Source organism: Henckelia pumila, chromosome 4, assembly GCF_033568475.1.
Source record: "Henckelia pumila isolate YLH828 chromosome 4, ASM3356847v2, whole genome shotgun sequence".
Lineage (NCBI taxonomy): Eukaryota > Viridiplantae > Streptophyta > Magnoliopsida > Lamiales > Gesneriaceae > Henckelia > Henckelia pumila.
The window spans coordinates 78,887,973-78,960,061 of NC_133123.1; the positions used below are offsets into that span (position 1 = coordinate 78,887,973).

Below are 72,089 nucleotides of genomic sequence, written 5' to 3' on the forward strand. Positions count from 1 at the left end.
AACCCTACTACAGACATCTCAAAAGAGATAGCTCAAAATGCAAATGTATGCAGCATAAAATCATGTCATATAAATCATGCATACTCAGTCAGGATATCTCGAACAATACTTTCGTACCTCAAATACTAGGCAAGCTCTACCAGCTCTAGGTCCACGCCTAAAATCCAAACTACACTGCCAAATGATACTAATATCATTATAGTGTTTTAAAAGTCTTAACTAAGATATTTCATACTCCTAAATATTTTTAGAAAGCAAAAGATATACATGCGTCCGTCATCAGCCCTTTGCTGTCACTTGCCTCAAACTAGGCCACAGCTTCGCTACGACGCCTGAACCGCTATACCACTTCCGAATTCCCAACGGGACGCCTAGAAAGCCGTAGATATAAGCTGGAAGACCAAGGAGTCGAGAGAAGAGAGGTGATTGGTGCAATTCAAAATGAGGCTCAGCACCACCTATTTATAGACGGAGTTCGGGCCGTCCGAACCCTACTTCGAAGCCTCCGAACACGTTCGGGCCATCCGAACTAGACTTTGGGTCGTCCGAAGTCCCATAAATGCATCAGCAATGACGTCATCTTGCTGACGTAAGCAATGACGTAATATTGGACTCCGATCGGGCCATTCGAACCTGCCGACGGAGCCTTCGAACACGTTCGGAGCCTCCGATCCTGGCTTTGGATCGTCCGATCACGTTCGGAGCCTCCGATCTTCCTTTTGGAGCGTCCGAACTCCAGGTTCCTAATTGCGATTATTTCCCTTAATTACCTAATTTGGTTACGGGCTACTACATTCTCCCCCACTTAAGATATTTCATCCTCGAAATCAAATCTTAAGTACTGAATGTAAAATAACATGCAAAAATATTCTTTATTCAAATCAGACGTTTACAGAGTTCACAACTGAATACAACACGACAATAAAATCAAAATAACTCAGGATGTTCTGATCGCATCCTGCTCTCAAGCTCCCAAGTGGCTTTTTCAGTGCCTCGGCGCTGCCACTGAACTAAAACCAGAGGAATGACTTTATTTCACAAGACCTTATCCTTATGATCCAGGATACGAATATGTCTCTCTACATAAGTCAAATTCGTATCCACCTGAACTTCAGACGGTTGCAGAATATGAGACTGATCCGCCACATACCGTCTCAACAAAGATACGTGAAACACGTCGTGAATACTGGACAGACACGATGGCAAGGCTAGACGATAAGCCAGATCGCCAATGCTCTCCAAGATCTCAAATGGACCGATAAATCTGGGAGACAACTTGCCCTTGAGTCCAACTCTGATAATCATGCGGAAAGGTGAAACTCTCAGAAACACTTTCTCCCCAACATCAAACTGCAAAGGTCTACGCTTGGTATTAGCATAGCTGGCCTTACGATCCTGTGCAGTATTAATCCGTTTCTTGATCTGATCAACAATATCTGCTACCTGTTGGACTAACTCCGGTCCCTCAGCTTGTCTCTCCCCCACTTCTTCCCATAATAGTGGAGTATGACAACGTCGTCCAACAACGACTCAAAAGGTGCCATCCCGATGCTACTATGATAAATGTTGTTGTACGCGAACTCAATCAATGACAAATGCTCCTGCCATGCTGAACCAAAATCCATAGCGCACGCTCGAAGCATATCCTCCAAAGTACGGATAATGCGCTCTGACTGTCCATCAGTATCCAGGTGATAGGCAGTACTCAAACTGAGAGTAGTGCCCATCGCACACTGAACGCTCCCCCAGAACCTAGAAGTAAACCTGGGGTCTCGATCGCTGACAATGCTCACAGACACTTCATGAAGTCGAACGATCTCTTGAATGTATAACCGAGCCATACAATCCACAGAGTACTCTCGGATTTAAGCAATGAAATGTGCTGACTTGGTGAGTCGGTCCACCAAAACCCAGATAGCATCACAATTCCTCGAGGATACCGGCAATTGGGTCACAAAATCCATCGTGATAAGCTCCCATTTCCACTCAGGAATAGGCAGACTGTGAAGCAAACCTCCAAGTCGTCGGTGCTCTGCTTTGACCTGCTGACAGACCAAGCATTTCAAAACATGCTGATACACACTGCGTTTCATCCCTTTCCATCAAAACCGAGTACGTAGATCCTTGTACATCTTGTTGCTCCCTGGATGAATGCTCAACTTAGTGCGATGTGCCTGAGACAAAATCTCCTCTCGCAACTCTTTATCCTCCGAAATTACAAGCCTAACAGACAAACACAGAAATCAATCTGACTGATAGTGAAATCCAGACGTGCTACCCTTGTTGGATAAAGGAGCCAAATGCTGGGTCTTCGAATCAGACATCTGAGCATCCCGAATCCGCGAATACAAAGCTGGCTCAGATAGTATCGCAAACATCTGGATACTCTGCATATTTTTCTTGTGCTTGAAGGTATACCCTGAAGAACAACAATCCTCGATCGCACTAGACATCGAACAAGTTTGAAGTGCGGATAGTCGCACCTTCCGACTCAATGCATCAGCGGTGAGATTAGCAGCTCCCAGATGGTACTTAATCTCGCAATCATAGTCCTTAAGCAAGTTCATCCAACTACTTTGCCTCATGTTCAACTCCGCCTGAGTGAACAGATACTTGAGACTCTTGTGGTCGGTGAAGATCTCAAATTTCTCACCATACATATAATGACGCCAGATCTTCAAAGCGAACACAATCGCTGCTAACTCCAAATCATGAACTAGATAATTGTCTTTGTGTAGCTTCAACTGTCTAGAAGCGTATGCGATCACATGCCCATTCTGAGTCAGAACACAGCCTAACCCCAGAAAAGAAGCATCTGTGTACACCACATACCCTTCTGATCCTAACGGTAATGCTAACACTGGCGCAAAAGTCAACCATCGTCAAAGCTCAAAAAATTCTCCTCGCACTCTGAGAACCACTCGAAATCCACACCTTGCGGGTAAGCTGCGTCAATGGTCGAGCTAACTAAAAGAAATTCATAATGAAGCGACGATAATATCCTGCTAGACCCAGAAAAATACGGATCTCAGCAACTGTCGTCGGACGCGACCAATTAAGCACCGCCTCGATCTTGCTCGGATCAACAGAAATCCTTTCCTTGGATATAATATGGCCAAGAAAGACCACTCGATCCATCCAGAATTCACACTTACTCAACTTGGCCTACAACTGTTCATCCTGAAGAGTCTGCAGTACCAACCGCAAGTGAGAAACATGCTCGTCCGCATCACGCGAATACACCAGAATGTCATCAATGATATCCAAAAATTCCCTGAAGACGCGTTTCATCAGATCCATGAATATAGTCGGCACATTATCCAAATCGAAAGGCATCACTAGAAACTCGTAATGCCCATAGCGAGTACGGAATACAGTCTTGGCTATGTCCTGATCTCGGACTCTCATCTGATGATACCCAGATCTCAAGTCAATCTTGAAGTAAACCGAAGTACCCTGTAACTGATCAAATATATCATCAATACGAGGCAAAGGATACTTGTTCTTCACAGTAACTAGGTTCAACTGTCGATAGTCAATGCACAGCCGCATCGACCTATCCTTCTTTTTCACAAAAAGAACAGGAGCTCCCCAAGGAGATAAACTAGGACGGATGTACCCCTTGTCCAAAAGATCCTATAACTGATTATTCAATTCTCGCATCTCTGACGGATCCAGACGATACGGTGCTCGAGAAATAGGCGAAGTACCCGACATCAGCTTTATGCCAAACTCGACTTCCCTAGCATGAGAAAAACCCGGAATCTCATCAGGAAATACATATGGGAATTCATTCACAACCGGAATGCTCTCTATACCCAACGCTCTCGGCGGACAAATCAATTGCATAGATGAGGTAACCTTCCCCGACAGACTCTAGAGCTCGACAGGCTCTCAAAGCTGATACCAACGACATTGGGGGTCGCGCTCCCTCACCATAGAAAAACCAGCTATCACTCCCATTTGGATGAAAGCATACTAATCTCTGATAGCAGTTCACTAAAACTCGATAGGTAGTCAACATGTCTATTCCCAGAATACAATCGAAGTCATCCATCGCCAGAACCATGAGATTCGCTATCAAAATGTTTTCTTCGAACTCTAAAAGGCAACCCATCACTAGACCCTTAGCCAAAGCAGACTGACCCGTCGGAGCAGAAACAGAAACTACTACATCTAGTGCTATGCATGGTAATTTATGCCTCTTAACAAAACGTGAAAAAATGAAGGAATAAGATGCACCAGTGTCAATGAGTACAAGAGCAGGTATACCATATAACAGAAATGTACCTGCAATGACTTTCTCATTCTCCTCCACTGTCTGATCGTGCCTCAAGGCAAACACCTGACCAGAAGCCCATGGCTTCAAAGGAGAACTCCCAGCATACTGTCCCTACGACCTCTGCTGAATGGTAGTCTGAGAACCCGATCCTGAACCAGAACCGCCTCCTCAAGCTAGTGGACAATCCCTCAAAAGATGACCAACCTCTCCACAATGGAAACATGCCCCAGAAGCTCTACGGCATTTGTCTGACGGATGGTTCTTCCCATAATGATCGCACTTCTCCTTCATCCCAAAACAAACAACACCACCGAAACCAGAAGAAAAAGTATCCAGACTTCTTGAAAGACTAAGCACGGGGACCCAAAGAACTAACATGCCTAGACTGAGAGAAAGACCTGTTACGCCGAATGCTATCATCTGCCTGGTGACAACGGCTCACCAAACCCTCATAGGTCATATCGTCACCGACCGTCACCCGATCATGAATCTTCGGGTTAAGACCCTGAAGGAACAAATTGTACTTCATCTCGGAGCTGTCAGCAATCTCGGGAAAATAGGATAACAGATCAAAGAACTTCTGCTGATACTCATCAATCGTCATAGATCCCTGACGCAAAATCAGTAACTCTCCCGCCTTCGCCTGACGGAGTGTAGGAGAAAAGTACAGCTTCTGAAAAGCTGTGCGGAACTCAGCCCAAGTAAAAACTCCTATCGCGCAATGAACGGTGCAGAAGTGAATCTCCACCACTTACGGGCTTGCCCGTCCAGAAGATAACCAAGCGTCTCCATCTTATACTTCTCAGTACAGCGGAACGTCTGAAAGCAAGTCTCCATGCGATCTAGCCAGTTCTTCGCATCCTCCGGAGACTCACCTCCAACCAAGGGCTTAGGACCCATCTATAAGAATCGGCGCATACTGAAATGATTCTCATCATGACGACGATGATGGTGTTCCTGGCAACGCTCTCGATCACCATCGCCCCAAATCCACTTCCACTACCATGGCTACTCTGATCATCGCGATCCGCCATCTACAAAATCACCTTACAGTTATCTTTTGCATAATCTAAATCCCAAGAATACTATGCATGCTCTGATACCATAAATTTAGTGACCCTTACCGAGATCACCTACTAATCAGAAAACTTAGGCATGCAATTAACTTAAATAAACAGAATTAAACTGCGGAAGCAATAAACATTATACAATCCCAAGGAAAGAAATCTGTAAATACCCAAATAGTTATACAACCAAATCTAATACTGTATCAACCCAAAATAATGAAACCCTAGGCAAAACTTTAGCTGGCCATCCACTGCCTAGCCCCTCTTGGATCCACCCGCCTCATCCAATCGCAAACATGCCCCATGGAATAGGGTGTCCAGATACACAAAGTACGAGACGTGAACATAAAATGCTCAGCACGAGAGTATGTGTGGGGACCTCGGGTTACTAATGATTAATAAAACCATAATCAAACAATAAATGAATATTAAAACCAAGAGCTAATTTTTTTTTTAAAACATCACCTCGCTCGATCGGATGAACTCGTCCGATCGAGCGAGCTCAAATCCTCAACTCTCGGTCTGCATTATTTTTGGCCTCGCTCGATCGGATGAACTCACCCGATCGAGCGAGCCCAAAATCTGCATTCTCTGTTTTTGCAATTCACATGCCGCGCTCGATCGCACGTATTCACCCGATCGAACGGGCCTACCTGCTTCAAAAATCTGCAGTTCCATATTACTGTCAAACTTGGAACAAGAGTAGGAATTTACAATAAACATCAAGTCTAGACATGGTATAAAATCTGGGAACATGCATACATTCATATACTAAGTCCCTAGCATCAAATCTTGCATTTATTACATCAAACGAATAGCATATAAAACACGAAACTACAAGCTACACTAATTCTCAAAAGTGAGCTTTTACAACATAAGTTTCATGTCAAGTTCAATGCTATCTAAATACCATTCTTCAACTTATACCCGAGTCCACACTTGCTACATCTCTCAATATTGAGCTATCCAAGCCAACTCTAGCTTGATCATGCCCCAACCTGATGCAATGCACACATACAAACAAAGCAACAGCCGGATAACTCTGGTGAAAATAAATCTCAGTATGAAAGACATGCATATACATCATTAAAGCATATGAAATCTATATGCCATAAAAATCTAAAATCATAAAACATGTAATAACATGTAGATCATAGAATCATCATCGACTCTTAAATTCTTAACACATAACGATTCATCTAAAGCAATATCATATAAAGCATAATAAAACATTCATATCTAGAATGACATATCACAACATTCTAGCATTTATAACTGCATATTCTAAACCATAAAAATCTCTAGGTTAATGCATAAATGCAATGCATGTGCCAAGGAATAAGCTATCAAATTTGATATCAATAAATTTTAGTTTTGGGATCCCGGGGAAATAAAATCTTTAACTGACACCGACTCTCCCAATCGAGGTGGTGTTAAATATCTCAATTCTCCTGACTTTGGTGCAACTATAGTGAGTCATCTAGCTCTGGAAAATAAATCTATAGTCCGTGCCATGAGTTATCTGACTCTGGAAGTAAATCTACATTCCCTGTCACTCAACTACAGTTCTCCAAACGTCATCTGCACTCTAGGCCATTCTGCCCTCTATGCTATTCAGGCTGGAGTTCAAGATGAATGCAACACACTCTGGATGCACTAAATATACATAAGTTAAAACAACATCTTGAACACATCAATCAAATAATCATTCATAGCAACAAAAGTAAGTAAATCACATAGGAGCACTTAAACAACTAAGTATGTGATTTCAGGATAACTCGAAAACCACCACGTTCTCGAGTTGTTCTACCTGGCAAGAATAATGTCAACTCATACCTTTCATCGCGATTCAAACATCTTGAATTTGCTGCCAATGCTGATCAATCTTAAACTAACCAAATCGATCATACAATTCTGCTCATTTCAATCAATGCTACTTGAAGGTGTTTTTGATTCAACTTCAAACACTTCAAGTCATTCGAACTCGAACTCGTCGATTCAACTACGATAATCTGTACTTCAAATCTGAAATAGATGATAACATAACTAAACATCATTTTCCAATCTGAATCGATGTTTCTTTACAGCTTATATAGTTCAAATCTTGCTAATACAATCGGAATTCAAACCGACGTCGCCACTATTCGAGTTCGATAAATCTTTTGATTCAAATATCATTATATCTACATTCTAAACTCAATCTCATATTCAATTCATCTACAATAAACTTGAAGATGAGCTCTAGACCTTTAGAATGCACATCAATTCAAAATCTTGAACCGGCGGCGTAATGGTACGATTTCGGTCTTTCCAAAAGCTTAAACATCAATAATACAATCATATAAACCAATAATCATCACCATTTCATTACACCATTCACGTACATATCAGCTGATAATTTTCATATTTCTCATAATTTTTTTTTAAAATCAAAATCATGTTCAAACGACGATCTTTTCTCTATCCGTCTTAAATATGCTATCGTCGTATATGCTAGAACATGTTTATATAATCAAATCATAATTCTAATAACAAATTAAAATTAAAACATGGTATAATTTCATAAAACTTACGTCAAAACGTAGAACTCGGAGCTGTGATCGCAAATATATGTTCAATCAGAAATTCTACCGGGCGGATCAAAAGATATTGGAGCTTAAAGGGACAAAAATGGCTTGGAACCCTTATTTCCCCATTCTCACGGTTCTTGTCTGATTACATTCTGATTCCCACGTGAAAATGCAAGGAAATATGTGAATTTAGATATATATTGGCCTATTTGCAGTTTAGTCCCTAAACTTTGGCCTAATTACAATTCAGTCCCCGGAGAAGCGATTTAATTCAATTTCAATCCTAAATAATTTAAGAATATTAGAATTTAATTCTAAACTCTAAATATTCTCAAACTACATATTCTCGAATTAAAATTAAATTATTTCGGATCTAATCGCATTTTAGTCCTTGAACTACTCAATATTTGCAAATGGGTCCTTCCTCGGATTTCATCTTCAAATTCAATCCTTGATATTTATAATCTTGGAATTCACATCTTAAATTCCATAAATATCAATTCAAATATTTTTAATCTTTTTAATTTAAGAATTCCGGATATTAAAATCTTAAAATCCGAAAAATCCTCAAATTAAATATTTCTGACTCGAAATTGAAATTTCTAATTTCCATAAATTCTTAAATTAATCTTTTCACTCTTATTCGGAATTTAAATCTTAAATCCCATAATTAAGAACGTAATTTTTTCGGGCCTTACAATTCCTCCCCTCTAAGGAATGATTTCGTCCTCGAAATCGCATTCGATCTGACTGCTGATTCTCGGAAGCTGTATAGCTAACTAAAGTAATACTGACTTCAATTCTGTGAGTTTTAGCTATTTATTCTGATATCTTCTCTTCAACCGTATCTTAGTCTTCTTTCTGATCGCTTCTCCAATCATATCTGTTCTCCTAAACATATAATCACTGAGTCAACTTAGATCTAAGTTGCTCTTTCTCGTGATCTAACTCTGCATAAGTTAGTCGGCTTCTCTTAAAATCTGATCTGCTTCGGTTTTATCTGAATTGAATGCAAATACATATTCTAGCTTATATTCTTTAGCCAATGTATATGGATAACACTTCATCTATCTAACAATTCGAGATTGAGTATTAATCAATTAGGTAGATCAAATACTCGTAGCTTCTGAAATCTCTTTCTGAACTTAATGATGCTTGGGAAAGAACTTATTTGCTGATCATTCTGTTCAGGCTTCACATCTATATCTGTTACTCATTTGCTAGCTCTGTCAATGCTTTTTCTATTCTCATTCTGTTCAAATCAATCTTCACATTCTCTATCTTTTCTTGACTCATAACTGGTCTGATAGCTGATACTTCTGACATATTAATATAAAGACAATTCTGCTTTTCTTATCATCTAAACGCAAAATACTGTCTGTATATCTATCAGATAGCTATCACAGGAATTATAGTAATCAAGTGGCAAATAATCAATCAACTAGTACCGAATCTAGTACTATAATTCTGAGCATATCCTCGAAAATCTGGATAATCACATCTGATAGTCCATTAATCGAAAGATGGTATAATGAAATCTCATACAACCAAACACTCAGAATATCTGACAATCAGTGCCACAATCTAGAAAACAAATCTAAAGTCTCTATCTCGACAATAGATTTCAATAATTTCTGTAATCTGATCATCTTGCTAACTTTATAACAGGTATCTCTGTTTGTATCATATCTAATACAACATATTCTTGAATCTTTCGCAATCTACTACAATCTTAAATCACAAAATCATGACGATTTGAGTAGATTCGAACTAAAATCTTCTGCAAAGTTGATCTTCTTTCAGCTCTTATGTAACTAATCTGTTACAGACACCACTTGGGTTCTTCTTTTCTGCTTCTTTTACTGGAATTTTAGTATTGGTAATGTCAATTCTGTCGTATCTATTTTCATTTCTTTCACCAATACTGATTTCCAAGTAGTGACTACATGTAAGTCTTACATGTGTAAACAATTGAATGAATATTCAATTTGTTGTCATATGCCTCTTTCAGAATCTGATATTTCATATCTAGAATATCTGGCATACTCAAACGATTATTCACCGCAAAATTAATCTGTTCTGATCTGCTGTCTTATCTCTTATCTTAATCTAGCATTCTCAATCTAATTTTCATTGCTTGATATAATATCCATGTTGCTTTTATCTTTCCAAACCAATCGAGTTTAGCTTGGATTGCAACAATTCTGATTATTTGAGTATCTGTCTAGAAACTCAAGCACAAACATACAACAAGTACAAATCTGTACTCAATCAATCAAGCAATTATCTAAAACCCATAAATCTTGCTGATGGTCTGAATCTTAATTTCTATTAGTTACAAGCCAAATACTTCAAGATACACTGAATAGACACATCAAATAATCAATAATTCTCAAATTTCAAATCAAAGGAACTCGCTCAAGTCAAGGTCACCCAAAATCAAATATTCTGAATGACAAAATCTGCACAGTGAAAACAATTCACTTGCATATCAAAACTTAAAGCGAGTAAATCAAATCAAACTCTAGCAAAGGAATAAGAGTCAATCAATATCAATCGAGGTCAAATAACACAACCTCTGAATCGATATCAAGAAATTCAAGAATCATGATTTCTATGATGGAATAGCTTCAGCAAAATTGAAGAAAAAGCTCAACTGTAACTGATTTTTTTTCTTATTCTCTATTGATATGAGTTCCTTTCTTAATTCTCAGTTGACAATAGTCGAATATCATCTTTTCGACATAACTTATTGTCATAGAATTAATCATCATTTCGGTACTACATAACTCTTTTCTACGCAATCTTCTAGTTGTTTCTGGAGTTCTTTAGTTCACGTAATGCTCTTCTATACGAGTTGCCATTATACTTTCGTTCTAGACACCACTCTATATAGAACTGCATTCACGTCGTAGAAAAATCGATATATGTCATTGAACTATTTCTGTACATTCTAACCACTGACATAGCTGTCAATTCTAGGTTAATTCTATACTAGTTCAATATATCGACTAAACTTCTACTGACATTCTTCCACGGTCATCGTGATATAACCAGTACCAACATAATAGAAATTTATTTCTGAAACTCATATCAAATAGATCTCTACTCATTGCTATTGCTGATCTCTATCTCACGTCTGATATTAGCATATTCAATCTTATTTCCTCAAGTCTGCATTTCATATTCTCTGTCTAATCATTCAAATGCATTTCTTCTACTCAAAGGCAAAAATCTCAGCAACTACAATTAACAAAGGCTCAACAGATAAATATGATAGCATAACAAATCATTGATCTATGACTGTATGCTATGCAATCAATATATAAGCAGTTATCTCGAATTAACTCACTTACCTATAATATTCTTATCTGATACAACTTGGGCCTTTTAGCTAGGGGAGTTATGCGTATAGTTCTTCCTCTGCTGGCGTTTAAACTGAATCGATCTTCGCTGTTGTTATCTCTATCTCTTGCTTCATAGCTATACTGCTATGAAAGTTATAGTGAAGGTGTGATGATCATAGGTTTTCACAATTACAGAGGCGTGAAGAAAAATTCAACGCTACCTCGTACTACCGGGTCATGATCTCGTTTCTCTATTACTGGCTTGAAATCAACTTATACTTCTATTCTGCAAAGTCTGCTTTTCTATCTTCTTTATCATATACGGAAAGAAAACAATTCTGTTTACTTACCTGCCAAACATTTCAATACTTCTTCTGGCAACTTCATCAATTTCTTGCTAAGTTCTGGAGTTGATATAAAATCAAGCTGATTCTATGTTCATCTGAATATTCTTCTCTTGAACAACTGATCCAGCTCTTCAAATCAACCCCTTTCTAGACATAGCATATTCTGTATCTTTCTGAGTTGATGATCAATAGCTTTGGAGTTGTTCAACTAACATACTCCTCAGTGCAATCATCATATCGATCGGCTCAAAAACTTACCTCACAACACTGTTCTGTTCTGTCTGCGGTTTGTTCTGTCTGAGGGTCTCATGCTATCTGTACAATCTGTCTTATTCAATAACAGAAGCAATATACATATGGCAGAGATTATAACATACAATGTCAGTATAACATACATATAATCTCATGCTTCTGAATAGAACACATGCTTGCAAATTCTCATGCTTTTTCACATATTACATGCTTAAAACGAATTCACTTATTCTAATGAATTCAATAACTCAGGCATACATATCAGCATATAAGCATGTAATTTTATCAGTAAAGCAAGTAGTGTTCAATCAAGCAATCATAGTTGCGTACAATTCTGTAAAGCAAGTAAAGCATACTCATGCAATACTATAAATGCATGTGACTCAATCTACCCCGCTCAACTTCTTTCTTAGTCCAATACTTATTCTCTGATACCACCTGTTGTGGGGACCTCGGGTTACTAATCTCATCTTAGGGCAATAAACGATTAATAAAACCATAATCAAACAATAAATGAATATTAAAACCAAGAGCTAATTTTTTTTTTTAAAACATCACCTCGCTCGATCGGATGAACTCGTCCGATCGAGCGAGCTCAAATCCTCAACTCTCGGTCTGCATTATTTTTGGCCTCGCTCGATCGGATGAACTCACCCGATCGAGCGAGCCCAAAATCTGCATTCTTTGTTTTTGCAATTCACATGCCGCGCTCGATTGCACGTATTCACCCGATCGAGCGGGCCTACCTGCTTCAAAAATCTGCAGTTCCATATTACTGTCAAACTTGGAACAAGAGCAGGAATTTGCAATAAACATCAAGTCTAGACATGGTATAAAATCTGGGAACATGCATACATTCATATACTAAGTCCCTAGCATCAAATCATGCGTTTATTACATCAAACGAATAGCATATAAAACACGAAACTACAAGCTACACTAAGTCTCAAAAGTGAGCTTCTACAACATAAGTTTCATGTCAAGTTCAATGTTATCTAAATACCATTCTTCAACTTAAACTCGAGTCCACACTTGCTACATCTCTCAATCTTGAGCTATCCAAGCCAACTCTAGCTTGATCATGCCCCAACCTGATGCAATGCACACATACAAACAAAGCAACAGCCGGATAACTCCGGTGAGAATAAATTTCAGTATGAAAGACATGCATATACATCATTAAAGCATATGAAATCTATATGCCATAAAAATCTAAAATCATAAAACATGTAATAACATGTAGATCATAGAATCATCATCGACTCTTAAATTCTTAACACATAACGATTCATCTAAAGCAATATCATATAAAGCATAATAAAACATTCATATCTAGAATGACATATCACAACATGCTAGCATTTATAACTGCATATTCTAAACCCTAGAAATCTATAGGTTAATGCATAAATGCAATGCATGTGCCAAGGAATAGGCTATCAAATCTGATATCAATAAATTATAGTTCTGGGATCCCGAAAAAATAAAATCTTTAACCGACACCGACTCTCCCAATCGAGGTGGTGTTAAATATCTCAATTCCCCTGACTTTGGTGCAACTATAGTGAGTCATCTAGCTCTGGAAAATAAATCTATAGTCCGTGCCATGAGTCATCTGACTTTGGAAGTAAATCTACATTCCATACCACTCAACTACAGTTCTCCAAATATCATCTGCACTCTAGGCCATTCTGCCCTCTGTGCTATTCAGGCTGGAGTTCAAGATGAATGTAACACAATCTGGATGCACTAAATATACATAAGTTAAAACAACATCTTGAACACATCAATCAAATAATCATTCATAGCAACAAAAGTAAGTAAATCACATAGGAGCACTTAAACAACTAAGTATGTGATTTTAGGATAACTCAAAAACTACCACGTTCTCGAGTTGTTCTATCTGGAAGAATAATGTCAACTCATATCTTTCATCGCGATTCAAACATCTTGAATTTGCTGCCAATTCTGATCAATCTTAAACTAACCAAATCGATCATACAATTCTGCTCATTTCAATCAATGCTACTTGAAGGTGTTTTTGATTCAACTTCAAACACTTCAAGTCATTCGAACTCGAACTCGTCGATTCAACTACGATAATCTGTATTTCAAATCTGAAATAGATGATAACATAACTAAACATCAATTTCCAATCTGAATCGATGTTTCTTTACAGCTTATATAGTTCAAATCTTGCTAATACAATCGGAATTCAAACCGACGTCGCCACTATTCGAGTTCGATAAATCTTTTGATTCAAATATCATTATATCTACATTCTAAACTCAATCTCATATTCAATTCATCTACAATAAACTAGAAGATGAGCTCTAGACCTTTAGAATGCATATCAATTCAAAATCTTAAACCGGCGGCGTAACGGTACGATTTTGGTCTTTCCAAAAGCTTAAACATCAATAATACAATCATATAAACCAATAATCATCACCATTTCATCACACCATTCACGTACATAGCAGCTGATAATTTTCAGATTTCTCATAATTCTTTCTAAAATCAAAATCATGTTCAAACGACGATCTTTTCTCGATCCGTCTTAAATATGCTATCGTCGTATATGCTAGAACATGTTTATATAATCAAATCATAATTCTAATAACAACTTAAAATTAAAACATGGTATAATTTTATAAAAATTACGTCAAAACGTAGAACTCGGAGCTGTGATCGCAAATATATGTTCAATCAAAAATTCTACCGGGCGGATCAAAAGATATTGGAGCTTAAAGGGACAAAAATGGCTTGGAACCCTTATTTCCCCATTCTCACGGTTATTGTCTGATTACATTCTGATTCCCACGTGAAAATTCAAGGAAATATGTGAATTTAGATATATATTGGCCTATTTGCAGTTTAGTCCCTAAACTTTGGCCTAATTGCAATTCAGTCCCCGGAGAAGCGATTTAATTCAATTTCAATCCTAAATAATTTAAAAATATTAGAATTTAATTTTAAACTCTAAATATTCTCAAACTACATATTCTCGAATTAAAATTAAATTATTTCGAACCTTATCGCATTTTAGTCCTTGAACTACTCAATATTTGCAAATGGGTCCTTGCTCGGATTTCATCTTCAAATTCAATCCTTGATATTTATAATCTTGGAATTCACATATTAAATTCCATAAATATCAATTCAAATATTTTTAATCTTTTTAATTTAAGAATTCCGGATATTAAAATCTTAAAATCCGAAAAATCCTCAAATTAAATATTTCTGACCCGAAATTGAAATTTCTAATTTCCATAAATTCTTAAATTCATATTTTCACTCTTATTCGAAATTTAAATCTTAAATCCCATAATTAAGAACGTAATATTTTTGGGCCTTACAGTATGAGTATACATGAATGCAAGTGTACCGCCTACTGACTAGAGGCCAAGAATCAGATAACAAAGACAGATCGGGCCCTGGTATGTAGCACGCTGTGCCGTTGCTTCAGGAGGTGGCTCACATACCGAAAACCAGTGGATACTCCAGACCCAAATCGATGGAAGTCTATCCACTAATAGGATAGGGTAAAACCCTACTACAAACATCTCAAAAGAGATAGCTTAAAATGCAAATGTATGTAGCATAAAATCATGTCATATAAATCATGCATTGTAGTGACCCTTACCCGGATCACCTACTAAACAGAACTTAGGCATGCAATTAACTTAATTAAACAGATATCAGAATAAAACTGCGGAAACCATAAACATTATACAATCCCAAGTAAAGGAATCTGTAATTTATCCAATAATATACAACCAAATCGAATAGCTGTATAAACCCAAACAACAGTAATAAAACCTAAGCGAAGATCCAGCTGGCCAATCACTGACTAGCCCCTCCTGGATCCACCCTCCTCGTCCAATCGCAAACCTGCCCCATGGAATAGGGTGTCCAGAAAATACAGAGTACGAGACGTGAGCATAAAACGCTCAGTGCGAGAGTATGAGTATACATGCATGCAAAGTGAACTCCCTATAGACTCGAGGTCAAGGATCAGATAACAGAGACAGACCGGGCCCTGGTATGTAGCACGCTGTGCCGTCGCTTCAGGAGGTGGCTCCCATACCGAGATAACCGTGGATACGCCGGACCCAAATCGATGGAAGTCCATCCACTAACAGGATAGGGTACAACCCTACTAACAGACATCTCGAAAGAGATACAGCAAGATGCAAATGAATGCAGCATAATATCATGGCATATAAATCATGCAGTCACATAATACATGCATACTCAGTCAGGATATCTCGAACAGTACTTTCGTACCTCAAAACAGTGCAAGCTCTACCAACTCTAGGTCCACGCCTATAGTCTGCTCTACACTGCCAAATGATACTACTATCATCAAAGTGCTCTAAAAGCCTTAACTAAGCTATTGCATACTCCTAAATATTTATAGGAAGCAAAAGCTATACCTTCGTCCGTCGTTAGCCCTTTGATGTCGATGCCTCCAGAACTTGGGCACAACTCCGCTACGACTACCGAACGCCTCGCTGACCTCCGGACCAAGCCTAAGAAGACTAGAACAGCTCCAAAAGGACTAGAAGGGAAAGGAGAATTCGGAATTGGCAAATGAAAGTGAAGTCTCGGCCTTCTATTTATAGACAACGATCGGAACTTCCGATCCTTGATCGGAATGTCCGAACCTCGATCGGAACGTCCGGTCCTGCCATCGGAGCTTCCGAAGATCCTGATCTTCCACGTGTCAAAATATCACTTGTTGACTCCGGATAGGGGTGATCGGAGCCTCCGGTCCTGATCGGAGCTTCCGATCCAACCACACGTCATGCCTGACGTAATAACATCGGTGCCTCCGATCGCTCATCGGAGCTTCCGATCCTGTTCGGAGCTTCCGATCGTGACTTCGGAGCTTCCGATCCGTCCGATACCCAATTCAATTAATTAGCATTAATCCTTTAATTACTCAATTAGGGTACGGGCTACTACATTCTCCCCCACTTAAGATATTTCGTCCTCGAAATCAGATCTTAAGTACCGAATGCAAATACAGAAATCAAAAACATTCTTTATTCAAATCAAACGTTTACAGAGTTTGCAACTGAATACAACTTAAAGAATGAAATCAAAACAACTCAGGATGGTCTTTACGCATCCTGTCCTCGAGCTCCCAAGTAGCTTCCTCAGTGCCTCGGCGCTGCCACTGAACTAAAACCAAAGGAATGACTTTGTTCCGTAAAACCTTATCCTTATAATCCAGGATACGAAGAGGTTTCTCAACATAAGTCAAATCCTTGTCTACCTGAACCTCAGACCTTGCAGAATATGAGATTCATCTGCCATATACCGTCGCAACAGAGATACGTGGAACACGTCGTGAATACTGGACAGATGCGGTGGCAAAGCTAGTCGATAAGCCAAATCGCCAATGCTCTCCAAGATCTCAAGCGGACCGATAAATCTGGGAGACAGCTTGCCCTTAAGGCCAAATCTGAGAATCTTGCGGAAAGGTGACACTCTCAGAAACACTTTCTCCCCGACCTCGAACTGCAAAGGCCTACGCTTGATATTAGCATAACTGGCCTGACGATCCTGTACAGTCTTAATCCGTTTCTTGATTTGATCAACAATGTCTATCGCCTGCTTGATAAACTCCGGTCCTTCAGCCTGTCTCTCCCCCACTTCTTCCCAGAAGAGTGGAGTACGACAACGTCGTCCATACAACGCCTCAAAAGGTGCCATCCCAATACTAGTGTGATAGCTGTTGTTGTAAGCGAACTCGATCAACGGCAAATGATCCTGCCAGGCTGAACCAAAATCCATGACGCACGCTCTAAGCATATCCTCTAGGGTACGGATAGTGCGCTCTGACTGACCATCAGTCTCCGGATGATAGGCTGTACTCAAACTGAGAGTAGTACCCATCGCACGCTGAACACTCCCCCAAAATCTAGAAGTAAACCTGGGGTCCCGATCACTGACAATGCTCACAGGCACTCCATGAAGTCGGACGATCTCCTGAATGTACATCCGTGCCATACGATCTACAGAGTACTCTCAGCTATAGGCAATTAAATGCGCTGACTTGGTGAGTCGGTCCACCACAACCCAGATAGCATCACAGTTCTTCGGGGATACCGGCAAATGGGTCACAAAGTCCATAGTGATAAACTCCCATTTCCATTCAGGGATAGGCAGACTGTGAAGCAATCCTCCAGGTCTTCGGTGCTCTGCCTTGACCTGTTGACACACCAAACATCTCGAAACAAACTGATAAACACTGCGTTTCATTCCCTTCCACCAGAAACGAGTACGTAGATCCCTGTACATCTTGTTGCTCCCAGGATGAATACTCAACTTAGTGCGATGCGCCTGAGACAAAATCTCCTCTTGCAACTCTTCATCCTGCGGAATCACAAGCCTAACAGACAAACACAGAAAACCATCGGACTGATAATGAAATCCAGACGAGCTACCCTCGTTAGCTAGACGAGCTAAACGCTGGGTCTTCGAATCAGACATCTGAGCATCTCGGATCCGCGAATACAAGGCTGGCTCAGATAATATCACAAACATCTGGATACTCTGCATACCTTTCTTATGCTTGAAGGTAAAACCTGAAGTACAACAGTCACTGATCGCACTAGACATCGAACAAGTCTGAAGTGCGGATAGTCGCACCTTGCGACTCAAAGCATCAGCGGTGAGATTAGCAGCTCCCGGATGGTACTTAATCTCGCAATCATAGTCCTTAAGCAAGTCCATCCAACGTCTCTGCCTCATGTTCAACTCCGCCTGAGTGAACAAATACTTGAGACTCTTATGGTCGGTGAAGATCTCAAATTTCTCGCCATACAAATAATGACGCCAGATCTTCAAAGCGAACACAATGGCTGCTAACTCCAAATCATGGACTGGGTAGTTGTCCTCGTGAAGCTTCAGCTGTCTAGAAGCGTATGCGATCACATGCCCATTCTGAGTCAGGACACAGCCTAACCCCTGAAGAGAAGCATCCGTGTAAACTACATACCCTCCAGATCCTGACGGTAATGCCAACACTGGTGCAGAAGTCAACTGCCGTCGAAGCTCACGGAAATTCTCCTCACACTCGGAGGACCACTCAAAATCCACACCCTTGCGGGTAAGCTGCGTCAACGGCCGAGCTAACTGAGAGAAGTTTAGAATGAAGCGACGATAATACCCTGCTAGACCCAGAAAACTACGGATCTCAGCAACTGTCGTCGGACGCGACCAATTAAGTACTGCTTCAATCTTGCTTGGATCAACAGAAATCCCCTACCTGGATATGATATGGCCAAGAAAGACCACTCTATCCATCCAGAACTCACACTTGCTCAGCTTGGCGTACAACTGTTCATCTCGAAGAGTCTGCAGTACCAACCGCAAGTGAGAAACATGTTCTTCCGTATTATGTGAATACACCAAGATGTCATCAATGAAGACCACGACAAACTTGTCCAAATACTCCCTGAAGACAAGGTTCATCAGATCCATGAATATAGCCGGCGCATTAGTCAAACCAAATGGCATCACTAGGAACTCGTAATGCCCATAGCGAGTACGGAATGCAGTCTTGGCTACGTCCTGATCACGGACTCTCAACTGATGATACCCAGATCTCAAGTCAATCTTGGAGTAAATTGACGTGCCCTGCAGCTGATCAAACAAGTCATCAATACGAGGCAACGGATACTTGTTCTTCACAGTGACTCGATTCAGCTGCCGATAGTCAATGCACAGCCGCATCGACTCATCCTTCTTCTTTACGAAGAGAACAGGAGCTCCCCAAGGAGACACACTAGGACGAATGTACCCCTTGTCCAAAAGATCCTGTAGCTGATTCTTCAACTCACGCATCTCTGACGGAGCCAGACGATACGGTGCTCTAGAAATAGGCGAAGTACCCGGCATCAACTCTATGCCAAACTCGACTTCCCTAGCAGGAGAAAAACCCGGAATCTCATCAGGAAACACATCTGGAAATTCATCCACAACAGGAATGCTCTCTATCCCAATACTCTCAGCGGACAAATCAACTGCATAGATAAGGTAACCTTCCCCGCCAGACTCCAGAGCTCGACAGGCTCTCAAAGCTGATACCAAAGGCATCGGGGGTCGCGCTCCCTCACCATAGAAAAACCAGCTCTCACTCCCTTCCGGATGAAAGCGTACTAATCTCTGATAGCAGTCCACTGAAGCTCGATAGGTAGTCAACATATCTATTCCCAGAATGCAATCAAAGTCGTCCATCGCCAGGACCATGAGATTCGCTAACAGAATGTTCCCTTCGAACTCTAAAGGGCAACCCATCACTAGACGCTTAGCCAAAGCAGATTGGCCCGTCGGAGTAGAAACAGACATCACTACGTCTAGTGCAATGCATGGTAACTTATGCCTCTTAACAAAACGTGCAGAAATGAAGGAATGAGATGCACAAGTGTCAATAAGCACAAGAGCAGGTATACCATAAAGCAAAAATGTACCTGCGATGACTTTCTCATTCTCCTCCACAGCCTGATCATGTCTCAGGGCAAACACCTGACCAGAAGCTCGTGGCTTCAAATGAGAACTCCCAGCAGACTGTCCCTGCGACCTCTGCTGTATGGTGGCCTGAGAGCCCGATCCTGAACCAGAACCAGAACCACCTCCCCCAGACATTGGACAATCTCTCCGGATATGACCAGTCTCTCCACAACGGAAACAAGCTCCAGAAGCTCTACGACACTTGTCGGATGGATGGTTCTTCCCACAGTGATCACACTTGTCCTTCTTACCATAACTAACAACACCTCCAGAACCAGAGGAAGAAGAAGATCCAGACTTCTTGAAAGTTTGGGCACGGGGACCCAAAGAACTAACAGGCCTCGACTGAGGGAAAGACCTGTTCCGCCGAATTCTGTCCTCCTCCTGGTGACAACGGCTCACCAAACCCTCGTAGGACATGTCGTCGCCAACCGCCACACGGTCATGGATCTCCGGGTTAAGGCCCTGAAGGAACAGATTATACTTCATCTCTGAGCTATCAGCAATCTCGGGGCAATAGGATAGCAGATCAAAGAACCTCTGCTGATACTCATCGATAGACATGGCTCCCTGTCGCAGACTCAGTAGCTCGCCCGCCTTCGACTGTCGGAGTGCAGGAGGAAAATACCGCTTTTGGAAAGCTGTGCGGAACTCGGCCCAGGTGGCCACTCCTCTCGCCGCAACAAAAGGTGCAGAAGTAAACCTCCACCACCTGCGCGCACGCCCATCCAGAAGATAGCCAAGGGTCTCCACCTTCTGCTCATCGGTGCATTGGAAAGTCTGAAAAGTCGTCTCCATGCGGTCTAACCAGTTCTCCGCATCCTCCGGAGACTCACCTCCAACTAAGGGCTTAGGACCCATAGCTAAGAATCGACGCACAGTGAAACGCTCGTCGTCATGGTGACGATGACGCCATTCTCGACGAGGCTCCCGGTCGGCATCACCCTAATGCCAACCAACACTGCCATGAGAACTCTGGTCGTCACGATTTGACATCTACAAAAATACCTCAAGATGAGACTAAATCCCAAGAAATCTTTTGCATGCTCTGATACCATAAATGTAGTGACCCTTACCCGGATCACCTACTAAACAGAACTTAGGCATGCAATTAACTTAATTAAACAGATATCAGAATAAAACTGCGGAAATCATAAACATTATACAATCCCAAGTAAAGGAATCTGTAATTTATCCAATAATATACAACCAAATCGAATAGCTGTATAAACCCAAACAACAGTAATAAAACCTAAGCGAAGCTCCAGCTGGCCAATCACTGACTAGCCCCTCCTGGATCCACCCTCCTCGTCCAATCGCAAACCTGCCCCATGGAATAGGGTGTCCAGAAAATACAGAGTACGAGACGTGAGCATAAAACGCTCAGTGCGAGAGTATGAGTATACATGCATGCAAAGTGAACTCCCTATAGACTCGAGGTCAAGGATCAGATAACAGAGACAGACCGGGCCCTGGTATGTAGCACGCTGTGCCGTCGCTTCAGGAGGTGGCTCCCATACCGAGATAACCGTGGATACGCCGGACCCAAATCGATGGAAGTCCATCCACTAACAGGATAGGGTACAACCCTACTAACAGACATCTCGAAAGAGATACAGCAAGATGCAAATGAATGCAGCATAATATCATGGCATATAAATCATGCAGTCACATAATACATGCATACTCAGTCAGGATATCTCGAACAGTACTTTCGTACCTCAAAACAGTGCAAGCTCTACCAACTCTAGGTCCACGCCTATAGTCTGCTCTACACTGCCAAATGATACTACTATCATCAAAGTGCTCTAAAAGCCTTAACTAAGCTATTGCATACTCCTAAATATTTATAGGAAGCAAAAGCTATACCTTCGTCCGTCGTTAGCCCTTTGATGTCGATGCCTCCAGAACTTGGGCACAACTCCGCTACGACTACCGAACGCCTCGCCGACCTCCGGACCAAGCCTAAGAAGACTACAGCTCCAAAAGGACTAGAAGGGAAAGGAGAATTCGGAATTGGCAAATGAAAGTGAAGTCTCGGCCTTCTATTTATAGACAACGATCGGAACTTCCGATCCTTGATCGGAATGTCCGAACCTCGATCGGAACGTCCGGTTCTGCCATCGGAGCTTCCGAAGATCCTGATCTGCCACGTGTCAAAATATCACTTGTTGACTCCGGATAGGGGTGATCGGAGCCTCCGGTCCTGATCGGAGCTTCCGGTCCAACCACACGTCATGCCTGACGTAATAACATCGGTGCCTCCGATCGCTCATCGGAGCTTCCGATCCTGTTCGGAGCTTCCGATCGTGACTTCGGAGCTTCCGATCCATCCGATACCCAATTCAATTAATTAGCATTAATCTTTTAATTACTCAATTAGGGTACGGGCTACTACATGCATACTCAGTCAGGATATCTCGAATAGTACTTTCGTACCTCAAATACTAGGCAAGCTCTACCAGCTCTAGGTCCACGCCTAAAATCCGAACTACACTGCCAAATGATACTAATATCGTTATAGTGCTCTAAAAGTCTTAACTAAGATATTGCATACTCCTAAATATTTTTAGGAAGCAAAAGCTATATCTGCATCCGTCATCAGCCCTTTGTTGTCCTTTGCCTCAAAACTAGGCCACAGTTCCTCTACGATGCCTGGACCACTATACCACTTCCGGATTCCCAACGGGACGCCTAGAAAGCCGTAGATCTAAGCTGAAAGACCAAGGAGTTGAGAGAAGAGAGGTGATTGGTGCAATTCAAAATGAGGCTCGGCACCCTCTATTAATAGACGGAGTTCGGGCCGTCCGAACCCTACTTCGGAGCCTCAAAAAACGTTCGGGCCGCCCGAACTCGACTTCGGGTCATTCGAAGTCCCATCAATGCATCAGCAATGATGTCATCATGCTGACGTAAGCAATGACATAATATTGGACTCCGATCGGGCCGTCCGAACCTGCCGACGGAGTGTACGAACACGTTCGGAGGCTCCGATCCTAGTTTCGGATCGTCCGATCACGTTCGGAGCCTCCGATCTTCCTTTCGGAGTGTCCGAACTCCAGGTTCCTAATTGCAATTATTTCCCTTAATTACCTGATTTGGTTACGGGCTACTACAGTGTACATGATTTAAATTATTTTAGCATTTAACCCATAATTATTGAATTTCTTGATTTTTGAGTAATTGTTGAATTTTATCGCGTAAACGGGATTGTGAACGGACGAGATATTGATTTTTCATCCAAATTATTTAATCAAATTTTTAGGATCCTTAAAATATTATTTTAAGGTTTTTAATTCACAAAATTTATGGTATTTTTTATATATATTTTAGTGAGTCCATTTTTATCCAAATTAAGCCATTTTTATGGCTTTTATTAACCTTTAAAAATATTTTATCTTATTATTTCGAGATTATTAAGTTTTATAGAATTTTAGCATGTGTTTTAAAAGTTTGAAAATATTTATTGTATGGTATATTAGCTATCTAATTAATTTACACTAATTATACCTAAATTATTTCCTAAACCCTACCCTAAACTCACGTCTCCCTCTCCTAGCCGCCTCCATCACCTTCTCAATTCTTTCCCACGTTCCACAACAACAATCCAACCTCCATAGCCGAGTTATTCAAGAGCTTTATCAAGTTTCCATCGATCCATCGTCCCGAAGACCGTATACGCATTAATCTTCAAAAATAAATTCTAAGGCATGTTGAATTCTATTCCTTTACACCATATAAGCTATATACAAGTTGTTTTTGTCAGATTCATTGTGATTTGTTCAGATTTTTACAAGTTCATGCAAGATCTTGAATTTTATTCCTAAATAACACATGTTCTTGGTTTGTTTTGATTGCCTCTCACGTTTTCATGGCATGGTGAAGGTCCAGGAGGCTGATCCACTCCTAGGGGCGTGCCTTAGGGTCCTTAGGGTCAGGTGACATTGATGGTTTGAGGGGTATAAGAGGTGGTACAAAGCTGGTTCATGATTTGAGCCATGGTGGTAGCAGTTTAGGGTTTCGGGGAAGGAGGGAGCGTGCGGCCATGCAGGGCTGGTTTGAGTCAGGTGGCTGCCAAGGTTAGGACCGGCAGGACCCTGGGAAGGTCCTGTCCATGAAGTCCTGCTGCTTGCTCGGCCAGAGGGTTAGGGGGGCTATCGGGTTTTAGGGTTTAGGGGGTCCGGGTCAGGTCTTTGGGGTCCGGGCCAGGCCAGTAGGGTCTTGGGTTATGTTTTTGCGTCCGGGTCCAGGTTAGGTGAGTCGGGCTCAGGTATTTTAATTTTCAAGTAATTATTAGTTTAAGTGGATTTTGGGCTTTCAAAATTAATTAGAAAATTATTTGGGCTTTCAAATAATTTTATTTGGGACTCAAATATTTTATTTAAGTTAGCCCAATGATTTTTATGGGCTTGAGATCTCATGGAAATTTTTGGGCTAGTCCGTGAATTTTTGGGTCAGTCTAGGAATTTATTGGGCTTAATTAAGTTAATGGGCTTAAGTATTTTTATTTAGGCCCAGTTAAGTTTATGTAATTTTAATTGGGCTAGAATATGATTTTTGGGCTTAGTTTAAGTTATTGAATTTAAATATTTTTATTTAGACCCAATTTTGATTAAGAGCTTTTATTTAAGTAATAAATTAGAGTAGGGGCTTCTAATTAGATAATGGGCCACATTAAGATTTTATGGGCTCAGAGTTAGTGATCAGCAGTCTGGACCAACCCATGAAAATTTACTAAGTTCGGAATATATATTTAATTTATTTTATGCATGAAAGTTATTTTTAAGTATAAGTATTTTTATTATGAAAATTAATTAAATATATATTACGGACATCTTTTCAGTACATGCATACATGAAATATTCAGATATATATGATCATGATTAAGGGTTGAGCAATAAAAATATTTTTTTATGATGGAAGTTGAAGTGGTGTGACAGCACAGTTCAGATATGGTTTACCACCAACACAGTTCAGGAGGTAGTTTACTACCGGCATAGAGGTGACTTGTCACCGCCACGTACGTTGGTTTAAGAGACTGATCAGTCGGCAAAGCCATGTTATTTTTTCATGCATGCATGTTCATGTAAATATATGTACTAGTATGATTATGTGCTTGTGTGATTTTAAACCTTGTTATTATGAGATGAAACATGTTGGGCTTCTAGGCTCATTACGCTTATATGGTGCAGGTGAGCATGATGATTCCTATATAGTTCCTACCGGTGGTGAGGATGTGTGAGCGAGCTGACAGTGGACCCCGTGACCGGCGCCTTCGCAGTGTTTTTGTTATGTCATGTTTAGATACAATTTATCAGGGTTTTAAACAAAGTTTTGTGTTTATTTTAGTGCAAAAATTTATGAATTTTCAGTACATATATTATTTTATTATTGCATGACATTTATTTTATTCGAGCATGATTTAAAATTTTTATTAAATAATTGTTTATTATTTTAAGTCAAAAATGAGAGTTTTTATTTTTACTATTATTTTTAATGTTTATACATATATGTATAGTAATATTTTTAAAAAAAGTTCCGCATTTAATTAGTCCGAGTCGTTTTACCTTGTGTTTTCATCAAGAAAACAACATCCGGATATGTAATTATTGTTGTATATGTTGATGATTTAAACATCATTGGAACGAATAAGAAAATTCAAGAAGTTATGATGTACTTGAAGGAAAAATTCGAAATGAAGGATTTTGGAAAAACCAAGTATTGCCTGGGTTTGCAAATTGAACATAAAGAATGTGAAATTTTTGTTCACTAGGAAAATTATACAGAAAAGGTCATTAAACGTTTTAATATGGATAAATCAAATCCATTAAGTACTCAATGGTTGTAAGATCATTAAACATAGAAAAATATCTATTTCGTCCATGTGAAGATAATGAAGTTATTCTTGGTCTAGAAGTACCATATCTAAGTGTCATTGGTTCACTTATGTTTCTTGCAAATTGCACTAGGCCTGATATATTTTTTGCTGTAAATTTATTGGCAAGATTCAGCTCATATCCAACAAAAGAGGCACTGGAACGGAATTAAAGATATATTCCATTATCGACGAGGAACGACAGATTTGAGACTTTTGTACTCAAAAGACACCAATCAAAGTATCATTGGTTATTCTGATGCTGAATATTTATCTGATCCACATAAGGCACGTTCCCAAACCAAATATGTATTTAATCGTGGGGGCACCACAATTTCTTGGCGTTCACAGAAACAAACACTTGTAACAACTTCATCAAATCATGCCGAGATTATTGCATTACATGAAGCAAGTCGTGAATGTGTATGGATAAAATCAATGACACAACATATCCAAACTTCTTGTGGATTATCAGTATACAAGAAGTCTGTGACGCTGTATGAAGATAATGCTGCATGTATTGCTCAAATGAAAGAAGGATACATCAAAATTGACAGAACCAAACATATACTCCCAAAGTTCTTTGCTTACACTCAAGAGGTTGAGAAGAATAAAGATATTGATATCTGTTATATTCAATCAAGTGACAACTCATCAGATCTCTTCACAAAGACACTTCCCATGACGATATTCAGAAATCATATATATAACATTGGGATGCGCAATCTACGGAATATGTGAAGAATCACTTGTGTTAACATGAGGGGGAGTTTACGTGACTGCACTCTTTTTCCTTGCTATGGTTTTTATCCCATTGGGTTTTTTCTAGTAAGGTTTTTAACGAGACAGTATAAAACACGAAATGAAGACAGTCATCATATCACGATCATCATCACAAGGGGGAATGTTGAAAAATATAATATTATTATTATGTTGAATATTGAATATTGAATATTGAATTGTAAAATATTAAAAATTAGTGTGTGATGATAATGATGATTTAATTTTTGGACTAATCTCCAAATGAGATCTATAAATAGGTCTCTTCATTTGTGTAGAAAATTACAATTAAGTTGAGAGAAAAATATTATAAAGTGTAGAGTTTGATATATTTTGAGTTTTGGAATTTTTACTTTTTACCATAAATTTTTACTCACACAACACACACAATCAAACACATACAAATATAGAATATATACACAAAATTCATATACATATATGCATAAACCATCATATTTCATCTCGATCATTAAAAGCATCTTCAATTGTTTTTTACAAAATATATGGCTTCATCTATGTTTAAATTAAAAAAAACGGATTATGTCTCTATGCGTTGCTCTTTTTTTTTTTTTCCGATCTATTACTTTTCTTTTTCTTTAATCAATAAAATAAAATAATGTTAAAAATAATAATGTGTATCTAAATTTATTTAATACTAATAATTAGATTTTTTTTAGTTATAAATTTTTTTTTAAAAAAACGAATAATAATAATTAGATTTAAAAAATAAAATTGAGTTTTTGACGTAATTACCAAATTATCAAGGATCGCGAAGTAATTTATTATCAATAAATTTTTCATTTTAAAAACGAATAATAATCCACATCCACATAAAAGAAGTTTTGAGATCTGCGACTCTCTGCTTAAATATTGACATATTTATCATCTGTATATGTATATATCGATTCATCTATCCAACAACCTTAGGTTGTGCTTGGATGGAGGCATTTGAATTTGAAGATGGATTTCAAATTAATGGATTTGAAAATCCATTGATTTGAATTCTTTTTTTATTAAATCACTTTCTTGGAATAACATAGAATTTCAATATGAAATTTTAAATCCATTGATTAGTTACTTAGCTAAATTTTTTAAGAATTTCAAATAATTGAAAAAACTAATATATTATTCTTTATTCTATATATATATTTTGAAATTAAATTATTATTATGATTACACAAAATAATCATATTCAATTTAAAATAATTTAAATTTAAATTTTATTTATTTTAATTGGATTAAATAATAAAGTTACATAAATAAATTTTAAAAAAATATTTATGCTTTCTAAAAAAACAAATATATTACTTATTATAATTATTAAACTTCAATTTCTTTTCATCATACTAATAACATTAACAAATATTTTTCTTTTAATTCTCTTAGTTATCAAAATTCACAATTCAAACAAGAATAAAGCTAATCATGATACATCCCAAGTCAGCTCCAACAACTAGTTAGCTGCATTTCACTTGAGCCTTCTTCTTGAAGTAGGAGAAGGAGATAACTCAAATGTAAGTGGTAAAAGCTCCATTTCACCGTTCAATATCTTCACAACGTCCCCGATATCCGGTCTCAGCTCCGGCATCTTCTGTATGCAAGAAAGTGCCAAGTTAACACACAAGCTTGCCTGTTCCTTGTTGTAATCGGCTTTCAGTTTCAGCCGCTCATCCACGAGTTCTAGTAGGCTTCCTGTGCGAACCAAGAGTCAAGACCAGCTAACTAAGTTTGCTTTCTCCGATTTCATTGGGGACAAAAGCACGTGCAACGGTCTTCTACCTGATACAATGACTAGAATCAGCACACCTAGGCTGTATGTATCAGCTTTCTCCATTAGTATCCACATGAGCCGCTGTATTCTGGTGCTACATAACATAGTGTCCCTCTCATGCTCGTCTTTGCTATGATCCATTTCACTTATGTGATCACAATCACAAGGCATAAACTTATCACAATCCTCCGCACCATTATCATCACTCAACAACTCTTTCCCCTTCACATAACAACCTCTATTATCACTATGATGAATCTTGCCACTAGTTTGCAAAGAAGAAGATGCTTGCAAAGCCAAAGAAAAATCTACCTCCTCATTCTCATGAATCCCTTTTTCCCCAGCCACACCACCAGCATTGAAGTTCTTTGAAAGCTCCTGACTTTTCCCCAAGTCCTGACTGAACAAATCGACGCCAAATTCGTCCTCCAGCTTCATTTTTGACAACCCGAAATCCGAAAGCTTAGCTCTGAAATCAGCATCAAGCAACACATTGCTAGGATTCACATCACCATGGATCACAGCTGGTTCACACTCAAGATGCAAGAAAGCTAACGCCTTTGCAACATCAAGAATGATCGAAAACCTCCTGCTCCACAAATAAATATTCTTGCAAACTCTTATTAGGCATGTACTCATAAATATTCTTGCAAACTCTTATTAGGCATGTACCCAAGCACAACCTTAAAGATTCTCAGAGTTGTTGTATAAGCACCGCAATTTCGCCATGCCCCTAAAATTGAGTATTGCAGATGATGACTCTGAAAGAAAGTCGAAGGTAGTTATAATCGCCGATTAGTTTTCTTCTTTCGATGCCAAAGTTTCCATCTTTTTGTGCCAATTTTTTCTGATGAGAAAGAATATACAATTTTACATTTTTTTCCGGATTGTGTTGAAAATCGATGCGTTCACAGATTTGCGGATTGGCAAACCCGAATACATATAATTCTAGGTGTTTTAATGTGACGTCAAGTTTCAATCTTTTTGTGCTAATTTTCTATGGTGAAAGATTATACACACTTTTCAGTTTAGTGATTATTTATTTGGAACCCTTTTTATGATTTTGTTGAAAATTGGTGTGTTTGCAGATTGACAAACCCAATTACATATAATTCGAGGTGTAATAGGTGTTTTAATGGGTTGTCAAGTTTCAATATTTTTGTGCCAATTTTCTACGGTGAAAAGATTATACACTCTTTGCAATTTAGTGATTATTTATTTTGCACCCTTTTTGCGATTGTGTTGAACATTAGTGTGTTTACATTGGTATTACAAGCTTACTCTAGCTAAATGCTAGTTTCCCTAGCCTAAGCTAGTCTTGATATTGAAATAACCGAATGAATACCACTATTATTTTCTTCATGTATATATTTAATTCTAACATTCTTCCTAGGCTTTGTGATTAGGTTTGGGCTCAAAATATTAAAGGCCAAAGCCCATAGCTCTATTTGAGTCCTTAACACCATGCTTTGAATTTTTTTTCTTTCTACTTTTATATGGCGCAGGTGAGATAAGCGTGTAATGCAACTCGTGTAATGATGGTCATCCTCTGTTTATTTGAATGCAGAGAAGTGCAACTTGTTTTTGTGCGTGCATTACGCCATTGCCATGTCACTTTTACTTTTATTGTGTTGTTTGATGTTGTGATGTGCCATTGTTTCTATCTCTTGATTTTGAATGAAATACTACTATTGAAGTCAATCTCATATATGTGGAACTAGGGGGAACATTTACTCAGAGTGCAAAATAACAATGTTTTGTTCGTTATTGGCATTAGCAGTGACATGAGTTTTAGCTTCTCATTTTTTAATTAGTTAAATAATGTGTTAATTTAAGTTTAATAGAGCTTTCCTGGATTGCTTTCTTTCAATTTCCCGCTGCCGGTTCATTATTTATGGTCTGCTCTTTACATCACTTGATAACTAATTATATTCTCCTTGATCATATGCAATATAATTGTTATGTCTGATGATTATTTAAATGGCAAAAATCTGATAAACGGTGATTTTTTTTCTAAAGTAAATATCAAATCCACACTATATCAAATTGTTTAACAGTGGTGGATTTCAAATAAATGCAAGACGAGGATCATTTGAAATCTATTTCTCAAATCCTTCCTTAAATCAAATCACTTTCCCAAATTAAATCCATCAATCCAAGCGTAACATCGTAAATTTTATGGTCATTTATATTTCATTTTAATATAAGCACGACGATATTATTGAAGAATTTTGCTTAGCATTGACTGGATCATATTTCATGAAATCCGTACATCCACACTCATCTTTTTCCTCCTTCCAGAACTGCACTGGCGGGACTGGTGACTATGCTGCATGCATGTCTTGACATGAAAGCTCTCATCTTGGGGAAATATCACTATGTTCTTTACTTCCTTGTTCTGGCCATGCAGGTGTGACGTTACTCCGTCTATTGTTCTGTTATTCTCGTTCCCATTATATTTGTTATGTGAATATGGCCTTCCTGTAATAAAAATGCATTTCTGCAGCCAAGGATGCTGATGACAGTGGATGAAAATCTTAAACCTCTGTCAGTACCCGTTCGTGTTGGCCAGGCTGTCGATGTTGTTGGTCAAGCGGGTAGGCCCAAGACCATTACAGGTTTCCAAACCCACTCAACTTCTGTTCTTCTATCTGCTGGTGATAGGGCAGAACTTGCAACTGAGAGGTAAGATATGTGCTTTAATGCTGGTGTTCAACCCTCAATTACATGAATCACATGCTAACACACGCGATGGTTTTTGTAGATACATTCCCAATTCTCGAAGGATTTGTCATCTTAAAAGAGAACCCGGAGTACAAAGAGGAACAATGATACTGATCTGGAAGTGTTTGCAAACAAGTCTTGCGAAGAACCCAATGGGGTTTGTGGCGTTGCGTAGATTTGAAAGTCAAATCGATCAAGAATCATGCATCATTGAAGCTAACAAAGGGCTTTCGTTACTTCAGATTTCTTCACGATTGCGTAGATTTGAAAGTCAAATCGATCAAGAATCATGCATCATTGAAAAGCAAATCGATCAAGAATCATGCATCATTGTAGCTAACATAGTGTATGTCCAGCTCAAAACCCCATTTCCAGCAATTCTCCAAACCCTAGCTTTTCTTCTGGAGATGGTGGAGGTGTGGGAGAGTTGGATCTTCTACCCTGAGCATTTGTTTTGATGGATCGGCAGACGGTTGATTATTACTGGATGGTTGTATTTGTACCTACGGCTATGGTTTTTGCTGCTTCGTCTGTTTACTTGATTGCAGGTTAGTGAACTTTATGATCTTCGTGAACCAACTGTTTGTCAATGCTTCTATCAAATCATTTGTTTATGCATCTGCTTGAAAATAACATTTCTTTTCATTGACGCTGTTGTCAACCATTCAAATTTAAATGTGATGGAATATAATTTTGAATTGGGCCTATTAACTTTTATTGAATGAACAGTGGCAAATGTTATATTATGTATCTCAATTATGTATGTCATTTGATTGATAAAAGGAGAATATTAATTGATCAATATAGCCATTTGTGAGATCAATACTGAATGAGGGCAGTGATTTGATTGTAACTAGACAACTTGGATATTGTGAAGGAAATCATCTAAATATCTTGCATTTAACTTATAAGCAATCAGGTAATTAGCTTTCCACTAGAACCATGTCCCACAATGTTGATGCCTTGTATTCGAAGAAGCTCAAGTTTGCGTAGATTCGTGCTGTACCACATAGTAGAACAATTTTTTTCTTTTTATGAACTTCAGGTGCATTTTTTTGATATATTTGATGTTTCTGTAGTAGCCCGTAACCAAAATCAGTGATTAAGGAATTAATCATAATGACTTGGGAAGGGTTCGGAAGCTCCGAAGGCAGGATCGGAAGCTAAGGACAAGATCGGAAGCTCCGAACAGGATCGGAAGCTTCGATCGAATTACGTCAGACATGACGTGTGGCAGGATCGGAAGCTCCGATCAGGATTGGAAGCTCCGATCGCCCCTATCCAAAGTCAACCAGTGATATTTTGACACGTGGCAGATGAGGATCTTCGGAAGCTCCGATGGCAGGATCGAAGGTTCCGATCGATGTCTATAAATAAAAGTCCGAGGCTTCACTTTCATTTGCCAATTCCGAGTTTTTCTTTCCATTCTAGTCCTATTGGAGTAGTTCTAGTCTTCTTAGGCTTGACCCGGGGGTTGGCGAGACGTTCGATAGTCGTAGCGGAGTTGTGCCCAAGTTCTGGAGGCATCGACATCAAAAGGCTAACGACGGACGAAGGTATAGCTTTTGCTTCCTATAAATATTTAGGAGTATGAAATAGCTTAGTTAAGGCTTTTAGAGCACTTTAATGATTGTAGTATCATTTGGCAGTGTAGAGCAGACTATAGGCGTGGACCTAGAGTTGGTAGAGCTTGCACTGATTTGAGGTACAAAAGTACTGTTCGAGATATCCTGACTGAGTATGCATGTATTATGTGACTGCATGGTTTATATGTCATTGATTTATGCTGCATTCATTTTCATACTGAGCTATCTCCTTCGAGATGTCTATTAGTAGGGTTGTTTTTGTATCCTATCCTGTTAGTGGATGGACTTCCATGGCTTTGGGTCCGGTAAATTCACTGGTATTATGGTATGGGAGCCACCTCCTGAAGCGACGACACAGCATGTTACATACCAGGGCCCGGTCTGTCTCTGTTATCTGATCCTTGACCTCGAGTTTATAGGGAGTTCACTTTGCATGCATGTATACTCATACTCTCGTATTGAGCGTTTTATGCTCACGTCTCGTACTCTATGTTTCTGGACACCCTATTCTATGGGGCAGGTTTGCGATTGAACGAGGCAGGTGGATCCAAGAGGGGCTAGGCAGTTGTTGGTCAGCTGGAGCTTCGCCTAGGTTTTATTCTGTTGTTATTTGGATTGATACAGCTGTTCGATCTGGTTGTATAATATTTGGGTATTTACAGATTCCTTGCCTTGGAATTGTATAATATTTATGGTTTCCGCAGTTTTATTCTGATATCCGTTTAATTAAGATAATTGCATGCCTAAGTTCTGTTAAGTAGGTGATCCGGGTAAGGGTCACTACATTTATGGTATCAGAGCATGCAAAGTATTCTTTGGATTTAGATTCTACATAAGATAACCGTTAGGTTAATTTTGTAGATGGCAGATCGTGACGACCAGAGTTCTCATGGCAGTATTGGTGGGCATTGGGGTGATGCCGATCGGGAGCCTCGTCGGGAATGCCGCCATCGTCATCGATATGAGGACCGTTTCAGTGTACGTCGATTCTTGCAGATGGGGCCTAAGCCCTTGGTTGGAGGTGAGTCTCCGGAGAATGCGGAGAACTGGTTAGACCGCATGGAGATGACTTTTCAGACTTTTCAATGCACCGAGGAGCAGAAGATGGAGACCCTTGGTTATCTTCTGGATGGATGTGCACGCAGGTGGTGGAGGTTTACTTCTGCACCTTTTGTTGCGGTGAGAGGAGTGGCCACCTGGGCCGAGTTCCGCACAGCTTTTCAGAAGCTGTATTTTCCTCCTGCACTCGAAGGCGAGCAAGCTACTGAGTCTGCGACAGGGAGCCATGTCTATTGATGAGTATCAACAGAAGTTCTTTGATCTGCTATCCTATTTCCCCGAGATTGCCGACAGCTCCGAGATGAAGTATAATCTGTTCCTTCAGGGCCTTAATCCTGAGATCCATGACCGTGTGGCGGTTGGTGACTGCATGTCCTACGAGGGTTTGGTGAGCCGTTGTCACCAGGCGGAGGACAGCATTCGACGGAACAGGTCTTTCTCTCAGTCGAGACCTGCTAGTTCTTTGGGTCCCCATGCCCAATCTTTCAAGAAGTCTGGATCTACTTATTCTTCCTCTGGCTCTGCTGGTGTTGTCCGTTTCGGAAAGAAAGACAAGTGTGATCAGTGTGGGAAGAACCATCCATCCGACAAGTGCCGTAGAGCTTCTGGAGCTTGTTTCCGTTGTGGAGAGACTGGTCATATCCGGAGGGATTGTCCACTATCTGGGGGAGGCGGTTCTGGTTCTGGTTCAGAATCTGGTTCTCAGGCCACCGTTCAGCAGAGGTCGCAAGGACAACCTGCTGGGAGTTCTCATTTGAGGCCACGAGCTTCTGGCCAGGTGTTTGCCTTGAGGCATGATCAGGCAGTGGAGGAGAATGAGAAAGTCATCGCAGGTACATTTCTGTTTTATGGTATACCTGCTCTTGTACTTATTGACACTGGTGCATCTCATTCCTTCATTTCTGCACGTTTTGTTAAGAGGCATAAGTTACCATGCATTGAACTAGACGTAGTGATGTCTGTTTCTACTCCGACGGGTCAATCTTCTTTGGCTAAGCGTCTAGTGATGGGTTGCCCTTTAGAGTTCGAGGGGAACATTCTGTTAGCGAATCTCATGGTTCTTGCGATGGACGACTTTGATTGCATTCTGGGAATAGATATGTTGACTACCTATCGAGCTTCAGTGGACTGCTATCAGAGATTAGTACGCTTTTATCCGGAAGAGAATGAGAGCTGGTTTTTCTATGGTAAGAGAGCGCGACCCCCGATGCCACTGGTATCTGCTTTGAGAGCTTATCGAGCTCTAGAGTCTGGCGGGAAAGGCTACCTTATCTATGCAGTTGATTTGTCCGCTAAGAGTATTGGGATAGAGAGTATTCCTGTTGTGGATGAATTTCCAGATGTATTTCTTGACGGGTTTTCCTCCTGTTAGGGAAGTCGAGTTTGACATAAAGTTGATGCCGGGTACTTCTCCTATTTCGCGAGCACCGTATCATCTGGCTCCGTCAGAGATGCGTGAGTTGAAGAATCAGCTATAGGATCTTTTGGACAAGGGGTACATTCGTCCTAGTGTATCTCCTTGGGGAGCTCCTGTTCTTTTTGTAAAGAAGAAGGATGGGTCGATGCGGCTGTGCATGGACTATCGGCAGCTGAATCGAGTCACTGTGAAGAACAAGTATCCTTTGCCTCGTATTGATGACTTGTTTGATCAGCTGCAGGGCACCTCAGTTTACTTCAAGATTGACTTGAGATCTGGGTATCATCAGTTGAGAGTCTGAGATCAGGACGTAGCCAAGACTGCATTCCGTACTCGCTATGGGCATTACGAGTTTCTAGTGATGCCATTTGGTTTGACTAATGCGCCGGCTATATTCATGGATCTGATGAACCGTGTCTTCAGGGAGTATTTGGACAAGTTTGTCATGGTCTTCATTGATGACATCTTGGTGTATTCGCGTAATATGGAAGAGCATGTTTCTCAATTGCGATTGGTACTGCAGACTCTTCGGGATGAGCGGCTATACGCCAAGCTGAGCAAGTGTGAGTTCTGGATGGATCGAGTGGTCTTTCTTGGCCATATCATATCCAGGAAGGGGATTTCTGTTGATCCAAGAAAGATTGAGGCGGTGCTTAATTGGTCGCGTCCGACGACAGTTGCTGAGATCCGTAGTTTTCTGGGTCTAGTAGGGTATTATCGTCGCTTCATTCTGAACTTCTCTCAGTTAGCTCGACCGTTAACGCAACTTACCCGCAAGGGTATTGATTTCGAGTGGTCCTTCGAGTGTGAGGAGAACTTCTGTGAGCTTCGACGGCGGTTGACTTCTGCACCGGTGTTGGCATTACCGTCAGGATCTGGAGGGTATGTGGTATACACTGATGCTTCTCTTCAGAGGTTAGGTTGTGTCCTGACTCAGAATGGGCATGTGATTGCATACGCTTCTAGACATCTGAAGCTTCACGAGGACAACTACCCAGTCCATGATTTGGAATTGGCAGCCATTATGTTCGCTTTGAAGATCTGGCGTCATTATCTGTATGGCGAGAAATTTGAGATCTTTACCGACCATAAGAGTCTCAAGTATTTGTTCACTAAGGCGGAGTTGAACATGAGGCAGAGACGTTGGATGGACTTGCTTAAGGACTATGATTGCGAGATTAAGTACCATCTGGAAGCTGCTAATCTCACCGCTGATGCATTGAGTCACAAGGTGCGACTATCCACACTTCAGACTTGTTCGATGTCTAGTGCGATCAGTGACTGTTGTACTTCAGGATATACTTTCAAGCATAAGAAAGGAATGCAGAGTATCCATATATTTGCGATATTATCTGAGCCAGCTTTGTATTCGCGGATTCGAGATGCTCAGATGTCTGATTCGAAAACCCAGCATTTAGCTCGTCTAGCTAACGAGGGTAGCTCGTCTGGATTTCATTATCATTCAGATGGCTTTCTGTGTTTGTCTGGTAGGCTTGTGATTTCGCAGGATGTAGAGTTGCGAGAGGAGATTTTGTCTCTGGCGCATCGCACTAAGTTGAGTATTCATCCTGGGAGCAACAAGATGTACAAGGATCTACGTACTCGTTTCTGATGGAAGGGAATAAAATGCAGTGTTTATCAGTTTGTTTCGAGATGTTTGGTGTGTCAACAGGTCAAGGCAGAGCACCGACGACCTGGAGGGTTGCTTCACAGTCTGCCTATTCCTGAATGGAAATGAGAGTTTATCACAATGAACTTTGTGACCATTTGCCGGTATCCCCGAGAAACTGTGATGCTATCTGGGTTGTGGTGGACTGACTCACCAAGTCAGCGCATTTCATTGCCTATAGCCGGGAGTACAATGTGGATCGTATGGCTCGGTTGTATATTCAGGAGATTGTTCGAATTCATGGAGTGCATGTGAGCATTGTCAGCGATCGGGACCCCAGGTTTACTTCTAGATTCTGGGGGAGTGTTCAGCGTGCGATGGGTACTACTCTCAGTTTGAGTACTGCCTATCATCCGGAGACTGATGGTCAGTCAGAGCGCACTATCCGTACTTTGGAGGATATTCTTAGAGCATGCGTCATGGATTTTGGTTCAGCCTGACAGGATCATTTGTCATTGATCGAGTTCGCGTACAACAACAGCTATCATACTAATATTGAGATGGCACCTTTTGAGGCGTTGTACGGGCGACGTTGTCGTACTCCACTCTTCTGGGAAGAAGTGGGGGAGAGACAGGCTGAGGGACCGGAGTTTATCCAGCAGGCGGTAGACATTGTTGATCAGATCAAGAAACGGATTAAGACTGCACAGGATCGTCAGGCCAGCTATGCTAACACCAAGCGTAGGCCTTTGCAGTTTGATGTCGGGGAGAAAGTGTTTCTGAGAGTATCATCTTTCCGCAAAATTCTCAGATTTGGCCTTAAGGGCAAGTTGTCTCCCAGATTTATCGGTCCGTTTGAAATTTTGGAAAGCATTGGCGATTTGGCTTATCGACTAGCTTTGCCACCGCATCTTTCCAGTATTCACGACGTGTTCCACGTATCTCTGTTGCGACGATATGTGGCGGATGAGTCTCATATTCTGCAGCAGTCTGAGGTTCAGGTGAGTAAGGATCTGACCTATGTTGAGAAACCTATTCGTATCCTGGATCATAAGGATAAGGTTTTGCGGAACAAAGTCATTCCTCTGGTTTTAGTTCAGTGGCAACGCCGATGCACTGAGGAAGCTACTTGGGAGCTTGAGGACAGGATGCGTGAAGACCATCCTGAGTTGTTTTGATTTAATTCTTAAAGTTGTATTCAATTGCAAACTCTGTAAACGTTTGATTTGAATAAAGAATGTTTCTAATTTTTGTATTACATTCAGTACTTAAGATCTGATTTCGAGGACGAAATATCTTAAGTGGGGGAGAATGTAGTAGCCCGTAACCAAAATCAGTGATTAAGGAATTAATCATAATGACTTGGGAAGGGTTCGGAAGCTCCGAAGGCAGGATCGGAAGCTCAGGACAAGATCGGAAGCTCCGAAGGTGAGTTCGGAAGCTCCGAACAGGATCGGAAGCTCCGATCGAATTACGTCAGGCATGACGTGTGGCAGGATCGGAAGCTTCGATTGCCCCTATCCAAAGTCAATCAGTGATATTTTGACACGTGGCAGATGAGGATCTTTGGAAGCTCCGATGGCAGGATCGGACGTTCAGATCGAAGATCGGAAGTTCCGATCGAGGATCGGAGGTTCCGATCGATGTCTATAAATAAAAGGCCGAGGCTTCACTTTCATTTGCCAATTTCGAGTTTTCCTTTCCATTCTAGTCCTATTGGAGTAGTTCTAGTCTTCCTAGGCTTGACCTGGGGGTTGGCGAGGTGTTCGATAGTCGTAGCGGAGTTGTGCCCAAGTTCTGGAGGCATCGACATCAAAGGGCTAACGACGGATGAAGGTATAACTTTTGCTTCCTATAAATATTTAGAAGTATGCAATAGCTTAGTTAAGGCTTTTAGAGCATTTTAATGATAGTAGTATCATTTGGCAGTGTAGAGCAGACTATAGACGTGGACCTAGAGTTGGTAGAGCTTGCACTGATTTGAGGTACGAAAGTACTGTTTGAGATATCCTAACTGAGTATGCATGTATTATGTGACTGCATGGTTTATATGTCATTGATTTATGCTGCATTCATTTGCATACTGAGCTATCTCCTTCGAGATGTCTATTAGTAGGGTTGTACCCTATCCTGTTAGTGGATGAACTTCCATGGCTTTGGGTCCGATAAATCCACTAGTATTATGGTATGGGAGCCACCTCCTGAAGCGACGGCACAACGTGCTACATACCAGGGCCCGGTCTGTCTCTGTTATCTGATCCTTGACCTCGAGTTTATAGGGAGTTCACTTTGCATGCATGTATACTCATACTCTCGTACTGAGCGTATTATGCTCACGTCTCGTACTCTGTGTTTCTGGACACCCTATTCCATGGGGCAGGTTTGCGATTGGACGAGGCGGGTGGATCCAAGAGGGGCTAGGCAGTTGTTGGTCAGCTGGAGCTTTGCCTAGGTTTTATTCTGTTGTTATTTGGATTGATACAGCTGTTCGATCTGGTTGTATAATATTTGGGTATTTACAGATTCCTTGCCTTGGAATTGTATAATGTTTATGGTTTCCGCAGTTTTATTCTGATATCCGTTTAATTAAGATAATTGCATGCCTAAGTTCTGTTTAGTAGGTGATCTGGGTAAGGGTCACTACAGTTTCAGAGTTGAAGATGAGAGAAAAATGGCAATGAAGTAACATACTGAATGTGGCAAAGTAAGATAGAGTTCTATGGAAGAATATCAAAATGTAGGTTTTTCTTTGATGGAGTAACAACCACACAAGTGCAGTGGTTTACGATTTGTATTTATCATGGTGCTTTTTTATTTGAACTGTAATCCCAATTAATTGTTATGCAGGTATTATTGTTGCTTATAATTCTCCCATGAGACATGCATGCTTGAAAGTAGTTGAGAACAATAACTGTGCTTGAGAAGATGTAAGATTATTATTTATTAGTATGTTCAAAATATTTGTGGTGCCTGCGGTTTGAATTTAAATTTATAACCCACATATGTTACGTGGCAACATTCAATTGATAGCGAAGCTCAAGAGGTCCGGTTGGTGATCGTCGCCCTCGCCCCTTTTCTCCCCGTGTTGGGTTACTTGTCCTGTTTTCATTATGGTTATGTATCACTTCAGAACGACAGCATCAATGTTCACCAGCTTTAAGTGCATGTGATTTGGTAATTCAAAATTATGCGTGTATTCTTATTTTGTGTTTTTTAAATAGTGGATATTTTAGTCCTCGACTTTGAAGTGTTTCGCTATTATAAAATAGTATTAAAGAGCAATCCAAATTGTTATTTGGATTGTTTTTCCTAGTATTTCAAAGGATGTGCTGTTATGAACAAGAAGCACTACTGTCCGTAGCTTGTTATATGCAACTTTAGGTTGTGGTTGGTCCAATGCAGATACTACAGGATCCTCGTTGTTGTCTGGTCAATTAGTATTCTATTTGCGAAAGAAAATTGCTAAATAAGTAAATGGTGTAGTGGAAGCAGATGTGATAGGGTGCATGTCAGCAATGGCGGGAGCTACGTCATACGAGCAATCCGATTCCGTCGACTCCGACGCACTCGGCTACGACCCCAACTATGTGCCCGATTCCGTCAAGTTTTTCGTGGTTCATATGTACCGCCACATTCGGGAGAAGAACGTCTACGAGATCCACCAGATGTACGAGAACTCCTTTCAGATTCAGAGCATCAGCGACCGATTTTACAAGGATTCTCCTTGGCCTTCCGTTGATGCCGTCGCCCCTTATGTTTATAATGACCATGTATTTTGCTTACTGTATCGCGAGATGTGGTTTTGCCATTTATACGCTAGGCTTTCGCCTACGCTCAAGCAGCGCATTGATTCCTGGGATAATTACTGTAGCCTCTTTCAGGTTTGATTGTTTGAGCTGTGAATTTGTTATTTTTCAGGAATTACTTGTTATTTTGTTTATGGTACTTTGATTCAATTTGGAAAGTGTCACTCGATTATTAAAATCTGCCTGGGCCAGGTTATTTAGCGTTTATGAAGTTATCCGGGTTGAGCTGTGTATTGTGTTGTTGCCTAGAGCTTGGGAGTACTTGTGAAGAAAACATGAGATGCAACACAATTCACGTAGACATGCTTTAAGAAGAGCAGTACTTGGATTATTCATTGGTCGTTGACTTATTTTGACTTATTATTATCATAATAAATAACATTGGAAGTATGTATTTGCCCTTGGTTGCAGGTTGTGTTGCATGGAGTAGTGAATATGCAATTGCCAAATCAGTGGTTGTGGGACATGGTGGATGAGTTTGTGTACCAGTTTCAGTCGTTTTGTCAATATCGTGCCAAGATGAAGAACAAGACTGAGCAAGAGATTTCACTTCTGAGACAACATGATCAGGGTTGTTGATGTAGTAGATTGTGTAATTGGGCAGAGGTTTGACGACGAAGGATTTGCCCTATATGATGAGCTCTTCTCTTATACATGCCCAAAGTTCATTACTTCCTCTGCCCCAAGCTATAAGGATCCTCTTGTTAATTACAACCAGGTTTGGGATCTTCGTTTAAATGTACTCCACTCAAGTGGTTTTTACTTATTCTGCATGACATCCAGTTTTTCCCTAATCAACAATTTTTTATCGCCTTTAAATTGCTTGTGGCCCCGTGCACCATTTGTAATATTCTTTTTATTTTTCTTTTGTTCCATAAATGTTTTATTGTTAAATGCTCTGTGTATCTTAGTTTCTCTACTTTATCACTTCTCAGAAATTTGTTTAATTTTGTATCACCTTCATTATTTTTAATTAAAGTTTAGAATCTTGCCTCTTTTATGACGGGTGTTGAATAAGATATTTGATGATAGTTGGTGGTGATGCATTCTTCAATTTTCTCAGGATGCTTATAGGCTACAATTGAAGTTGTTCCTTTATGAAGTGAAGCAGCAACAGCTATTGTCAGGGGTACGAACCTTCTTCAAAGTGTACTCCACGATATCCCTTGGAAAACTTGCAACTTACATGGATATAGATGAACCTACTTTAAGGTGAGATTCTGCATCTATTCCAATTGAAGGCCCCTACTTTCACCTATTTTGACGCTGCCTTATGCTAATTTGAAATTCTATATTGGATCATTCTAAAAATTAAAGGTATATAGTAATGGATCTCAAGATTAGACTACATATTCTTTTAACCAGTTTTGCTTTGTTTATCTGCAGGACAATCTTAATCACATACAAACACAAGACTCATTCCGTGGATTTCGATGGGAAAGTTCTTTCTAACGCTGATGTGGATTTCTACATCGATGATGTGAGTTCTCGAATTTTTCTTCTCGTCCCCGGCTTAAATATGACTGCTGTAATATGCTTTTTAGGTCCAACCGTTTCTAATTCTTCAAGTGATGAGTTGTAATATTTATTATCCAACTTATTTATTCCTCAATTTCAGGACACTGTTCATGTAGTTGAATCCAAACCTGCAAAATGCTATGGTGATTACTTCATGCGACAAATTGTCAAGGTATGCTGTGATCTGCAACGCCTCAAATCTTGTCTTTTTTTTTTGTTTATTTTTAAAATTTTATATTGTTGTGTTTTTATTTGTTTGCAGCTTGAAGGGTTGATGAATGATATCGACAGGATAAAACTCGAGTGAGCGTTTTTAAGTTTGTTCTAGTGCGATTTTGTAGAATTAACAGGCTATATATAAAAGGCCACTTCAAGATTTGAGAGGTTTTGTAAGTGGTTGGTTGTGCCACCAAGTTTTTTGACTTTTGAGGGTGAAAAACTATCTTCGTACTATGATTTAGTTACATATATAGAATCTTTTTTTTTTTTTATCTTCAAAATTAGATCCAAAATTATTATATATAGTTTGATACACCATAAAATCGTCTCTAATAAGTATATTTTTGTTAATTTATTGACAAATTAATATTAAAATCACTCGTGAAACACCATTTATTATTATTTTTGACTTTTATTATCAAATATAATAAACTTCTTTTTCCTCTCAATTCTTACCAATCTATAAATTTATCATCGATCGAAAGCATATAATAATTTAGCATAAATCCCTAAATCATGTAGTATGATGTTTCGTCTAAATTCTTGTGTGGGATTGATGAGTTTGAGATCATAGTCCATTAATTTTAAATTCTTTTGACTAATTTAAATGAATAGTTGGAGAGAAATCTATCTATGAAGCCCATCAGTTCCAACCCCATAAACCGTCCCCTATCTATAAAGCCCATCAACAAAGCCCAATACAGTTCCAATTCTATAAACCGTCCCCTTCCATCCGCCCGATCTTCATTAGCCGTCGTCAACCACCGGAAATGATGAACAATCCAAGAATTCATTTCGTCAACAGTCTCGATGAGAGAACTTTACGTTACTGACGGATCTCCAATTTTTGCTACTGTAAAAATTGTGTTTAAAGGCAATCGGATGATAGCTACTGTAACTTCTGATGATCAAGAAGTGCAAAGATGGATTCAACTTTACGTTACTGACGGATCTCCAATTTTTGCTGCTGTAAAAAAGAACCTAGGTACTGATTCTTGCTCCCTTCTGCAATTGTGTTGCCAGAGCAACCACAACCCAGAACTAGTGTGCCTAGTCTTTCAGATTTACCATGCTCGAGCCATTCCTCCTTTGTTGTTGAATTTATTCGATCGATTTCTGTTTCTGTCCAAAAAATCATTTCGGATTTAACAGATCAATTTGGACTTTCGTTTGATGCACGGATGGTTTGCAAAAACGGTATCGGAACGGCTGGAACGGTCGTTCCGGAACCGGAACGACCACTGCCGGGCCAAAGTTCCGGACTAAATCGCTGGCTGCTTTGTAATGCCGTTCTTCGATGTTATAACGACGATTTCGCTGCAGAACGGAATAGATCGGCGGAACGGAACGGGTTTTATGCAATTTTTTGAAAATTTATGTGGGATATTGATTTTGAATCAGATTGTGGAAAAGCTTGAAAGAGAGTTTTAGGGAAGAAGACGATGAGGAAAGTGGATGTCTTGAAAAATGTGTTGGTTTTTGAAAAAGGGAAAAATATCATGCCAAAAAATAGCCAAAGCTTCCGAAATAATAAAATAAATCTGTGTGGCTTGTTTTAAGCTTAAATTTTTTATGTTTTTGTGTTTTTTTAAAACTTTTTGTCCATCTTTTATATTTAATTAGTTCAAAACATATAAATTAAAATATAATTACATCTATTTTAAAAAATAAAATTATAATTTTTTAATAAATCCGTTCCGCGATGTAATATTGGAACTGGAACGGTAGTTACCGCGACAAAGACCGCGACCGTTTCGGCAAACCATGGATGCACCCAGCGTTGACATCGGTCACTTGGCCGTTGCAAACCACCGTCCATCTGCCAGCGAATGGTCCCTCGAGAAATTGGGATCTTGAATCCTAGATTATCATCATAGTGTCCCTCGGACCGCACTCAAACACTAGGACAAACCGAATTTGGGGGAAACTCAAATCCTCTATGCTGCTGTGGATGCTATAGTGACGTTTAAACTTCATGAGAATCTGACTCATAATCCCTCTCCCTCTCCCTGAGGTAGTAATCTTTAAATTACAAATATTGGTTACTACGCTTTGTTGAACTTGGTGATATAGTAAATGTTTCTTAGCTATTTTCATGTTTATTATGGTTTATGTCCCATCGTTTTGTTGCCTGCATATATCCCTTGGTTTTGCCTACTCATGTTTTTATTTTTCCCTCAGTTCTTACATTTTTTTAGTTATTTAATTCGATGCATTGCTTAAAGTATATCAAATCTATTATATATACATGTTAAGAAGTGTTTTATTTGTAAAACTTGAAAATGTTGGTATCTTGTTGTTTAATCTATACATGTTAAGAAGTGTTATGATTCTTGCTAGAATCTTGTTTTGCTGAAATTTTGCTCCCAGTCTTGATCCTAGCCTCGTGAGCTCCATTGTAAGTTGCCATCATTGTTCGTGTGATGGAGGTTTTGGATTGGAGCTTGTAATGTAGTTAACATTTTCTGGATTTTTTTGGTTTATGGTGGCCCTAGCTCGCGATTTCTTGTGCTTGGTTTATTCCTCGATTTTCTGTATCATGCTTTGCTGAAATTTTGCTTCGAGCCTTGGATATTACGAGCATAAAACCTTTGATCCCAGCCTTTGTGAGCCGCAGTGACTATTCTCTTTTCTGTCTGATGTAGTTTTTGGATTGGAGCTTGTTAGTTAGCATTTTCTGGATTTTTTGGTTTATGGTAGCCAACTGCTTTCAAGGTGTCTTGGATTTAGATTGTTATGTTTCCTCATCCTTCCTTTGGTGGTTACGTTTACACTTCAATGAGGTATTTTAGAATTGGTAAACGATGTTTGAGCTTGAGAAGGAGAAAAAGTGCTGCAACTTATTATTCTCTTATTTTTAGTAGTACCTTGAATGATGTGATTTTATACTGTGGCTTTGATTCTGAAAACCTGAGCTAATTTTGGCATGTTACTGTTTCTCAAATGCTCACACCGTAAAACTTTTGATATCTTATTCGATGAAGACTATGATATATTTTGGGGTGCTCAATATTGTATTTAGAATCTCTAGTTGAGGTTTTAATTGACCTTGTTTACCGTAGAGTCCATTTTTTTTACCTACTCGTAGCTACATGAGTTTTATTCTGAATTTAGTATGATGTTGGAATTATGTTTTCTAAAAATGATTGAAGTTGGAGGCAATTGTTTTTGAGGCGCTTCACTTGCCTTGTGATTTTACTGAAAGGATACGTTTTCACGATGATTGGGTGTAACAAACTTTTGTGCAGGGGGATCCTTGATACGAGTACCTCTTTCCTTTTGGTTTATGTTTGCTTATTTTGTTGGATACGTGGCTGTGTTTTGAGCAGAGCTTTAGGATTGCTCTAAGAATGGTCCTCATGACTGAGTTAATGATTGATATTTAGTGTTTGCCCATTTACCATCATAATGAAAATGGATTAGTCCTAATATGAGTATTACTTGTTACAATTTCCTAGAGAGGCATCCATGGTTTGCATCACTATTCTTTATGGGAACTGTAAGTGGTTCTGAAGATCATTCACTATTGGGTTTTGTTTTGATACTGGGACGCTGCTTCTTGGTTTTTGGTTTTGAAATACATCTTGATTACATCTTTGGATCTGGAAATGGTTTTTGCATGGGAGTGGGAAATTGTTAATGTGTGTGCTTCATAAATTTTTTTGATATTCCGTGACGCACACACTAGCTCCCTCACTTCTTATTTTGGTGTATGGAATTTGGAATGGAAAATTCTTTATTGCGACTGCAATAATAAGTATGTATGCAAGGGAAAAAATGAAATACTAACTTTCCCATCTTCTGAATTCCTCGAACAAGTTTTTTTTCCTTTTGTGAGTTATGAGTATTTCGCTTCACTCATCAAAATGTGGTTTAGCAGGAAAATAACAAAGGCTTTATGTCATAGTTCTTTGAATAGGACAGGGTCGGCTCATTTTAACATGTTGGGGAGCAGGGTTTTAGTACCATGGGTAATTGTTAATCTTCTAATTGTGACTTGAACGCCTGAGGACTGAGGATTGAGATTGTATGCCAGAGGTTCTTAGAACAGATACTCCCTCTTTCATTAACAACTCCATATTTCGAGAAACATTTTATATGGCTGTCTACGAGAGAACATTGTTAGACGATGGCTCTTTAAATCAGATTCGACAAAATCAATGTATATGCATATGTGGGCATGATCCTCTCCGCTTTTTATCCCTCAATATCCAGTTTGTTTTTCATTCCTTCTTCCCGGATCCGTCCCCAGCACTCTGGGTGAACCAATATCTCGCTTTTGTGTCTGTCTGCTTATCTTGCAGATACTGATTGTAATTTTAAATGATTTGATGTTGGGGCCTTCTTTTATCCTCTTCTACAATTGTTCCGTGGACTTCAAGGTCTTAAGTGTGATGTCATGTGTGTGACCAATGTTGTAAATGGCGGGAGGCGGTGACGTCACTCGGTCGCCTAGACGGTGCCCAGGCGGTTGAATTTTTGGTTGAATTTTTTTAGCATTATTTTATAGGTAAATTATATATTATATATAATCATGCAATGTAATTACAAATAGTCATAAATTTTTTATGTAATATATGTAATTAAATAACCGATGGCTTCACCTTATTTTGTGATTACAGGTGGGTCTCACCATTTTCGTCAGTGTTAAAACACCTTTAACTTAACTGTGTGTTTTTTAAACCTTTTGGGGATACATTAACGGTATTCTCTGTTAATTATAATTTTGATCCATATTATCACAAAATTTTACACGCTAAATACTTGCAATTAGCTTCGTTGGTCTTTCTTCTCAAACTAATATTTATAACTTATTGGAGATAAATTGGTTTTATCTCGATGCAGGTTCCAGGTCTTCTGAAAATATGATATATTGGACCGACAACACTAGGCGGTGCTGCTGTTAATAATACGGTATAGGAAATCATATCTTCCGATTATGAAAGAACCTTTTTTGAAAACTGGGAAACAGTAGTTATATGAAAGAGAATGTTGTTGTACCAGGTTGAGTGAGTAGAGAACAACTATGAATGTTACTATCTGCTACATTTTTCATTCGTATATGGTGAAATTTATCTCTTAATTTCCAGTATGAGTTAACTGGAAAACAAATATCAAATAGAAGTTCAACCACCACCCATTCAAAAATGACTATTGATGAGGCATCAATTCGTGAAAGTTCATGTAATGCCTTGTGTCCAACTTGAAAAAATTTAGTTCATGTCTGATCTGAAAAAGGTTTTAAAATCATGCAAGTCTTTACTGTATGGTTGTTTTCTAGGTGTCTTTGAAGGTCGTAAACGGCATGATACATGATATACGACGCAAGAACTGAAAGTTCTAGCTGACTCATGCACTACCTGAATCATTAATATGTCAATTTTTAGCCATAAATATATTTGTGGGAATGTAAATTTGATTACATCCACGAGTTAGAAATTGCAATCGCTTTGAAAAAGACAATTCTTCTCACTCGGTTAATGAACTACTGGAATAAATGTAGTTGCAGGATGCACTATTATAAAACAGAAGCCTTGATTGAAGATGGGCTTTAATTAGATCTATGCAAGCAACAAGAGATATGCTCATATAAACAAAATCGTAACATTACAAAAATCGAATCCAACCATTTTATTTTGGTTTGGCTATTCAATTAGACATTCGTAAAAACAAACCGATTATGAGTTCCTCATCCGATCCTAAATTAAGATCTCCTAAGCTCATGCACAAAAAAAACAATATAGGAAAATGAAAACATTGCTTAAATTTTAAGATGTAAATAGAAAATCTAGAGAAATCCTAATAAACATGAAATTGCAAGATACCTAAGAAAAAAAACTACTGAATTGATATGAAAAAATAAAAATTTGAAATTTGCAAGTTTTTTTTTTTTTTTTTTTTTGTGAGTGGTGAGTTTTCTTTCTTCCGCCAATTCTTTATTTTGATCACCACCCACGATTCCTCTTGCTTGCATGTTGTTAGATTAATTAAAATTTATTGACATAAATGATGTCAGTCAATCTATCTTAATGGAGACTTGGACCAATTTAATTAGGTCCAAAACAAATACCTCGGCAGAAGCCCAATTTGGATGGCTGCACATTTGACTCGACCATAATGAATTGCATTGTTCTCCTAGTTGTTATATTATGAACCATTGAAATTAGCTCATATGAACTTTGTTTTTGATTATTTGATCCTATAGTTATGACAAGTACAATATGTTGGAAATTCAATTGATTTATTATGTATCAATATAATAATGAACTGCAAAATTGAAATAAAATAATTATATATTAAAATACAAATAATGATTTTAATTATTTATTAAAAATAAAACAATAATTTCAATTTTTATATTTACCAAATAACCGGATAAGAAATAATTATTTTTTAAATAATAACCTATTTTTAACATTATTATCATCATGTTTTGACAGGTAAATCATGAACAAAATTTTTTTAAGAAAACAAAGCAAAAGAAAAATAGAAAAATAACGTACCTGATTAAGCTATTTATTAATCATATTCAATTAATAACAAAAAAGAAAAAATAAAATAAAATGAAACCAAATGGTCAAATTGGCTCATTCATTTCCTCTCACGCGCAAATTTTTTTTATTTTTTTTTCATTTTTTTAAAAAAATCTCCCCTTAAATTCTTTTTTGCCCTATGTATCTACACTATCTATATTATAATATAATTGTCCAACATCTTAGACTAACCGATTTTGGTGTATCAAATCACACCAAAAATTCTGCTCATTTTATCCCTAAATTTAGCACACGTTTCATTTATTTTAGATCTTAATACTAAATTATAATAGTTCAACCTCTTAGACTAACCAATTTTGGTGTGTGAAATCACACCAAAAATTCTTCTCGTTTTACTCCTAAATTTAACACACTTCTCATTTATTTTAGATCTTAATAGTACATTAGAATAGTTCAACTTCTTACACTAACCGATTCTGGTGTGTCAAATTTCACCAAAAATTCTTCTTATTTTACCCCTAAATTTAACACACGTCTCATTTTTAGATCTTAATACTATATTATAATAGTTCAACCTCTTAGACACTGATTTTGGTGTGTCAAATCTCACCAATTTTTTTTTTTATTTTACCCCTAAATAAATTTAACACACGTCTCATTTATTTTAGATCTCAATACTACATTTTAATAGTTCAACCTTTTACACTAGCCGATTCTGGTGTTTCAAATCTCACCAAAAATTATTTTCATTTTACGCCTAAATTTAACACACGTCTCATTTATTTTAGATCTTAATACTATATTATAATAGTTCAACCTCTTAGACTAACCGATTTTGGTGTATCAAATCTCACCAAAAATTCTTATCATTTTACCCATGTCTCATTTATTTTAGATCTTAAATGATCAAATTATCTTCACTTTTTTCTAACATTCTTATCTCATTTTATCTTTATCTATTTTTTCAAATTTCATCATTTATCAATTTCTATTAAGAGGGTGTTTGGGAGAGCTTGTAAGCACTTAAAACAGCTTTTAAGCTGATTTACAGCTTAAAAGCTCTCAGGATCTGTTTGATAAATTTTTTTAGAAATATCTTATAAGCTGACAGCTTATAAGCTGTTTTTAAAAAAGTAATGGGGGAGGTATTTTTTTCAAAAAGATCTTATTTTAACATTCTATCTCTCTAAAATATCCTTAAATATTTTAATGAATCTCTATCATATCCTCCACCCATTAAATATTAAATATTATTTTTTAAAAAAATTCCAAATCACATAAATTTTTCTAAAATAAAATATTATAACAATTTTATTTTTTAATATATGTTTATTCTAAAACTATTTTCATATATGTATAACTCGAAACTTTTTGGTAATTTCGACGATAAAAAGATCTTATAATACCAAACACATCAACATCTTTAAGTTATTTAAAATAAGTTTATCCAAACACTTGAAAACAACTTATAAGTTGTTTTAGATCTTATAAGCTCTTTAAGTTTGTTTGACAAATTTTTTGTCAAACAGCTTAAAAGCTGTCAAAATAAGGTAGTGTTTGCAACCTCTAAAATAAGTGATTATGGAGATTTTCTTAACAAATTTGTTAAAAAAATCTCCAAATCACTTATTTTTAGAGGTTGCAAACACTACCTAAGCTGTTTGACAGCTTATAAGCTGTTTTTAAAAAAAAAAATAAGGGGAGGGTATTTTTTCAAAAAGATCTTATTTTGATATTTTAATTTATCATATTATCCTTATATATTTTATTAAATTCTCACAACGCCCTCTGTCCATTTTTTATACATAATTTATCAAATTTTTTTATAAATTTAAATTAAAAATAGTTTATTTTTTAAATATTTGTTTAATATTTATAATAAATTTAAAACTATTTTTCAATGTATGTTACCATTTAAATTATTTTTATATTATGTTACCCTTTTTGGTAATTTTAACAAAAAAAAATCTTATAATATCAAACACATCAACATTTTTAAATTGTTTAAAATAAATTTATCCAAACACTTTAACTTATTTTTAAAATAAGACCTGACAGTTTATAAGCTCCCAAAACATCTTATAAGCTCCTAAAGCTTATAAGCTGTTTTTAATAAGTTTAGCCAAACATCGTCTTAAGCTCTAGGAGCTTATAAGCTCTTTTTAATAAGGTTAGCCAAACACGCTCTAAATTATTTACACGTTTTTTTTTTACAATTTCTCTCTATTTATATCAAATTATCGAACACGTGAAAATCATATGTCACGGTCACTAATATATATTATATTGCATACGCAAAGCGTGTGCTGCGGTTACTAGTACAAATAACAAATGTGGATGGAAGGAAACCTTTTTTTAGCCCACTTTATTTTATAAGTTGAGTTGAATTATTTTATTTATTGATCATCGACCTATTAATAAATGTTATAAGGATAATATTCCGAATTCTGAAGAACTTGACAATCAACAGCAGCAACAAAGAATAAGTCGAGGCGAGAGAGTCTCTCTATCCGCAAGACGAAATTGCCCGTTACAAATGCTCAACGTTGGCGGCAAGCGTCTCTAAGATAAAACGACTTTGCGAACGAGAAATATCAGCACAGAAAATATCTCGAACTTCAGCGAACTAAAATATGCAAACAACTTTCTTTTGAGAGAGAGGGAGGAAATCGCAGCGAAAGAAAAAAACTCGGATGTTTTACTTTCTCAGATGTTTTGTCTGCGTTTCAGATGTTTTTCTATCTCATTATACGTTATAACTGATCATATATATAGCCTAAGACTTCAAACAATACGTCTTATGGCCTAAGGATACAACCCATGACAGAAAAAGCCCAGAAACAGATGCAACTTTTCGGACTATAGAAGGCGCGCTCGGTCGGTAATTTTTGACCGATCGAGCGCCCCACATTTTACTAACATTCTGTTTCGCTCAAACGATGCTGAGCTCGGTCGGTAGTTTCTTATCGATCGGGCGCACTAACAAAAATAATAAAATATAATGTTTGAACCAAATTTTATCCAAAAAAGAATAATAGATCATAAGACCTCGCCGTGCCGCGCGCATGTGTGTTTGTTGCATCGATTAGCGTCTTGCCCCTTTACAAAACATCTGGTGCCCTAAGGGCCCAATCCCATAAACTAAAGTTGGATTATATAAGGTGAACAATACATTGAACATGTTCCAATGTGGGACAAACCAAAACAAGTTTTTCTTTCAATTTATTCACCAAATTTCAAATTTGTTTCAACACAATTCAAATAAGGCTTCCAAGCCCATTTCAATTATAATTCATTCAATAACTTTTCCAACAATCCCCCACATGAATGAATTTCACGTACATTAGCATTCTCACTAGAAAGTCTTATTGAGTTATTGTCACATCAGGATAAGTAACTTGTGGCTTTGAACCTACCTTAGTAAAATACTATCGGATTTACTAGTTGCATAATAACGCGATATCTTGAACTAGTCAACCATTTGTGTAAACCAAGTCAATAGTATTTACATAACAATACTCTAACATATTTTGTTCTCACGTTGTGTCCATTTCGGCTCTAGACCGTATATTAGATTCATAAGTATTGCAATCAAAGCGGCCAATACTTTGCACTTATATAGGTGATCTCCTATCAAGAGTATCATGCGTTACTCCACCTCATAGGTATAGGAATCATTAAAAGAAAACTTAACTCACCACATTTTAAAGGTTATTTATACTTGGATATTTCAGGAATGAGCAAGCAACAATTCCAAGCACTCAAACTAATATTTATAACTTAGTTGTTCCATTGAACCAAGGTTTTGGGATCTCCAATTCTCAAGGTTGGGTTAACGCTATAAATATTTTAATTTGTGGATTTTAAACTCATTCCTCCAAGTAGTTTGTACATTTGATCTCTATTTATACTTTTTGTAAGCGGATCCGCAAGGTTTTCCTTTGACTTCACATAGTCAATCAAAATAACCTCATTCGAGATCAATTGTCTTATGGTATTGTGTCTCCAACGAATATGTCGAGATTTACTATTATACATACTACTTTGTGCTCTTTCTATTGCTGACTGACTGTCACAATGAATCGTAATGGAAGACACCGGTTTATTCCAACATGGAATATCTTCGAGAAAGTTTCGAAGTCATTCGGCTTCTTCTCCAGCTTTATTTAAAGCAATGAACTCGGACTCCATAGTCGACCGAGCTATACACGTTTGTTTAGAGGATCTCCATGACACCGCTCCTTCACCGATTGTGAACACATATCCACTCGTAGACTTGGAGTCTTTCGTGTCAGAAATCCAATTTGCATCACAATATCTTTCTAAGACCGCAAGATATTTTGCATACACTATTCCATAACTAGAAGTGTATTTCAAATATCCAAGCACTCTCATTAGTGCTTTTCAATTATCCTCACTTGGATTACTTGTGAACCGACTAAGTTTGTTTACAGTATATGCAAGATCAGGACGGGTGCAGTTAGTTAAGTACATTAAACTTCCTATCACCCTTGCATATTCCACTGGTGAAATAGGTTCTCCTCTATTTTTGGCTAAATGTGTACCCAATTCCATAGGTATTCTAGCCGGAGGACGATTTGTGGCATTAAATCGTTCAAGAACCTTTTCTACATAATGAGTTTGGGATAATATAATTCCAGCAGGAAGTCTAGAGACTTTAATCCCTAGAATAATATCACACAATCCCAAATCCTTCATATCAAAATGTTGTCTCAACATTTTCTTGGTTTTCACAATCAATTCATGGTTGCTACCCATGATTAACATGTCATCTACATAAAGGCAAACAATTACATATGCATTTGTAGTACCTTTAATGTAAACACATTTATCACATTCATTTATTCTGAAACCATTTGACAACATTGCAGTGGCAAACTTTTGATGCCACTATTTAGGTGCTTGTTTGAGTCCATACAGCGACTTGACAAGTTTACACACCTTTCCTTCTTTTTCGGGTACAATAAACCCTTCTTGTTGTTTTATATATATTTCTTCTTCCAACTCTCCATTCAAAAACGCTGTTTTAACATCCATTTGATGTATCTCAAGATCATGCAATGCTGCAATAGCTATGAGAACACGAATGGATATTATTCTAGAAACCGGAGAGTAGGTATCGATGAAATCATATCTCTCCTTTTGTCTAAAACCTTGAACCACTAGTCGAGCTTTATATTTATCTATAGATCCATCTTCTTTGTATTTCCTTTTAAGAATCCACTTGGATCCCAAAGGTTTACATTCCGGAGGGAGATCAACCAACTCCCACGTATGATTATGCATGATGGAGTCTATTTCATTTTGTATGGCTTCCTTCCAAAAAGGAGCCTCGGGATTTGATAAAGCCTCTTGAAGAGTTCTTGGTTCATTATCTAACATGTATGTTAGAAAATCAGGACCAAACGACTTTTCTACTCTTACACGCTTGTTGCGTCGTGGTTCCTCATTGTTTTGTGGAGTTTCAGTTGTGTTTTCATGAGTTCGCTTGTTCGAACTTATTTCTTTTCTTTCTTTACATGGAAAGATATTTTCAAAGAATACAGCTTTTTTTGACTCCATAATTGTGCCTTCATGTACATCAGAAATCGTTGACTTATGTACTAAAAATCGATATACACTACTATTGTATTCATAACCAATAAATATGCAGTCAACCATTTTAGGCCCAATTTTTATTTGTTTTGGATTAGGTACTTCTACTTTCGCTAAACACCCCCACACTTTAAGGTATTGGTAAGAAGGTTTACGACCTTTCCACTGTTCATAAGGTGTTTCGTCTTTTTCTTTGATTGGAATCCTGTTTAGAATGTGAGTTGCTGAGAGAATCACTTCACCCCACATATTTTGAGGTAAGCCAGAATTTATTAACAACGCGTTCATAATTTCTTTTAAAGTTCGATTCTTACGTTCAGCAACGCCATTAGATTGAGGTGAGTAAGGGGTTGTCATTTGATTAATGATGCCCAAAGTTGAGCGAAATTCTTCAAAAGGAGCCACATACTCTCCACCTCGATCACTTCGAATCATTTTAATCTTTGAACTTTGTTGATTTTCAATCTCAGTCTTATATTTTTTGAAAGTTTCGATTGCTTCATCTTTGCTTTTCAATAAATATACATAACAAAATCTGGTGCAGTCATCAATGAATGTTATAAAGTACTTATTTTCACCTCGCATTTGTACAATTTTTAAATCGCATACATCAGTATGTATTAATTCAAGTGGCGTAGTACGTCTCGTGACTTTATGAAATGGAGCTTTAACCATTTTCGCTTCAATACAAATCTCACACTTATGTTGTGAATTTTTTTTAAACATAGGTATTATATTTAAATTTGCAAGTCTTTGCAACGTGTTGAAGTTAACATATCCTAATCGTTCATGCCATATATCATAACTTTCAGTCAAGTAAGCAAAACCAATAATTTTAATTTTCGCCTCAAGGCGGGAAACATTCATTACATTCAGTTTAAAGAGACCACTATCTTGGTACCCTTTACCAACAAATATACCAGATTAGGTTAATACAAATTTATCAGATTCAAAAACCATTCTAAATCATACCTTGCTCAAAAGAGAACCCGAAACTAAGTTATTCCGAATGTCTGGCACATGCAGCACATTCTTGAGTATCACCTCTTTTCCCGAGGTCATTTTCAACACTACATTTCCTACTCCAACAACTTCAGACGTTGCGGAGTTTCCCATGAACAATTTTCGATCACCAACGGTGGCATATGTGGAATACATATCTTTTTCGGCACAAATGTGGCTCGTAGAGCCGGTATCGATCCACCATCCTCTTGGATCATCCACCATGTTGGTCTCACAAATAACGGCAATTAAATCAATATCAGAAATTTCTAAAGGTACATACCTTTATTCAACCATGTTTTCTTGATTTGGTTTCTAATTTTTGTTGTTTTTCTTTGGAAGTCGGCAATCTCTTGCCATATGATTCGGTTTGCCACAGTTGTAGCAATTTTCCTGAAATTTTTTCGCTTTCCCCTTTTGCTTTACATCATGCGGGCGCTTCCTCTTATGACTCTTACTAGATTCCGCCAGATTTTCTTTGGCCTCGGTCTCCAACATATTTTTATGTGACTTGGCCTCGGTATTCCTGTTGTCCTCCTCGATGAGAAGTCTCACAATCAGATCTTCAAGTTTCAACTCCTTACGTTTGTGCTTAAGGTAGTTCTTGAAGTCTTTCCACATCGGATGCAACTTCTCAATGACAGACGCGACTTGGAATGGTTCATTGATTTCCATCCCTTCGGCCAATAAGTCATGCAAGATGATCTATATCTCTTGCACTTGACTCATCACAGTTTTTGAGTCTATTATCTTGAAGTCCAGAAATTTACCAACCACGAACTTCTTTATGCCAGCATCTTCAGTTTTGTATTTTTTTTCCAAGGAATCCCAGAGTTCCTTGGCAGTCTTCACAGAGAAAGACACTATAGAGAGTGTAATCAAGGCCATTCAATATGTAGTTTCTGCATAGAAAATCACTGTGGTTCCATGCATCAACAGCGGTCCTCCTTTGGGTGTCAGAATCGCCATCAACGACGACAGAGGGATCCTCTTTTAGAAATCTGGATAGATTGAGTGTGGTCAGATAGAAGAGCATCTTCTGCTGCCAACGTTTGAAGTCGGCACCAGAAAACTTTGGCGGCTTTTCTACATGTGGAGGCGCTGAAGCAAGCGAAGTGAATGAAACGGTAGACATCTTCAGAATCCAAGAAATACAAAATTTTGTCTTGCGATTGTTATAAGGATAATATTCCGAATTCTGAAGAACTTGACAATCAACAGCAGCAACAAAGAATAAGTCGAGGCGAGAGAGTCTCTCTATCCGCAAGACAAAATTGCCCGTTAAAAGTGTTCAACGTTGGCGGCAAGCGTCTCTAAGATACAACGACTTTGCGAACGAGATATATCAGAACAGAAAATATCTCGAACTTCAGCGAACTAAAATATGCAAACAAATTTCTTTTGAGAGAGAGGGAGGAAATCGCAGCGAAAGCAAAAAACTCTGATGTTTTACTTTCTCTGATGTTTTGTCTGTGTTTCAGATGTTTTTCTATCTCATTATACGTTTTAACTGATCATATATATAGCCTAAGACTTCAAACAATACGTCTTATGGCCTAAGGATGCAACCCATGATAGAAAAAGCCCAGAAACAGATGGAACTTTTCGGACTGTAGAAGGCGCGCTCGTTCGGTAATTTTTGACCGATCGAGCGCCCCACATTTACCAACATTCTGTTTCGCTCAAACGATGCTGCGCTAGGTCGGTAAATTTCCACCGATCGGGCGCCCAACTTTTGGCCAACCTACTATTTCGCAAACGAGGTGCTGCGCTCGGTCGGTAGTTTCTTACCGATCGGGCGCACTAATTGAACCAAATTTTATCCAAAAAAGAATAATAGATCATAAGACCTCGCCACAAAAAAAAATAATAGATCATAAGACATCGCCGCGCGCATGTGTGTTTGTTGCATCGATTAACGTCTTGTCCCTTTACAAAACATCCGGTGCCCTAAGGGCCCAATCCCATAATCCAAAGTTTGATTATATAAGGTGAACAATACATTGAACATGTTCCAATGTGGGACAAACCAAAACAAGTTTTCCCTCCAATTTATTCACCAAATTTCAAATTTGTTTCAACACAATTTAAATAAGTCTTTCAAGCTCATTTTAATTATAATTCATTCAATAACTTTTCCAACAATAAATTAACACAAACTTAAATTTTAAAAATTAAAAAAATTAAAATAGTATCGTCTCGACAGGAATAAAATTATGTGATATTTTATATGTGTTGTCTTTAGTTTTGGAAACACCTAGGATAACATGTTGCGAAATTGTAAAAATATGAATAAAAAATATAAAGAAATATTCATAGATAATTATGCAAAGTGTTAAGTGCGGTGCATAATGACCAAATAATTACTAGACAAATATTCAATTTACAAAAAGTAGTATTGGTTTTCTACTAAAAATTATATTTTTCAACAAGATTCGAAAATAGATAACATCCTAAAAACAAATAACAGTAAACCAATAAAACCAATAGGGTGTTAAACTCGTATGCCGAAACTTGAAGTAACAAGGAACCACTATAATACAGTGTAATCTTGAAATATTTCCAACACGCCATGACAATACGATAAAACCAGAAAATATCGTTCGGATATCGACGATCTTCAACCTCGGAGCTCTTGATTTTCTTTGGTAGTCATATGTTCTCAATGTTATCGGGAACTTTTCCTTATCTCGTATATATAGTCTTTAAACCCTATGAAATTTTCCTTAATTAGACCTCTACAAATATGAAAATAAAGGTTTACTAGGAATGAAATATTTATAAATAAAAATCAGATATCTATAGTATTAATTAAGGAAGATATCTAAATACACTACTACAAAAAAAAAAACTAATAGACATGGGTAAAAAAAACAAGGACGAAATTCTCTGCTACATTTGGTGCTACAAACCGTGCTACACTTTGCTAAAAAAAACCTCTTTTGCACAAATTATTAAAAATTAAATTCATTAAACAACATTGATGAACAAAATATAATTAATCATTGATAAAAAAATTTTGATTCACCTATTTTTTTTCATTTTTTTTAAAAAATCTCCCCTTAAATTCTTTTTTGCCCTATGTATCTACACTATCTATATTATATTATAATTGTCCAACATCTTAGACTAACCGATTTTGATGTATCAAATCACACCAAAAATTCTGCTCATTTTATCCCTAAATTTAGCACACGACTCATTTATTTTAGATATTAATACTAAATTATAATAGTTCAACCTCTTAGACTAACCGATTTTGGTGTGTGAAATCTCACCAAAAATTCTTCTCATTTTACTCCTAAATTTAACATGCGTCTCATTTATTTTAGATCTTAATACTACATTAGAATAATTCAACTTCTTACACTAACCGATTCTGGTGTGTCAAATCTCACCAAAAATTCTTCTTATTTTACCCCTAAATTTAACACACGTCTCATTTTTAGATCTTAATACTATATTATAATAGTTCAACCTCTTAGACACTGATTTTGGTGTGTCAAATCTCACCAAATTTTTTTCTTATTTTACCCCTAAATAAATTTAACACACGTCTCATTTATTTTAGATCTTAGACTTATAGAACTTACGCTATCACGCAACCAGTTGATAAAAGTTTGATTATGCTCATCTTGTAACCACTTTTTCGACCTAGCTTTATGCGAAAATCTTGCATTCAAATCCACCATGTGTTTCCTAATGAAATTATTCCTATTAAATGAAATAGAATGTAATCAAAATTCATAAAGGCATAAGTTGGAGATCTTACTCGATATAAGGATCAATCTCAACATCATTTGCCAATACGATGTGCTTGCTGCAACTCATCATCACTTGTGGAGTGGGCCACTGCTCCAGATAAGGGCTTAGTAAGTTCTACTTCACGATGCCTTGATGGGATACCTATTGAGTGGACATTAGATAGATAGTCTGAGCAAAATTCGATAGCCTCTTCAGCAATATAACTTTCAGCCATGCACCCTTTAGGCCGGTTACGATTGCGCACATAACCTTTAAAAATCTTCATGTGTCTTTCCAATGGGTACATGTGCCTATACCAAACCGGTCCACACAATTTGACCTCCCGTACAAGATGAACGGTTAAGTGAATCATTATATCAAAAAATGAAGGGGGAAATATTTTTCAAGAAAACACAATATCATCACAATCTCTCTTTGCAGTTCATCTAACTTCGGGACATCTATCACTTTATTATATAACAAGTTGAAGAAGAAACACAACCGAATCACAACATCTCTAACATGTTTTGGAAAAATGTCACGGATGGCTACGGGAAGTAATTGTTGCATTAAAATGTGATAGTCGTGTGACTTAAGGCCAACCAGTTTCAAGTCCTTTATCGACACAAGATTTTTAAAATTTGATGAGTAACCTGCTGGGACCTTTATTCATGCCAGATAATTGCAAAAACTTTTTTTCTCATCCTTAGTTAGTGTGTAGCATGCTGCTGGAAAAAAAACGTTCTTTTCTCCCCCACCATTGGTGCCAATTCAGTCCTTACATTCATTTCCAAAAGGTATAATCTTGAAGCTAATACATCCTTTGTTTTTCCCGAAATGTCAAGTAATGTGCCAATGAGACTTTCACAAATATTTTTTTCAATGTGCATCACATCAATAACATGGCGAACATGCAAATGTTTCCAATACTCAAGTTCAAATAATATTGATTTCTTTTTTCAGCATGGTTTTTCATCATCCGCATTTGACTGAAGCTTCTTGGTCAATTTTCCAGGTCGATAATTAATTCTTTCAACACTTTCCAATACTTCATGGCCACTCTATGGATTTGGTGCGGGGTTAAACTCTTGATTCCCATTAAATGTCTTATTTTGTCTTCGATAAGGATGACTTAAAGGTAAAAACCTTCGATGACCTGTATATGACATTTTTTTACTATGCTTAAACCTTGTTGAGTATGTCTTTTCTTCACAAATAGGACATGCATGATATCCTTTCACTACACATCCTGACATGTTTTCATATGCTGGGAAATCATTGATTTTCCATAGTAAGACATCTTTAAGAGAGAAACTTTCTTCTCGATATGCATCATATGCTTCAACACCTATATCACATAAGCATTTTAGGTCATCAATCAGAGGTGCTAAGTACACATCAATATCATTGCCCGGTTTTCTAGGACCAGATATCAACAAAGTAAGCATCAAAAAATTTCTCTTCATACACAACCATGGTGGAAGATTGTATGTGATAATTAAAACTAGCCAATAGCTATATGCAGAACTCATCAAACTGTGGATATTGACCCCGTCTGCTGATATAGCCAATCTAAGATTTCTTCGTTCAGATGCAAAATCTGGCCACTTGTGATCAATTAATTTCCAAGAAGGTGCATCAGCTGGATGTCGTAAGTATCCATCACAAATTCTTTTATCAGAGTGCCAAGTTAACTCCTTGGATATCATCTTATTCCGAAACATTCTTTGAAATCTTTAAATGGGTGGGAAATACCATAAGACCTTTGCCGGAACTCCTTTTAGTTTAGAATTGTTTCCCACCTTCCACCTTGACGTTCCACAAGTAGGGCAATTGGCAAAATCTTCGTACTCCTTCCGGTATAAGATACAATCATTAGTGCAAGCATGAATTCTGACATAATCCATTCCTAATGCACGTAAGCTTTTCTTTGCATCATACAAAGACAAAGGCAATTCGTTTTTATTTGGAAGCATTTCTCCAAAGAGAATAAGAAGATCATTGAAACTTTTATCACTCCAACTATATTTTGCCTTCAAGTTAAATAGTTTCACAATTGCAGATTATTTTGTGAATTTAATTAGTACATCCAGGATATAAAGGTTTCTCAGCATCTTCTAGTAACTCGGTGAATTGGTCTAGATTCTCAGCATAACTATCATATACGCCCTTTACCATATCTACTTGTTCCTCGGAAAAAGCTTCGTGAACACCTTGCCCCGATCGATCGTTATCTCTACTATTTTATTAAGGGTGAGGGCCTTATAAAAACTATTTTGGTATGCCATTAAACAAACCAAAAATTTCTCCCAATTCTACTGAAACGATCCTAACTCTATAATTAATAAATAAATATGCGGAAAATTTTTTTTTTATACATACTAAATAAAATATGTACATATATGCCCATACATATATGCACAGAATAAAAAGATTTAAAAATAAATAAATAAATAAATAACTCACATAAAAATGCATTCCTTAATAAAATAAATATCTGAGTCAAATATTGAATTAAAATACTGCATAAATAAAGGATTAAAGTTTGCATGCACTGAAAATATTTAAGTAAAATATTTCAAACCCAACCACTGAAAAATACTTAAAAATGTGTAACATGCTGACATATTCAAAAACATGCAACGTGACTCAGACATCTATCATGGTCACGGGGATCACTGCCAGTCTGCTCATACGTCCTCGCCTCCGGTGGGTACTACATCCTCCTCTACGTACTCACCTGCACCATACCAGTGTAGTGAGCCTAAAGGCCCAACATGCTAACATAACAAGGGTTTAAAATAATTTAAATCAATTTACTACTAATACATAACATATACATGAATGAGCATGCTTAAAAAAATATCATAACATATCATAACTTAAATTAACTTAAATATCATAATACATAAATATTGTTGAGCAAATTATTTTCTAACATCGCATGGTTGTATCCGTAGTGTAACCTTAAATCATACATTAAATACTGATCAGCGTGGAAACCAACGTACGTGGCGGTGACGAATCACCTCTTAAATTGGCAGTAAACTGCCCTTCAATAGTTCACATATGGGGACGAATCCCCCTCAAATCTCAAATTGTCACACTACTTCAACTTCCAACATAAAATATTTTCTTATTGCTCAACCTTAAACATTTAATCGTACATAAAATTATTTCATGAATGCATGTACTTAAATAAAAATGTGTGTCTTTCATATATATTTAATTTAATTTCTTACTATCATATAAATATTAAAATAACTTCAATGCATAAAATAATTAAATATATATTCAGGACACATGCAAATTTCTCATGGATTGTACTGGACTGCTGGTCCTAACACTCAAGCCCAATTTCTTAAATCTGGCCCATTAACGCTGAGACTGGCCCATTAACATACTTAAGCCCAATAAAATTGTTCTAAGCCCAAATAAATTTATTAAAGCCCATTAAAACATTCTAGGCCCAATAACAACTTAACCTGGCCCAATGGGCCCAAAAGCCCAAAGACTGGCCCAATAACTTTCATGGGCTCAAAAGCCCATAAAATTAATAGACTAACTTAATTAAAATTTTAAAAGCCCAAATAAAATTATTTGGGAGTCCAAATAATTTTATTTCTAATTAATTGGCCCAAAAACCAATTAATTCCTAAAATACTTTAAAATTAAAAAGACTCGAGCCCGGCCCACAAAACCCGAACCCGGACCAACCTAACCCGACCCACTAACCTACTGACCCGACCCAGGCCTCAACCACCCGACCCGGCTCCTTTCTAACCCTAAAACCCGAAACCCAATTCCCCCCCCTCACCCGTGCAGCCGCAGCCGCGGGCAGCAGCCCTCCGCCCTGCTCCGGCCGCCCTGGCCGGAGCCCCGCCGCCCAGACGTAGCCCACGTCTGGGCGGTTCGAACCTAGCCACCGAACCACTCCCATGTAGCCAAGGACATCGAGCCGCAGCCTCCTTCCCTGCAACCCTAAACCTGCGCACAGCCTCCCTCAGCCGATGCAGCTACTGCCCAGCCCTCCCTTGGCTCGATCCACCTGACCAAGACCGACTCTAGGGACCCTAAGGCACCCTATAACCCTTGGACCAGCAGCTAGAACCACCATGGCTAAAAGAAACGTGAATATGACCAATAACAACCTAATAATCAAGCACATACATCATCACCAATTCGTTTTCTGAAATTTTAATTGGAAAACTCGACTGCCAACACACACACACATAATATCTGATACAGTACGAAAATCATAGAAAAAAAAACATGCCTTGCACCGAAAAACGAAGAGAAAACGAGCGTGAGACGATTCCGGGACGACGGGACGATGACGACAAGCTTGGGAGCTTCAAGAAAACGTCTGTTGAATCCGACATTTTGGTGATAACAAACAACAACTCATTGTATAGGAATGTGCTACCAATATTTTGTATTTCAGGAATCTACTACAACTCCTACCGCAACCGTCTAAACCCTTCAAGTTATCTACCGGAAGCTTGTCAACCGCCTTTGTCTCTCGACCGGTTGCAGTCACAAGCCTATCGACTGGTTATTCAAATCAGCAGAGGATAAATCTATCTACCGGTAGAATGCCAACTGCTTATCAAGATATATCAAAACAAATACTTGAGACAAGACGTTCATTGCAAGATCTTTCATCAAAAGCAGAACTGGCGTATCAGAAGATCTGTTGACTCTTGCATCGAGACAACAGGTTGCACTAAAATGGCAAAAACGCAGAATGGCTACAGATAAAGCATTCGACCGTTTATACCAGTTTTGGACCCTGGAAGTTGTCTGCATTTAAAGAAGTGTATGATCTTCATACAGAATCATCAATGCATTTATGAAGCATTAAATGTGCATTCAATGCAGCATCAGAACGTTCAAAATAAAGACGTTGATGATTGACCTATATAAAGGGAAGATTGCTCAAGAAGTGAAAAGAAGGAGACAAGCAACTCGAAAAATCTCAATCAACTCAATCACTTGAATACTATCAGAAGTCCTCATCTGATATACTGAAGCAATACTTGAGCACACTTACAAGATCATTCACTTGCTGCTCAAATAAACCCTCGCCTACAGTTTACATATCTGATCTTCAAGGATCATCCTAGGGTTTCCAAGCCTCTCAACCGCTCTGCAGTTTGAGAAGCTCAACCGGACTGTATTCATTATTGAAGAGACTTGAAGCTACTCTGAAAGCTTCCACCAGTCTGATAAGAACTGAGAATCTTATATGTGTAAATCTAGGAGTTTCGGATTAGGCATTGGATAAGTCCTAAGTCTGAAGTGGGTGTATTGCAAGACGTTGTAATAACCAAAGTCTTCTAGTGAATTCCTTCCTAAGTGGAAGAAGGGGAGACGTAGAAGGATTAAGCCTTCGAACTTCCATAAATCGTGCCTCAGTCTTTACTGCTATTGATCTTACATATTGCTCATACATTGTGTTATAAACTTTGCATCACTAAAACCTCTGAACTATTTTCGCACTATTTAAGTTGTTCAAACCGTTTTAAAAGTTGAGAAAACAGATTAAGTGAACTAAACCTCACTTGATCATTTTGAAAAGGAAGAAGAAAAGTTTCAGAGTGTATTCACCCCCCCCCCTCTACCCTCTGAACCGATCCCAACAAGTGGTATCAGAGCGGGTTCCTTTCTCAACTGCTGATCTAAAGTTTTAAAATCATGACTTCTTTCAACAAAATTCCTATGTTTTCTAAAGAAGATTATGATGACTGGAAAATTCGCATGCAGGCACATCTTGCAGCACAGGACGATAACATGCTATATGTCATAACAGACGGTCCTATCAAAATCATGAAGGTCAACCCAGCTCTAACCGATGGTGCAGGACAAATGATTGAGAAACCAAGAGCTGAGTGGACTACTGAGGACAAAAAGAAGGCCAATCTTGACAATGTGGCCCGGGACATCCTATACAAAACTCTGGACAAGAACCTGTTCAGCAAAATCAAGTCATGCTCCACAGCAAAGGAGATTTGGGAGAAGCTCACTCAGCTGTGTGAAGGAAATGACCAGACCAAGGAAAACAAGCTCACTATGGCCATTCAAAAATATGACAATGCCAAAATGAAGCCAGGGGAAACCATGGCTGAATTTGATGAACGGTTCAGTAGTATCATTTGTGATTTTATTACTTTAGGAAAAACTTATACTAACCGTGAAATTGCTGTGAAGGTTATGAGAGCTTTGCCCAAAGAATGGGAGATCAAGACAGTGGCCATGAGGGAGTCAAAAGACTTAAGCAAGGTTGAACTGCATGATCTCTTTGCAGATCTCAAAGCCTACGAGTTCGAGCTCAACATGAGGACAGAAGATGAACCATCTACCTCTCAACCAACCAAGGCCTTAACCTCAACGGTGATGCGTCCACCGGTCGAGGAAGCTCCAAAGAGATCAGCTGAGCAAATCAGCAACGAACCATGACACTCTTTGTCAAGAAATTTGGTAGATTTATGCGTAAAAACAATTCTAAATTTAAAAATTATCATAAATCGGACCATACAGACGATGGTCCTACTTGTTTTAACTGTGGCAAGCCAGGCCACTTCATTGCAGATTGCACCAAGCCTAAGAGCAATGATCAGAAGCAAGTTTTCGAAAGAAGAAGGGGCAAGGAGGACAAGAGGATGTTTAGAAAAGGAAGAAACCAAAGGGTTCTAGTAGCAGACGAAAGCAAAAGCAAGTGGGCTAAGTCTGACTCTGACAACCCCAATACTGGAAGCTCTTCAGATGACAGCGATGATGAAAAGGTTGAATGCCTTATGGCTGACATCGAAGAAGAAGCTGAGGAGGTATTTGACTTTGGTTCACCTGAATTTACTCACAGTGATCTAGTTACTGCTTTACACGAAATGGCTAATGAATACAAAACATTATCCAAGGAATTCGAGGAGGTAAAGGCAGAAAGAGCTGACCTAAAAGATAAGTCAAGCAAGTCAAGCTGCATGCAGCGAAAAGAGCTTGATGGTCTTAAGGTCAAGCTAAGTCTGCTGGCTACTGAGAATGACACCTTGAAAAGAGTGTTCCAAGCAACCTTGACTGAGAACAAAAAACTACTTGAAACAATTAAGGCTTGGAATAAATCTTCTGTAACCATTGACAAGATTCAAGAAATCCAAAGACCGGCACATGACAAAACCGGTCTAGGGTTTGGAACAAATGAACAGTCTATGGAATCTTGTATTCAGTCAAGCCTGGACAAAGGCAATCTTAACAAAATAAGATTTGTCAGGTCCAGCACGATATATGAACATGATGAGTGCAGCTTTGACAAAAATCAGAAAGTATCTAACGAACGAAGCTCTAAACATAGAGGGCTGGGATATGTGGATCCCCAGATCTCTAATCAAAGAGGAACTTGGATTAAACCAAAACCTAATGAAAGAAGAAAGGGAAACCAATCTAATTTCAAAAGGCCATGGAATGAGTCTAACTACTCTAAGAGAAGATGGTCAAAGGAGAAGCCTTACCAGTACTTTAATTGCAGGCCAGTTCAAAAGAGGTACAGGCTAACTGATAAAGATAAAAAAGGCAAGCAGCACATAGCAACCTCACAAGCACACACATTTACTGCTTATCGACCGCACAGATTTCTGGACACACACACGGGCAAACCTGTAAGGGTGTTCCAGGTGTGGGTCCCAAAAGGGATAATCCGACCTGGACCCTACTAGATATGGGTACCAAAAGTTCCTCACTTTTTGCAGGTACTAAAAGTCCAAACGGGCGAGAAGACCACTTCTATCAAGGACACTACCTAGTACTTAGATAGTGGTTGCTCACGGCACATGACAGGGAATCCAGAACTTCTGACAGAAGTCGTGCTGTGCAAAGGACCAAAGATCAGCTTTGGAGACAACTCCAAAGGTAAAACCGTGGGTAAGGGTAAGATTATCCATGGTAACATAATTATTAAAAATGTGTTGCTTGTTGACAAACTGTGTTATAATTTGATAAGTATTAGTCAACTATGTGACAATGATCATTCGGTCTAGTTTCACAAACACACTTGCATTATCAAAAATGACAAAGGTGAGACTCTTATGACCGGTGTAAGAGACCTAAACACCTACAAGGTAAACTGGTCTTGCTCACATACTTCTTCACCTACTTGTCTTACTGCTCATCATGATAAACATTGGTTGTGGCATAAGCGGTTAAATAATCTAAATTTTAAGTCCATCTCTAACTTGAGGAAGCATGATTTGGTTTCTGGTCTGCCTGAAGGAGATTTTATAAAAGACAAAGTTTGTCCTGCTTGTCAACTAGAAAAGCAGGTGAGAGCAACCTTTAAAAATAAAGGGTGTATGTCTTCCTCCAAATGCTTAGATTTACTTCACATGGACCTATTTGGTCCTATACCAGTAAGAAGCATAGGGGGAATGAGATATGCTCTTGTTGTTATAGATGACTTTTCTCGATTTACTTGGGTCATCTTTCTCTCTTCAAAAGATTAAACTGCACCTCACCTGATTAAGCTTTTTAAACGTTTGCAAAATGAACAATCCACTGTGATAGATAGAATCAGGAGTGATAGAGGGACTGAGTTTTTAAACACTGCTCTTATGACTTATCTAGATGATCAGGGAATCAAGCATGAGTTGTCAGCTGCTAGATCCCCACAGCAAAATGGGGTGGCTGAAAGAAGGAACCGTACTTTAAAAGAAGCAGCCAGAACTATGATTGCTGATTCAAATGTTTCTCAAAGGCTTTGGGCAGAAGCAGTTAACACAGCTTGCTATACTCAAAACAGATCTATGATTAATAAACGATTTAACAAAACTCCATATGAGATCTGGAATGGCACAAAACCTGATATTTCATACTTCAAAATTTTTGGATGCAAATGCTTTATCCACAACAATGGCAAAAATCATTTGACAGCCTTCGATGCCAAAGCAGACGAAGGAACTTTTATTGGTTACTCAGCCGTTAGCAGAGCTTATCGAGTGTTCAATCAAAGATCACTAACGGTAGAGGAAACCATTCATGTTGTTTTTGATGAGTCTACTCTTTGTACAGAACAAACTCAAGGGAGCATAAATGATCTGAGTCATAGACTGGAAAACACAAATCTACAGGAAGAGAGTGACAGTGATCCATATCCTCCAAAGAAGGATGATCCAGTTCCCTCTACCGTGTGTGATCAAACGAGGCCAGAAGAGGATCCACCGGTTGATAACGATCCTCCTGCCAATGATGATCCAGTAAACGAGGACGTTCGTCAACCAATTGATGACAACCCTTTAGGGAATTATTTTAGGTGGAACAAAGATCATCCACCTGGGTTGGTCATAGGTGACCCCTCTGCTCCTCGAAAAACACGTGGTCAAATGATTAATGAATTCTTGCATGCAGCTTTCATATCTCAGGTAGAGCCCAAGAAGATAGATGAAGCTTTATCAGATGCCAGCTGGATTGAAGCTATGCAAGAAGAGTTGAATCAATTCACCCGCAACAATGTTTGGCATCTAGTTCCTCGACCGGAAAATCAAAATGTGATTGGAACTAGATGGGTGTTTCGTAACAAGCTCGATGAACATGGCACTGTTGTGCGTAACAAAGCTCGACTTGTTGCACAAGGATTCAGACAAGAAGAAGGCATAGACTTTGAGGAATCATTCGCACCAGTTGCAAGACTAGAAGCAATCCGTATCTTTCTTGCCTATGCAGCTTTCAAGGACTTTAAAGTTTATCAAATGGATGTCAAGTCTGCATTCCTCAATGGTCTACTTCAAGAAGAGGTGTACGTTGAGCAACCACCAGGTTTTGTCAATCCTACTCATCCTCAATATATCTATAAACTTGACAAAGCCCTCTATGGATTAAAACAAGCACCGCGTGCATGGTACGATACATTACTAAAATTTTTACTGGAACATGATTTCCAAATTGGAACGGTCGATAAGACCTTGTTTAAATTTGTAAAAGGTGATCATGTGTTACTAGTATAAATTTATGTTGATGACATTATATTTGGGTCAACTAACCCCAAATTGTGCTCAAAGTTCTCTAAGATGATGCAGGAGAAATTTGAAATGAGCATGATGGGCGAGCTAAATTTCTTTCTTGGATTGCAAGTAAAGAAACTTGAAACTGGAATATTTATCAATCAATCCAAGTATGCCAAGGAATTGGTAAAGAAGTTTGGAATGGAACAGTGCTCAACTGTATCTACCCCCATGAGTACATCAATCAAGCTTGATAAAGATGAAGGGGGAATCCCGGTCGAGGTAACAATGTATCGAGGCCTTATTGGCTCATTGCTTTATTTGACTGCCAGTCGACCGGATATCATGTATTCAGTTTGTTTATGTGCTAAATTTCAAGCAGCACCTAAGCAATCTCATTTCATTGCCGCCAAACGAATAATAAAATATATTAAAGGAACTACTAATGTGGGTCTTTGGTATCCCAAAGATTCAAATCTTAATCTTATTGGCTATTCAGATGCAGATTATGCAGGTTGTAGAATTGATCGCAAAAGTACAAGTGGCACATGTCAATTCCTTGGAGATAGACTAATTTCGTGGTCAAGTAAGAAGCAGACATCAATTGCTACCTCGACCGCCGAAGCAGAATACCTCGCTGCTGGCAGCTGTTGTGCTCAAATACTCTGGATTCAACAGCAGCTTAATGATTATGGAATCCGGTCGAGTGAAGCTCCAATCTACTGTGACAATACAAGTGTCATAGCCATCACTCACAATCCAGTGATGCACTCTAGGACAAAGCACATTGATGTCAGGCATCACTTTATCCGAGATCATGTCTTAAAGAAGGAAATCAGGCTGGAATACATCTCTACCGATCAGCAAGCAGCAGACATATTCACCAAGCCTTTACCGGACGCTAAGTTTTCATATTTTCGAAATATTCTTGGCTTAGTAGATCTAAGTTAGTAGGCATGTTTTTAGGGGGAATGATTGCTAGTATGACGTTAATAGCTTAGATATTACATTGCCATAAATATTGGCATATCATCCGCCTTTAGCTAGTCTCTGACAGGCTCCGTACTAGCAGCTTTGTGCCTTGAACCAAATGACATTAATTGGGCGCGGTGATTATACTCTTCAAAACTTTTTGAATTTCAAAAATACTTTTCATGACGTCATCCTATGGCCCATAGGTTCCTATATATACTTCTTTACACTCGTATATCAACCTTTCACCGAGGCTAAAGCTTTCATATTGCATTAAAATTCTATCGTATTACTATCAAGCTTTTGCTTACTCTTTGCTCGAGTTCTTATCTACAGCTATCATGTCGATCCAGAAGACTTGCCTTGCAATCAACTTTGATTCCGTTATTGAGGCAAACAATGCAGGAATCACTGAGGTCTTCACCATGCTTGAAGCCTCTGGACTGAAGAAATTTTTGGGAAGCAGTGCCATCTGCGATCTACCTGTCTTGAAGGAGTTCTTTGCAACCGCTCAAATCGAGCATGGGACTGTCAAATGCTTGATCCGGACAGAGTCCTATTCCTTCAATCAAAATTTCTTCGCCAGCACATTTGATCTGCCCTCCAGGGGTTTGACAAAATGCGCGGATCTTCCCGATGGTAACTGCTCATACTGGTTGAAGGAATTCTCAACCACTGATATTCCGATCAAACTGCCGGCTCAGAAGACATCTTTTAAAGCTCCATTCAGGCTATTAACCAACATCGTGGCCAAGAATCTTCTTGCCAAGGCTGGATCATACGACAAGGTGACGATGGAGAAATTCCAATACATGGCTTGTATCGCCTCCAAAATCAACATCAACTGGTCAGACATATTGTTCACTACCTTATGTGAAATGATCAGGGAAAAAGGGCAATCCGAGGGATTTGCTCTGCAAATTTGCCACATCTTGAGCGTCCTTGGAGTAGACTTCTCCAAGACTGAGCCTCTGCATCCCACCAAATGGCTCAACAAGTCTACAATCTTCAAGTTTCTGAACAAGAAAGAGGTTGCGGTCGACACTCTGCCTTCAACCGCAAGTGTTATTGCTGTCACTCAACCGCTTTCAACAGTTCCGGTAGCGGCCAAACCAGCCCATACCAAGAAATCTGCCAAGCGTCAACTTATCATAGAGTCTAACTCTGAAGACGAATCACGTGAGAACGTTCCACTGATTCAAGCCTTCAGCAAGTCATCTCCTTCTGTCTCCAAAGCAGCTGTGTCATCCACGCCTGCAGGCGAGAAGAAGAGGCAGCACAAGAAGTTAAAGTCTCTTTCTGGACTTGCTCCTACCGTTCCAACACCAATTCTGCCAACGGTTGAGACTACTACCACTGCTGCTACTACTGCTCCACGTCCTACCAAGGGTGTGATAATCAGGGAAGGTGCCTCATCAACTCCAAAGGTCACTCTAGCTGATCCCAAGGACAAAGGAAAAGGTGTGATGATCTACTCACCTAAGGCTCAACCAGCAGCTACTGTAGAGCTCAACTTGATC

At 38.5% G+C, this 72,089-nt stretch overlaps 3 protein-coding genes across 3 annotated transcripts; 2 read left to right on the forward strand and 1 right to left on the reverse strand.

The window, feature by feature from the left end:
- Positions 1-28,514: 28,514 nt before the first annotated feature.
- On the reverse strand, positions 28,515-29,546 carry LOC140861309 (putative receptor-like protein kinase At1g80870). The gene is made up of 3 exons (XM_073264318.1): positions 29,533-29,546; positions 28,826-29,406; positions 28,515-28,738 (listed from the first exon to the last, which is right to left on the reverse strand). The coding sequence occupies exons 1-3, from the start codon at positions 29,544-29,546 to the stop codon at positions 28,515-28,517; spliced, it is 819 nt and encodes a 272-aa protein (XP_073120419.1).
- Positions 29,496-40,133, forward strand: LOC140861310 (uncharacterized). The gene is made up of 6 exons (XM_073264319.1): positions 29,496-29,595; positions 31,119-31,227; positions 31,324-31,502; positions 31,582-31,957; positions 32,011-32,089; positions 40,060-40,133. The coding sequence occupies exons 1-6, from the start codon at positions 29,570-29,572 to the stop codon at positions 40,131-40,133; spliced, it is 843 nt and encodes a 280-aa protein (XP_073120420.1). The 5' UTR covers positions 29,496-29,569.
- LOC140861311 (uncharacterized) lies at positions 32,005-42,945 on the forward strand. Its single transcript, XM_073264321.1, has 11 exons — positions 32,005-32,089; positions 32,587-32,619; positions 39,867-39,949; positions 40,060-40,139; positions 40,243-41,093; positions 41,430-41,582; positions 41,623-41,736; positions 42,082-42,230; positions 42,405-42,498; positions 42,637-42,708; positions 42,799-42,945. The coding sequence occupies exons 5-11, from the start codon at positions 40,719-40,721 to the stop codon at positions 42,841-42,843; spliced, it is 1,002 nt and encodes a 333-aa protein (XP_073120422.1). The 5' UTR covers positions 32,005-32,089; positions 32,587-32,619; positions 39,867-39,949; positions 40,060-40,139; positions 40,243-40,718; the 3' UTR covers positions 42,844-42,945.
- The last annotated feature ends 29,144 nt before the right edge of the window (positions 42,946-72,089 follow it).

Excerpts from the sequence above, each read along its gene's own strand:
- LOC140861309 (XM_073264318.1), bottom strand. Across the intron at positions 28,739-28,825 it reads GATTCTAGTCATTGTATCAG|GAAGCCTACTAGAACTCGTG; the intron begins GTAGAAGACCGT and ends TGGTTCGCACAG.
- LOC140861310 (XM_073264319.1), top strand. The coding sequence starts at position 29,570 with ATGATGACTCTGAAAGAAAGTCGAAG. Across the intron at positions 31,503-31,581 it reads GCAGAACTTGCAACTGAGAG|ATACATTCCCAATTCTCGAA; the intron begins GTAAGATATGTG and ends TGGTTTTTGTAG. Across the intron at positions 31,958-32,010 it reads TTCTTCTGGAGATGGTGGAG|ACGGTTGATTATTACTGGAT; the intron begins GTGTGGGAGAGT and ends ATGGATCGGCAG.
- LOC140861311 (XM_073264321.1), top strand. The coding sequence starts at position 40,719 with ATGTCAGCAATGGCGGGAGCTACGTCATACGAGCAATCCGATTCCGTC. Across the intron at positions 41,094-41,429 it reads ATTACTGTAGCCTCTTTCAG|GTTGTGTTGCATGGAGTAGT; the intron begins GTTTGATTGTTT and ends CCTTGGTTGCAG. Across the intron at positions 42,231-42,404 it reads ATAGATGAACCTACTTTAAG|GACAATCTTAATCACATACA; the intron begins GTGAGATTCTGC and ends GTTTATCTGCAG.